The 72089-nt window shown below is 37.0% G+C and overlaps 5 protein-coding genes and 1 pseudogene across 6 annotated transcripts; 2 read left to right on the plus strand and 4 right to left on the minus strand.

Moving 5' to 3' along the window:
• The first annotated feature begins 12346 nt into the window (after positions 1–12346).
• On the plus strand, positions 12347–15065 carry LOC137746993 (pentatricopeptide repeat-containing protein At1g09900-like). The gene is made up of 2 exons (XM_068486996.1): positions 12347–12779; positions 13022–15065. The coding sequence occupies exons 1-2, from the start codon at positions 12586–12588 to the stop codon at positions 14805–14807; spliced, it is 1980 nt and encodes a 659-aa protein (XP_068343097.1). The 5' UTR covers positions 12347–12585; the 3' UTR covers positions 14808–15065.
• A 10930-nt stretch (positions 15066–25995) lies between these two features.
• Positions 25996–31011, minus strand: LOC137741500 (oligopeptide transporter 2-like). Its single transcript, XM_068481207.1, has 6 exons — positions 30403–31011; positions 30230–30327; positions 28146–28709; positions 27760–28015; positions 27261–27443; positions 25996–26736 (listed from the first exon to the last, which is right to left on the minus strand). The coding sequence occupies exons 1-6, from the start codon at positions 30889–30891 to the stop codon at positions 26122–26124; spliced, it is 2205 nt and encodes a 734-aa protein (XP_068337308.1). The 5' UTR covers positions 30892–31011; the 3' UTR covers positions 25996–26121.
• Positions 31012–38139: 7128 nt separating this feature from the next.
• LOC137715173 (oligopeptide transporter 2-like) lies at positions 38140–45614 on the minus strand. The gene is made up of 6 exons (XM_068454415.1): positions 45055–45614; positions 43934–44031; positions 41370–41933; positions 40063–40315; positions 39438–39620; positions 38140–38912 (listed from the first exon to the last, which is right to left on the minus strand). The coding sequence occupies exons 1-6, from the start codon at positions 45565–45567 to the stop codon at positions 38292–38294; spliced, it is 2232 nt and encodes a 743-aa protein (XP_068310516.1). The 5' UTR covers positions 45568–45614; the 3' UTR covers positions 38140–38291.
• Positions 45615–54759: 9145 nt separating this feature from the next.
• Positions 54760–60110, minus strand: LOC137727460 (serine hydroxymethyltransferase, mitochondrial-like; annotated as a pseudogene).
• Positions 60111–62420: 2310 nt separating this feature from the next.
• Positions 62421–65109, plus strand: LOC137708920 (pentatricopeptide repeat-containing protein At3g24000, mitochondrial-like). Its single transcript, XM_068448083.1, has 2 exons — positions 62421–62568; positions 62817–65109. Exons 1-2 carry the CDS (start codon positions 62476–62478, stop codon positions 65013–65015), a joined length of 2292 nt encoding a protein of 763 aa, XP_068304184.1. The 5' UTR covers positions 62421–62475; the 3' UTR covers positions 65016–65109.
• Positions 65110–65278: 169 nt separating this feature from the next.
• LOC137708908 (CBL-interacting serine/threonine-protein kinase 8-like) lies at positions 65279–71142 on the minus strand. 2 transcript variants are annotated; one of them, XM_068448075.1, is made up of 14 exons: positions 70441–71142; positions 70146–70208; positions 69998–70069; positions 69787–69894; positions 69632–69706; positions 69333–69386; positions 69083–69208; positions 68609–68698; positions 66984–67112; positions 66778–66897; positions 66443–66559; positions 66157–66213; positions 65990–66064; positions 65279–65866 (listed from the first exon to the last, which is right to left on the minus strand). In XM_068448075.1, exons 1-14 carry the CDS (start codon positions 70597–70599, stop codon positions 65765–65767), a joined length of 1347 nt encoding a protein of 448 aa, XP_068304176.1. In that variant the 5' UTR covers positions 70600–71142; the 3' UTR covers positions 65279–65764. The 2 variants fall into 2 exon arrangements, with proteins under 2 accessions (XP_068304176.1, XP_068304172.1); XM_068448071.1 differs by having other exon boundaries at positions 66778–66900.
• Between the last annotated feature and the right edge of the window lie 947 nt (positions 71143–72089).

Below are 72089 nucleotides of genomic sequence, written 5' to 3' on the forward strand. Positions count from 1 at the left end.
TGACAAGATTACGATTTTACCTGAATCGAGGCCAAAATGTGGTCGAATGTGGCCGGAAAATGGCCTAGAAGTCTCGGCCTGTTTGGGCTTCTTCAAATCCATGACAGATTCGACCATGCAAAGCTAAGATCTCGGTCCAGGGATGGTGATGAATTTTTTGGCGGTGCTAACTTCATCCAATTTAACGAGGGTTAGCTGGAAAACACATCGGGAACCCCTGCAACTCGTCGGGAAAATTGGAGCTGTGAGGTTCCGTTCGAACAACGCATAGCTAGAGAGGGAGGGATGACAGAAAAATAGAGACTGGAATCAATAAGGAGTTTGACCAGGAATGAGAAAGAGACATGAATTGAGAGGTCTGAGAGGAAAAAAAGAGGGAGAGGGAGGGACGATGAGAGAAGAGGAAGAGAGTGGGACGGAAATGGTAGGAAAAGATGGAGAAAAAGATAAGATCATAATAAAATAATAATAATTTAATATTAAATAATATAATATTAGAATTTGTTATTATCCAGCTTCTTAGTCCAATACTGCACCAAACGCTTCACTAAGTTAGTCCAGTTTAGTCTAGTCTAAGCCAGTCCAGCTTAGTCCTTGAAGCTAATCCAGTCCGAGATAGTCCGGCGTAACAAACGCCCCCAAGGTCTTGGTTCAGATTACTCAATATTTGTCGCCGCTGTAACTAATTCTCATTATTTGCCAGACTTCCCCGACTTGTGTTCTCACCTCATGATATTTAAGGCCTAAACAAAAGTAGAGCCAACGACCCATGCTCTTCTTACTACCGTTCCATATAGCATGGCTCCAATTCAGGCCCAACAGCCCAGGGCCCAAAGGCTGCAACGTGGACAGCAGCAGCGGGCCTTACTTTCCCAACGATAACAGCAATCTATTACCTTTCAAGCCCACGATCCTGATCACCTAAAGTTGTTCTGCAGCTGCAACAACAACCACATCACATGAACCAGAGGCGCGATGGTTTCAATCAGTGTCCATGTGGCTGAGGTCGAGGCAATTGTGGTGGAGGTCGTGGTGGTGGCCGCGATGGTTGGCAGCCTAACTAATGGGGAATCTGGTATTCTCAATGCACATCTTGATTTGTGGTGTAATTTTTGCAACTATCCTGGCCATCACATCTTTGCTTCCCTGCACTGCCCTGCTTCTCCTTTTGTGGGCTACCATGCCTTCCCCTGGTACTGCTAATAACCCTACCTAGTACTTTGATATGGGGGTCACTCACCACATAATCAACAAGGAAACTGTTCTCAATGACCCATTTTCCTACAATGGTAACGAATATGTTCTCGTTGGTGACGAGGGTTCTCTTCCTATCACTCACACCGGGTCTTTTTCTATTACTTTAGGTTCTCATTAGTTCAAGTTAAATAATGTCTTATATGTTCCTTCTCTTAAAGAAAATCTTCTCTCCTTCTCAGTTTACTAAAGATAATTCTGTTGCAGTTACTATTCATCATTTTGGTCAAGTGACCTTTGACTTTTACACTAGTTCTTTGTTGTTTCAAGGCTGTTGTGAAGGTCATCTTTATTATGTGTCTCCATCCTGTCAGTCTACTTTCCATGTTGTCTCTTCCTCGTCATGGCACTCCCGCCTTCGTCATCTGTCTTCTGAAGTTTTATCTAAGTCGTGTTTAGTTTCTAGGTCTCAATTAAATAAGGCGTTTTGTAAGTCATGTGCACTCTCTAAGTCACACAAATTACTTTTTTATTCCAATAAAGTATTGCACTACTTTCGTTTTATTTGATTCATTCTGATGTTTGGATGTCCTCTACTCCGTCTATTTCCAGTTTTCATTATTGTGTCTTATTTACAGATGATTATAGCTGTTACTCTTGGATTTTCCCTATGTAGGCCAAATTGGAAGTTTTCATGCACTTGGAATCCCTATATAATATGACATGTAATATATTTAATTCCTCGATTAGATTTTTGCAAATGGATGGTGGTACATAATACATGAATAGTTCCTTTAAAACTTTTTGTATAACACTGGTATTGTTCACCGTGTCTCATGTCCCACACTCCTGAACAAAATGACCTAGCCGAATGCAAACACCGACACATCTCCACTGTCATTCCTCTCCTTCTAAACACTGCCAATCTCACACCCTCCCTTTGGGTTGAAATCACTCTTACCATTGTCTTTATAATTGATCTTCTCCCCTCCTCAGTGTTAGGTTGGTCTAGTCTCTATTTTCGGTTGTTTGGTCATCATCTCAATTTGTCCTTCCTTCATACGTTTGGTTGTGTGTGTGACTCGCACTTAGGTGCTTATACTACTGACAAACTGGAACCTCGTACCAAAGAATATGTTTTTGTAGGTTGCAACTCTCAATTTAAAGGATACCGATGTCTTGATCCGGACACCAATCGGGTTTGCATCTCCCGCCCTGTTTTATTTCCAAATTAGTTCGGTCATATCTCTCTAATTTTGGTCCGGCTGTTGCCCACCCCTAAATTGTATAAGGCTTTGAGACGATTGACATGGCATTAATTATCATGATGGTAGCGTTTTGATTTATTAATATGGAACTAAGTTGATAATCAGCTCCCTAATTTTATTTACAACTGATCCTGGCATTTAATCTCCACTATACGAATTAGTTTGTTGAGACCATCTTTTAGTTGTTGTGTTCTTTTATCTACTATTTGAACTCAACAATTTTTTAAGTATATTCAACACTTACTTTGGACACGAACTAGCATTGTAGTCTAGTAGTATTCATTTTCACTTGTATGTGAGAGATATAAGGTTTACCTTACATGGATGGTGATGACTCTTATATTTTTGTTACGTTCGATACCTAGTTAATAGTTGAATCAGTCTATGGCCCAACCCAATCCCCTCCCCCATAGAGTAGAATACCCCCATCGGATCCTATGAGTAGAATTTTGTTGATAAAAAGGTTAATTTAGACGTGCAGTGTAAAACTTTTACCTTAATACGCAATCGATATATGGCAGTTTTGATATAACATTAGAGGATTAAAATTTGTACTAAGCCAAACAATAAACCAACCATAATTTAGTATTGAACTAGCAACTGAGCCCGCCTGATGCCGCGGGTTTTAAAATTGTGTTAAATATGTGAAATATATTAAAATCTATTTACATCCATACGAAAATTTATTTACGTATATATGTTCAATAAGAAACAAAAGATGAGAGATTAAATGTCAAATGAATCCATTGTGATGCTTATCAAATACCCTACACTACAGATTCTTATTAGTAAAGAACCATATGAGAAAGTGATATTAATGTCCAAAATCTTTGTGAAAAACCATAAAATGGTCATGTAAACTTTTGGATTCTCATTATCTTTCTCTACAAGGTTACAAGGATTTATATACATGTCTTCAAAAGTATCAAGATCAAATCACCCTAAATTAAGGGATACAAGTGTGTAGGTAGGACGGCTTATACTTTGTAGGTAGGACGGCTTATAGGACGGCTTGTACTTTGTAGGTAGGACGGCTTATACTTTGTGGGTAGGACGGCTTATACTTTGTAGGTAGGACGGCTTATAGGACGGCTTGTACTTTGTAGGTAGGACGGCTTATGACTACTAACAACCTTATCAACATCCCCCCGCAAACTTGACTCCGGGGAGGAGACAAAGTTTGAACACAGAGATCGAAAACGCGCCGTAGACAGCCCCTTCGTAAAGACATCTGCAAGCTGCAATGTGGAAGGCAGAAACTGAACTCGATGAGTACCAGAAGCAACTCGTTCACGAACGAAATGATAGTCAAGGGCAATATGCTTAGTGCGAGCATGAAACACGGGGTTAGCAGCCATGTACGTTGCACTTAAGTTGTCACAATGCATCAAAACAGGAAGACGAACAGGCACCCGTAGTTCATGTAGTAAACTGAGGATCCAAATGGTATCGGCACAAGCAAAGGCAAGAGCCCTATACTCCGCTTCAGCACTAGAGCGAGACACTGTCCATTGCTTCTTGGCACACCAAGAAATTAAATTATTCCCCAAGTAAACACAAAAACCAGTTGTAGAACGGCGGGTGTCTGGACACCCCGCCCAATCCGCATCCGAATAGGCAGCAAGCTGAAATGGTTGAGCAGAGGGTGTGAACGTAATTCCCATGCCCAAAGTCCCTTTAAGATATCGCAAGATACGTTTAACAGCATCCATATGGTCAGTGGTAGGACGTTGATAGGAGCATATTTATGCGACTTAAATGGCTTGTTCTCGTACATTTACGTTATGTTTCTTTAGTTATTTTAGTACTTTAAGCTATTTTCGTGTGTTTGTAGGTCCAAAGGGCTAAAGGAGCAAAAAGATGCATTTTGGAGACTTTTGGAGCACTTTTGGGCTAAGGACGGATAGCTTATGCTTGAAGCCAAAGTGTTGGACGAAATTGAAGACCTAATTGGAGCCAAAGTGTTGGAACCTTGTTCTCTTTAGTTTTAGGACATTTAAACCTTTCCTAATCCCAATCATGCCATGCATAACACACATCCATTCTAACACATTGTCATTGCACATGCATTTCCTTCATTAGTTAACCCACATGCACTTATCACTTATCATCACCACATATCATATCACTTAATCACTTATCACTTATCATCACCACTTAACCACTTATCATATCATAACCACATATCATATCACTTATCACTTATCACTTATCACTTAACATATCATCCACCTACTTCACCTACAACATCCACCTACTTCACCTACAACATCCACTTCACCTACAACATCCACCTACTTCACCTACAACATCCACCTACTTCACCTACAAATGACATAGTCATATGTTCCCTCCACTACTCCTATAAATACCCTTGCATTCATTCATTCATGAATATCTCATTCCATTGTAGATACCACAACACAAACACTCCATTCCTTCTCTAGCCGTGAGTTTCTCTCCATTTTCTGCACCATTCCCTTCCCTTTCTCCTCCATTTCTTCCATTTCCATAATCCCCCAATCCATTCAACACACCAACAACATCCCTTAGTCCTTGTGCTACAACGAAGACGAAGAGAAGAGTGCCTAAACGTTCATACAATTCAAGTTTGAGTTGTTGGAATGTTTAGGTGTTTCTTTGATTTCAAAGTTATGAGGAACTAAACCTTTTTTTTGGCTAGGGGTGATTTCAATACCATGATTATTTATGTGATATGAATTGATGAATTCCGGTTATGAACTCTTGATTCGTGAATGCAATTGGCTTAACTATTTGATGATTAACTTATTTGTGTTTGTTGATTGAGGGTCGATACTTAATTAGCATGCATGAATATGTGGCTAAAGTTTAAGAAGGTTTCACATAATTGTTACTAACTTATACTTGAAAGTAGTAAAGGTCGCTTGTCACGATCGCGTTAAGTTTAATTCTTAGCATGAGTAACATGATGTCATAGTTGCAAATGCTTTGTCAATGCTTATGGTTTTCATTATTCTTAATGATCTTCGATTGTATCTCTATTATGATGACATGTAGGGAACTTTTGAGAATGTTTTGGGTTGTCGAATGATGCCATCCAATCCAATAATATAAGGAAAATCTGAGGGTTAACTAGTGATGTCACGGTTAATTTGGGGCATTGTCGTTCATAATTCAATGAAGGAATAACTGGAAATTGATTCATATGCATAAATATCATGTGTAGAGAAAGAACCCTTAGCTAGCTTCCCATCCATTCATTTCCGTCAAATCCATATTTACAATTTGTTTTGTTTCCAAGTATTCATTTTAGTTTAAATTCGTCCAAATCCAATTCCCCCCTATTTCGTTGAAATCTTAGTCTTAATCTTTCTTATTTTTAGTTTTGCTTTCTGCGAGCATTAAATAGTGTTTTATATTGTGTTTTTATGTTTTTAAGTCAATTTAGAAGGTTTTAGCAAGCCCTCCTAATCCCCGGTCTAGAACGATCCCTCACTTATTCATTCTACTACAATTGTCAAACGAGGGTTTAATTTGAGTGTCAAGTAATTCTCGCATCAGACGTCCCATAAATTGAGCAACAGTTTGCACCGCAAAGGAGATGTCAGGACGCGTTAACGTGAGATACTGAAGTGAGCCCACAATTTGTCTATAAAGGGATGCATCTGGAAGAGGTGAACCTGAGGTAGCAGATAAAGAAGTCTTGGCAGCAACTGGAGTAGGGCATGGTTTACACTCAAGCATATTACTACGTTTCAAAATATCAAGAGTATATTTGTTTTGTGTCAACCGGAGGCCAGAAGATATAAACTTTTGGATTCTCATTATCTTTCTCTACAAGGTTACAAGGATTTATATACATGTCTTCAAAAGTATCAAGATCAAATCACCCTAAATTAAGGGATACAAGTGTGTAGGTAGGACGGCTTATACTTTGTAGGTAGGACGACTTATAGGACGGCTTGTACTTTGTAGGTAGGACGGCTTATGACTACTAACAACCTTATCAACAGGTCACTTCCAAGTATAGGTTTTCCAAATACCCCACATGATATGAAAATGTGAATCTGTCCCAAAGCTTTGTAAAAACTATAATAAGATCTCTTCCAAGGACATGAATTATATCACTCACAATTGCTACAATTTTATTCAAATACAAACATGTATAATGCTTCCAGATTCAATTATCCAGAGACCAAATATTGGGAACTTTCGAATTATAAGCTCATTGGAAATAATATCCCAACTATAGGCATAGGGAGATTTGAAATCACACAGGTATGAAAAGAGAAGCAAAAGAAAAAGCAAAAGCAAGAGAGTCCATTCACCCTAGGTGAATATGCTTGTCTACGTTTCCAAAAATTAGTCTGTCACAGCTGCTAAATCCTTTTCAACTTTGTGCAAAAAAAAAATCTCTTTCTTATGTTTACTTGAAGTGCTGATTTCAAATCGGTGATCCCTTTCTCACCGTGGCAACATTTAACAATTGCAATCAGTAAAATTTTATTGATAAGGGAAAAGAGAAAGGTAAGTAATAAGCAAAGTAGACAGACGTAACAGAGCAACGCAGAGAGAGAGAGATAGAGAGACTTAATGGTTTTATATGAAACTTATGTGCAATAGCTCATTACTGTTAAGAATTAGTAGTAAGCTGGAATGAGAGAAAGTGTTGAGTCATCAATTGTAAGAAATGCTATATACAGCAACATATGTGCAATAGCTCATTACTGTTACAAAGCAATAAACACAAGAATATTCAGTTTCTTTCTCTTCATTTCATCTTCTTCTTTGACTTCTTTCTGCATTTTCTGTTTCCTTTCTTCATTAGCATAGCTCAATTCTTCTTCAATTCATAGTTGTTAAGACATGGAACTGTGGATAGGAACTGAAGTTCAATGACCCAAGTCTTGAGAGATATGGACAAAAATGAAAAAGGTGGTAGTCGTGGAGAAGTGATAAGTGGAGGCATGGAGCACCTGGTGGCTGCCTAGGGATCTTTTGGGTGGGGTTAGAGGAAAAAAAGAATTGGAATTGAAATTACCCAATTAGGGAAAGTTAATGCAAAATGAGACTGGGTGGAGATCTCGAGTAGGAAGAAAGAGAATAGACTTTTTTTTTTTTAATTAAAAAGTGTATCCCTCACATGGGTTAATAAGAAGACTTGCTTTATTTTTTATTTTTTTTTTAAATGGCTTAGCTTAAAATGATGTTGTTTTGGCCAAGCCTTTAGAAAACAGAATAATTTTCTTCTTATTTGTTAATCATTTGCATAACCTGTAGCCGTCGGCCCGTCGCTGCACTCTTCTCCTCCACCACAAGTCTAAATTTGGGTGATTCCCGGAGGCATTCACAAACTTATCCAGGCTTCTGGATGGTCTCAGGTCTTTTAATGGATTTTCCCTTGGGTGCTCCCTGTCGTCCTCTACTTCTTTCATGCGAAGATAAAACTCACAGCTAAAAGACCTACGAAGAAACCATGAACCCGTTACTTGTAGGCTGACCTCCTGCAAATCCGAGAAGAGGCGGCTTGCGTGACTCCTCTATATGCGCAACCCGACTCAAGCGCCTTGACTTCTCTATATGTTGGTGCACACGACAACTACTCTTGTCCAAATCCCACAACAACCTTCTCTAGCTAGGATTCAAAGGGAAATTTTCAAACAACTATGAGATATCAAGCTTTTCCATTGATATCATGAAAAAAATTCCATTGATAAGGATTACTAGAATTTTAATTAAAAAATTATGAGCATATTAAACAAAAATTAAAAAATTAATTTTCTTTTTATTCATTGTTATTATTTTTAGAATTTGAATTAGTTTAGAAAATTATTATTTTTTAATCCATATGCCGTTACTTAATTAGACAAGTGGGACCACACATGTGCCATGTCAACACACTAATAGAATATTTAACAAAAATTGACTAGAAGACAACATTGATTTAGGGCACCCATATTCAAGGATTGCGTTGATCGTTTTATATTTTCAAGAACCATCTTGATGGGATGGGTCAATTCAAGGACGATTTGTGAAATACCACTAAAATTAAAAATAAAAGCAAATCGCAAAAATTAAAACCCTAACCAACTTCTCTTTCTCTCTCTGCTTCTGGTGCTTCAATATTGCAACTTCATCTTTTTATACTCTATGCTTTGCTTCCAACAAGAAGCCCTTCGTTTTCTTAAGCTCTCCTTAGGTTTTGCCTTCTCTCCCCCATCTCTCCTCTCTCTGTCTCTGTCTCTTGTGATAGTGGGTCATATTGATTCGAATTCGATGACTAGATATTGTGTATATAAGTGTCCTTGACACACTCTCACCCGGAATGTCCATTTTGCACACCCGGCATGCTAGCCGACACTAGAATGTGACGAAGCCATAAAATGATGGTGATGTGGAAAAGTATGAGTAAATTAAAACTTTACGTAATTGAAATAAGAGTGTGCATGTGAGCGAAACCCTTATATAATGCAAAGTGTCAGAGCATAAATACGAGTGAAACATAAAATAAAGAATATTCCCATCTCAAAAGGATGGATATTAAATTATACAAAAGGATATTAACTTCCTACCTTATTGGAAATGCTAGTCAGCAATTGCCAATTATTCCTCACCTCCACAAGAGCTCAGCCTCTAGGTCCTTAATAGGAGTAAAACATAAAACGTGAGTGGCCAAAAGATAAAGTTTTGTAAAATCGTGGTTTTTTCTTAAAATAGTAATCCCTAGCTGTAAAACTTGTATAGTTTTTAAAATTCATACTACTCATATGTAAGAAACAAAGTACCCAAAAAAGTAGTAATAATCTCAAGGATGTAGGTAAAACAATACTAATAATTTTTGCAATGCTCATCAAAATCATGCAAGCACAAAAGTCATGTAGAAAGTAGCTACATGAATAGGTTGGTGTATAAATTACATTTTAGTACTACAATCTCGTGAAGCTGGCGCTAAGCACTCATATAGGGCCCTAGTTGCCTAGTGCAATCTAGGGGTAGGTTGGTACTTACTCTAGACTCAAAGTGAATGTAACGGTGCATGTGAACATACACGTGAAGTTGGTCCTGACCCAAACAATATAAATAAAGAAAACACCATGCAAACATTTTTGATGAGTAGATATATAGTATAAGTACGATCATGCCAAAGTTGTAATCGTGAATAATAATAAAATAATAAAACGTAAACATTTATTATATTTTAAGTCAAAACATGGCATGTAAGACAATCATAACACATTTATGGAACTATAAGATCATATTTGAAAGCAAAGATCCACTCATGGTATGTCATAGGGTAGTAGCCTCATTGCCTTGCTTGCCCATGAAATCCTCCAGATAAGTCTCTCCTATATGAGAAATCACTATACCACTAAAAAAACATACGAAGGTCACAAAAGAAAGGGCTCTAACTATTGAAATCAAGATTGGAAATTCCAAATCCGCCACCGTATGTTGTGCATCGCCGCACGTGCCCCTACGCACTGCAGAAAAGTGCCACATGCGGTGGCTGAGGTGGTGGCCGGAAAAATGACTATTGTGTCTCAGGACAGAATATTTCATTATCGAAAATGAAATATTATAGCCACACAAAATATTCCATTAAAACTAACAACAGAGTAATGAAATCTTACTTAAAATATTTTGATTCGGATTCAGAAACAGATCGGGTCGTCAGGGCCAATCTCGGGTTAACGGATCGGGTTGTTGGGTCCTATCTCAAGTTAACGGGTCGGACGTGGTTGTCAAGCCGGATTGGGATGTTGGTGTGGACATCGACATTACAGTCGAGTTGGACCAGGTATGGACCGGGTTGTCGGGCCAAATCTGGGTTGGATTCGTCAAATTATGAAGTTAGACGAAAACCTCGCCTTTTCCACAAAAATTGGCTGAGATTCTTCCAACGTTCCCCGCACCACCGTTATTCCTCCAATGTTCGATCCAAGGACATATTACGATTCCAGGGGTTGTCGAGAACATAATGGTGCAAGCTTCAAGGGTCGATTTCTTGTCGTAATAATATACCCCCGTAAGAAAATTTCTTCCCAGAAATTTCCACAACAAATACACCAAACAAAATTGGATAATGACTAATGAGTTCCAAAGTTTCTAGTCGTCACGAAGTAAGTACAATTTTCTATACTGTAATCGAATTGTAGAACAGTAAGTTGTTTCAGACCTCGGGCAAGTCGACCATTACAGCTTTTCAACGTCGTCGAGGTGGCAAGACTCAAAGAAGAAATCTAGAACTAACAGAAGATACAACGTTAAACCATAGTTGTAAAAGTCAAGGAACTCGGAGACCTTTGCTCTGCAAACTGGTATCAGAGTAATCATATGACCAATTTTGAAAACCTAGGTTCTAATACCAATTTGACACACCTTAACCCGAAATGTTCAGTTGGACATCTGAATCAAGGCATGCAAAACCATGGTTTTTCTTAAAATAGTAACCCTTATTACAATGCTACATGTCAAAGCATAAATACAAGTGCATCATAAAGTAAAGAATATTCGCATCCTAGAATGATGGATATTTATACCAAAAAAAATAAAAATAAAATTTTAACTTCCTAAATTATCGAAAGTACTGGTTAGCAATTGCCAATTATTCTTCGTCTACATAAGAGCTCAACCTCTAGGAATTGGAGGGGCACAAAATAGAAAACATGAGCGATAGAGTTTTGTGAAACCATGGTTTTTCTTAAAATAGTAACATTTGCTGTAAAACCTGTATAGTTTCCAAAATTCATACTACTCGTATATAAGAAAGCAAAGTACCCAAAATTTCATTAGTAATCTCAAGGATACGAGTACCCAGTAATAATAATATCTGCAATGTTCATCAAAATCATGCAAGCAGCACACAAGTCATGTAGAAAGTAGCTACATTAACAAGCTGGGTGTGTAAATTAAGTTTTAGAACTATAATCACGTGGAGTTGGCGCTAAGTGCTACATACGGGTCCTAGTTGACTAATGCAATCTAGGAACAGGTTGAACACCTACTCAAGATCCAAAGTGAACGTAACGGTGCATATAAACATACACGTAAAACTGCTCTTAGCCTAGACAATACAAATAAGGGAAACACCGTGCATACATTATGATGAGCAAATACTAGCCAGTCCCTTTTGCCTTTTCACTTTATACAAGTACTATTCTTTATGCACACATTTTTACGTACACAATTTTTTTTTAATCACGGCACAACGTACAAAATTATATTTCATTTGTATTTGTAAGAGACTTTTAGGGTTAAAGATTTATAAATGCCAAAAACTGTGTTTTTTTAATTTTAAAATATCCACTTCATTAAAAACGTAAAGGTACCGTTGTGATAAATGGTATGAAAAATAAAGTTTAAGAGATATTGATTTGACAAAACATTTTCAAACACACAATATATAACAATTGATTAGAAAATCAACTGAACAAAAGGAAAAGACATATGTCAATGCCTAAAATAAAAAAACAGCAAGAATGTTTCTTCTGTCTTTTCCAACATCCTAGACAACAAATTAGAAGAAAACAAATGACATTAAAAACAATTGAATTCTGAATGTGCTACTAGTTGGCTGCTATATAAACACAGAAATTTGTACAAAACCAGCTCCTTGCTCATGGACAAAACAGAGTCTGGAAAAAGAAAAGCAAATCTAGAGGTTCAACTTCTTAATATTGAATGCAAATAAACCACTAAAAGATGAACCATGAACTTCTCTTTTTCTTAAAGAAAATGCAAACAGGAAGTTCTGAAGTGTCGTTAATCCTTCTATTAATCCACTTTGCTCCCTGCAATGTGCTGTGTATCTGTTTCAAAATTCGTACGGAAAAAGCACACAAAACAATGTGAAAATCAGATCCTTGGAATCGAAATTAAAAGTTAAAACACATGATTGGGAAAGAAATCAAACACTAAAAAACCAAAGAGAAGAAAAACAATAATGAAAAATACTTGGATGCCGTGGAATATTACCAATTTCCCAAATACTTTTGTGGATGTAAATAAAGACATTAGAAAGATCACACCTTTATGTTTGGACCGAGCCTCATCTGGGCCGAAAAACACTATCAGGAGGGCCAGTTAGGCCTGCCCTGCTACCAGCCCACCCCCTCATTTGCCCCTCAATTTTCCAACGACGATGAAGCCCACTTCGTTACCCCGCATTTTGCAGAAGCAACAAGGTAACGACATAAAACGGATAAGCAAAACGGCGGCACATTGTCACCCACCACCGCCTCTTCACTCTTTCTTCTTTCAACCCTCTGCTGTCTGCACCCTCTCTTATGTAATACTCCTTCTGTTTGGAAACGAAGGTAGCTCACTCTGCTCTGGGTAATCTCTCTCTCTCTAGCTTCATCTCTTCTCCTCTAAATTCATTTCTGTTCGTCACAAAAAATCCAACCCAACCCATATCTGCAATATCTGTGTTTATATTCAGTTTCTCTGCCGTATTTCCGTTTAAGCATGGTTTTTTGAGTATTGGGTTGTGGGTTTTATACACAAAGAATAGGTGAAGTTATGGATTTGATGGTACCTGTGAACCAAACCCCTGATGGGTTTTGCTCATTTCACAGAGTTGATAGGGTGAGGACAAGAAAGACTGGTAATTTTGGAGCTAGGGTCTGTGGTAAGGTTGGTCTCACCACTCCCGATTATCGGAGGCTCTTTGTGGGCAGCAGAGCTCGGTTTCTTGCTCTCCCCGATGGCATTCAGTGTAGGATACAGGACGGTTACCAGAAACATAGGCAAAAGCGTGTACTTGCTGTGTCGAAAGTCGAAACTTTTAGTTCCAATGGTAGGCTGCAGAATGTTGAGTATACCCCACATGGGGGTTTGAATGGAATGGACTCTTCCAATGGTTTTGAGGAATTCGAGAGTAATAATCAGCTTCGTAGGCTGGTTAGAAATGGGGAATTAGAAGAGGGGTTTAAGTTTCTAGAGAACATGCTTTATCATGGTGATATGCCGGATATTATTGCGTGTACGAGTTTAATCAGGGGGTTTTGTAAGAGTGGAAAGACAAGGAAGGCGACGCGGATTATGAACATTCTAGAAGAATCTGGGGCTATCCTTGATGTTATAACTTACAATGTCTTGATCAGTGGCTACTGCAAGGCTGGTGAGATTGATAATGCTTTGAGGGTTTTGGACCGAATGAGTGTTTCTCCAGATGTTGTTACGTACAATACAATCTTGCGTACTTTATGTGATAGTGGGAAATTGAAGCAAGCGATGGAAGTTCTTGATCGACAGCTGCAAAGGGAGTGTTATCCAGATGTGATTACGTATACCATACTGATTGAAGCAACTTGCAAGGAAAGTGGGGTTGAGCAGGCGATGAAGCTTTTGGATGAGATGAGGAGCAAAGGATGCAAGCCTGATGTGGTCACTTATAATGTTCTTATCAACGGGATATGCAAGGAAGGAAGGTTGGATGAAGCAATCAAATTCTTGAACGACATGCCGTCATCTGATTGCCAACCAAATGTCATTACCCACAATATTGTTTTGCGTAGCATGTGCAGCACTGGCAGGTGGATGGATGCTGAAAAACTATTAGCTGAAATGGTTCACAGAGGCTGTTCTCCTAGTGTTGTTACTTTCAATATCTTGATTAACTTCTTGTGCCGGAAGGGCTTGTTGGGTAGAGCAATTGACATTTTGGAGAAGATGCCTAAGCATGGCTGTACTCCAAATTCCTTGAGTTACAACCCATTGCTTCACGGATTTTGCAAGGAAAAGAAGATGGATAGGGCGATTGAGTATTTGGATATAATGGTTTCTCGGGGCTGTTATCCAGACATTGTGACCTACAATACTTTGCTTACAGCTTTGTGCAAAGATGGAAAGGTTGATAGCGCTGTTGAGATACTTAATCAACTAAGTAGCAAGGGTTGCTCTCCTGTTCTAATCACATACAATACAGTGATTGATGGGCTCTCAAAGGTGGGGAAAACAGAACGTGCCTTAGAACTTTTGCATGAGATGCGCAAAAAGGGTTTAAAGCCTGATGTAATTACTTATTCTTCTCTTGTGGGAGGGCTTAGCAGAGAAGGAAAGGTTGATGAAGCAATTAAGTTTGTCCATGATTTGGAAGATTCGGGCGTCAAGCCCAATGCTATCACTTTTAACTCCATCATGTTGGGTCTTTGCAAGGCTAAGCAAACTGGTCGTGCAATTGATTTCCTCGCTTATATGGTATCTAAAGGATGTCAACCTACTGAAGTAACATACACCATTCTCATTGAAGGCATAGCTTATGAAGGATTAACAAAAGAGGCTTTGGATTTATTGAATGAACTCTGCTATAGAGGGGTTGTGAAGAAAAGCTCTGCTGAACAGGTGGCAGTCAAGATGTAGATGTACGCAGTTCAACTTTTACTCTCGGATGGTAGGTCATTGTTTAATTATGCCTTTGGATTTCGTCGGCCTCATTTCCCATGATAATGATTTTCATGGTGTTCAAACATATTAATTCACTCGTTTTCTTTGTCTTGAGGATCGAAATCCAAAATCAATTTTGTTAGATATCCATGTAAGTCCTCAGTTTGTTTGATCTGATTCTTGTGCTTCCGATGAATCCATGCTTGTGTGTCAAGTAGTTTCCACTATCTAAAATATTTATACTTATTCAACTTTTCCACATTATGCTAAATAGTAATCAATATGATAGTTCTCTGATTAACTACAGAGTCGCTGTTAAAAATTGCGTCATTGCTCCATAATGTTGTGATTTTTTTGTTATATTCTCTCACTCTCGCTTCTTAAAATTATTGTTCGGGATTGTTTTAGCTTGAGATGTTGTTTACTGAAGACTAACTATGGTTCTAAGTAGCTTGTACCGTGTCTAATTTGTTTCACACATAAAAGTTAAAAGGCGTTGGAGTAGCTCTTATGGAATAAGTTTAGACGTAGAAGTTAAGGGTCTGTCAACTAGACTACTTGGGTTATCTGGTCGTTGACATCTACCCGAATTGGGGTGGTTCCTCTCTGCACTTATTGTAGGGAATAGGCATGCATCTTCATTGACATATACCTGAACTTGGTGGCTTCTATCTGACATCTGATTGGGTGGTCCTGTCTGCACTAGGCCATGTTATCATAGAGGATAATGCATGATCTTCACTAGGGTTCTGTTCTTCCCTTGCATCATTGCAGATACATGATGTGTGAGGGTGTCATTTTATGCGTTCACTTTGTGGTGAAGTTACTACACCAAGTGTCGCCGGAACACATCTACAACGTCGCGTGGGTGATCCAAATTGTAGTCAACAATCATAATTTGGCCGTAAGATTGAATATATCAAACCAAAACGATGGATCTAATCAAATAGGTATTGTATAAGTTTGCTCTGGATCGAGTATCGTTACCAAAAAAAAAAACATGAGTTAAGTTATTGTAGTCAACAATCATAATTTGGCCGTAAGATATATCAAACCAAAACGATGGATCTAATCAAATAGGTATTGTATAAGTTTGCTCTGGATCGAGTATCGTTACAAAAAAAAAAAAAAAAAGAAAAAAAAAAAAAAACATGAGTTAAGTTATGGTATAGATCCTAGGACAATAATAGGCTGATTAGCTGGCCTGAAAACTGTAAAGGGCTGGTTTAGGACCCTCGTGTGACTCACACATCTTGAAACAATCCAGACCAAGAATGAAATGAGAGGACCAAATGTATGTACATGATAAGAAGATGGCTAACTAGTTTATCCACGGAACTAATTTAAGTGGAATTAATAATATCCATAGGATATTCTTTCAATAAACTGCCAAAACTCTTGCATCATTTGGTCGCCATCAAATAATTACACGTAATTCACCGCCTTGTACATTTTTTCTTTTATTTTTCAAAATTTCAAAGTCCTTTATGGTGCTCAATGAGTACTATAGTTTAATGGTATTTATGAGAAGACTTACGCTTGAATCTCTTAAATGACGAAAAATCGTAAGTCTTCTTAGATGCAACTATTATAAGTAGGAGAAAATTTAGACATTATGCGGTTTGACGCTTGGAGCCGTTAGATTGGTGAGATTTTAAACAAAATCAATGGTACTTGACAATCCAACGACTTCAAAGAAAGCATGCATGAGCATCGAAGCTTTGACTCTTTATATTGGTAAGTATTTAAATAAAATTATGGACTCATTATATTGGTTATTTTGTAAATAAAAATTATGAGATTTGACAGGATTACTCCAAGCGTCAATGCTTGAGCATGCCAACCTTGAGATCCATAAGAGAATCTCTGAAATATTTAGCATAAGAAGCATTTAGGAATCAATTCTTGAAACCATTATTGGTAAAAAAATTTAATGAAAACAAGGGTCATTGGTTAAAATGATGAAAGAATTAAATCTTGATTGTCAAATTGATCGACGTTATTACATGTCACCTCTATAGGCCCATCATTCTTCTGAGATTAGTTAGCTCAGCACTTAAATGTTGTAGAGTCAGTAGAACAATCAATTTCCTATTCACAAACTTGACCACCTATCGACTCCAAATATCGATGGTTACGAATGTTTAATTTTGAGAAATAACTTCTCCACACCATTTTCTTCTTCACACCATTTTCTGCTGCTGCACATCCCTATTTATTTATGCTTATTTCTCCTTTGATTACTTCATCAAAAGCTATAAATAAATGGATGTGTGTAGGAGAAGAAAAATGATGTAAGCATTTTTTTTTAATTTTATTTTTTACTTTTATGATTAGGGATAACTAAATAAATAGAACTCTCATACTTCAAGATAATTTTTGTTTTTCTATCTACTTTCCGCAAAGACAAATTGCTTCTTGTTTGTTTGTTGAAGCATATGAATCACAGGCCCACATTGCCAAGCTGTCTCTTTTCACCGTGCCAACAGAGACTGTATGTGCCAGAACAAATTCTGAGAATCGTAGCCAGATAAAATGTTCTTTCACTTTCCCACGTCCCACCACTTTTATTTCCTCTTCAATATTTAATTTTTGCTACCACTTTCTTCTTTCCCTTGAAAACGCAAAGACCTCATTCCATTTGATCTCTCACCATCTTCTCTACCTACCACACGATAACAATCCTTAAAACTTAAGAGAGAGAGAGAGAGAGAGAGAGAGAGATGTTGGGAGCTTTTACCACTTAAAATTAAGCAGCTGGGAACTTGCATGTACTGCAAAAGCCCCAAGTCATGGAGAATATTCCATCTCCTAGAGACAAAAACGAAGGTGTATTTTCTTGCTGGGGACGTCTAAAGTTGAAGCTTCCATGTATAAGAGGATTAAGACGACATACAACCACAAGGCAGAGGAGTGTTGGAAATCCCGGTGGCGGTTTCCGGTACGATCCTTTGAGCTATTCACAGAACTTCGATCAAGGTTGGGACGAAATGAATGATGAGGACTCTACTAAACGCGGTTTCTCGGCCAGATATGCTGCCCCTTCATTCAAATCACATGGAGATAAGTGACAAACTTTGTGTTATCCTAGTAGAGGCAATAGCTGGTTGATTTTGTATTCACTCTTAGTTTGTGAACTTCTTTTGCTTGGGGGAAGTGAAGGGGTTTGATTTCTTCATGTTCTTCTGCTGTGACTAAATATATCATGAATGCAATTTTCTTTTAATACAAACTTTAGAAAAGGAAATACAATTAGAAGTTTGCCCCTTTGAAATTAATATGGACATTTTGTGCTTGGTGTATCAATATAGCTGTGTATAATAAAAAAAATGGACAAGGTGGTGCGGGTGGGGGCGACGACGACGGTGGCAACAACAGTGGTGGAGCATATAGTGGTGGCGTGACTATTGGGGTGTGGTGGTTGCGTCTGTAGCCTGTAGAGGTTGCATTAAAAGTAAGGGTGGTGGCAATGACAATGGCGATTGTGGTGGCAGTGGCAACAAGAGTGGTGGTGATTGTGGTGGTAGTGTTAGGTTGGTGGTTGCAATGGTAGGCGGTGGCGATGTCTTTGTTCTTCAAGGGAGAAAAATGTGTGTATAGAAAGATAAACAATGACATTTTTAAAAGGGATCCCTTAGTTTAGTTTAATTACCAATTACGAGAAAAAAGAATTAGCTAAAATATCACATTTTTAGTTTAGGTACTAAAGGAAAGGTCAACCAAAACAAATAACACTCCACTTATTGTTAAATACACACCAAATTTACTTTTTCAATTCAAATTTGTTTTACTACATCCCACATACTTTTCCATAATACCTTCACACCCTCACACCTCACACCTCACACTTCACACTCTCAACATATGTACGCCCTACATTTTCTAAATACACCCCACAATCTTCAATTCTTAAGTTCAAATAAATATTTATGTTTTTATTTTTAACACCACACACTTTACATCTTCGAATTATAAGGTGGTTTCTATGTTGTTTCTTCTCCCTTTCAAAGAATGAAGATTGAGATTTGAGAATCTATCATTGACAGAATTTTTTTTGAAAATCCATCAAATTACCTTTTTGTTTCACACACAATTGTGTTTAACACTTTGATGGATACAAAATCTCTCAACTCTCTCAACTCTTCATGCTTCAAACCATACGGTAGACAAAAACACTGACCCTTCTCAAATAAGGTCTGTATTTCAGTGTGATGCAACTCTAACAATGAGTGAATATGATTTCACAAAGTTTCAAAGCTAATCTGGCTAGAGCAAATCACCCGTCAAAGCTTTGAAGGTGCACTTTCCGCCCTATTCATTAGTCCAAGTTAGTGTTGGAGTTTGAGACCCTCTTGTCCCACATTAGTCAATAGTATTTTTTCATAAGCCTTTATATAGGCTTATTCCATTTTCTTAGTAATTAGAACTTGGACCATTTGGAAATGGATTGAAGGCTTGGGCCTTATGGTTGTGTGGATTAAGCTTAAATATAATATAGCCTAAATACAATTAATATTAATTAATCAAGACAAGGGCCTTGGGCCTTGAAATTTAAAATTAATCAGATTCATTAATTTTAATTTTCGGATTAAGTTTTTTAATTAATTTATTAATTAAAAAACGTTTTGATTAAAAGACACAGCTATTAGAAAGAGTTGTACTTTTTGATTAAAAGACAGAGCTATTAGAAAGAGTTGTGTGCTTTCAAATACACTGAACAGGTATTTGAAAGGGTGTGAAACAACCTATATATTTGTAATCACAGTATCCAAGTGAGAATCATCTTTTCTTCCTCCTTATCTTCCGTACAAAATTTCCAGAGAGTAAACACACAAAGCAATTCGTTAGAGTTCTATAATCCAGTGCAGGTTGTAGAATTTGGTAGTTGTATCCTGATCGAACAGACGTTGTAGAACCACAGCCACAAGAGTGGGACGAAAATACTGTTCGAAGGACATAGCTTTTACGCTAGCCTCTACCTTCTGTAATCAAGTTAGTATCATTGATATTTTTATATTAGTTTATGTATTTATTGTATAATTTCATTCTGTACATCAAGTATATTTGGTAAATAAAATATTAGAATTTCAAGTTCTGTTTATTTCTGTTATTTTTGTTTATTTCTGAATTGTTCTCCAACAGTTAGTAGACAAAATAAAAGTGGGGCCATATATTAAGTAAAACAAGGATAGAAACTTACTTGTTACTTGTTTTTGTACCAAAATACGTACAAGTGTCAGTACATGCAACCATAAACTTTTGTACTCTTTCAGCCATGTAGTTTTCAAATAGTCAATATCTTCATCAAACGAAATAAATTTAAATTCAAAGGCATGCCAATTATTTAAGTACTCTTATGTTGATGAATTCATTGCCAATCTTTAAAAAACATATTCCAAACCTCCACTAATGTGAAGTGTTTCTTGCTATTGGATGCAATTGCTTAATTTATGTGCAACCAACATAATAAATGTCGAGTACTAGAGAAAATATTACAGATGACATTCATAAGTGCTGAGTCTCGATTAGTGACAATCACATCAGGAATACAGTCATCATTTATTAGTCTTCAATCTTGTCAATGTTCGTGTGTAATTGTCTCCTTCTCATGGTCAATGAAAGCAAATGCAACAAAAAAAAAATGTAATATCAGTTGAAGTTATCCCTACAATCTTCGGGAGTGGAAAACAATGCCTATTAGTCTTGTACGTGCAATCCATGATAAGTACATCTGACAAACTATGTAAGACATCAACATTAATTAGGTGAGTTCAAAACAAGTCACGCGCAATCCATGCTCAATATACTTGTTTTTCTGGCAACTTACGTAACAACTGTTGCATCTTTGATCTCCCAGCTCCTTTTTTTGTTCGATGATAGTGCCTTGCATTGTATATTGTCCTCATTGTTGTTATATTAAGTGGCTCATTTTTCTTTATAGTGTTCAAAATAACTTTGGGTTTCACTAAACTTGTAGACATGTCAACTAGAAGTTCAATTTCTCTTTGCTTAATCGTTCGACAAAAGTCGAAATACTCTAATCAAATGAGTATGGTTATGCACCCCACACTCAACCTCCAATTTTCATTCATCTCTTTCTCCAATAATGGATCCCTTCAATAGGAATGGGCATCCGCACTTTTTGACACCAGTATTCTCAGATTCTTTTTCCTACTTATATCAGACATCTCCAATACGAATCGATACTCTCCATGTCTTTCACAAGCAAATGCTATTTGAGATCTCTTCTTCCTTCAGTCAACCTCTCCCGCATCAGACCTCTTGATGACAATAACTATGTTATCCTTTTTTCCTTGTGTGCAAGTCCAATCAAGAAAATCATTTTTACTTTTGAACATTTGTACATACAACAAATAAAGTTTGGCCATTTATAAGGCTTCTAACAATTTACTAAAACTAGTTACCTCATCAATTGTAAATGCACTTTTGTAGTCAACCACACTCTTTGTAGCAATATTAGTGTCCCCTGTAGAGGTATCACCTTGTACGCAATCATGTTTAAGTATACCAAAAATTATTATCAAACTCCCCGTTTATAGTAGGGGTTTACTAAAATAGTTTTCAAAAGCCAGTCAGATATGTTAATTGGACAAAGATATATATATTTTTTTCAATCAACGGTTGTAGTTTCATTGGGTAGAGTTCTATAATGGAGGGTGATAGTGGTTTTGAGAGTTGAAGAAGATAAATAATCTTGAGATATACACGTTAAAAGTGACTAATTTAAAATTTTTTTGTAAATTTTATGATGTCGAAATTGTCATTGCATTTTAGAGTATATAAGTCATTTAATATTAGAATTTAGTATGGAGTGTATTTAACATTATTTAGGTGCTTACTAAAAAGCCTTCTATATACTAATATAATTAAAAAGAGTAATTCTCACTTATTACCCTCAAGTATTGTGATATTTGCACTTTGCTATCCTTAGTTTTTTTTCGCCTCAATTTCATACCTGAAGTTACAATTTGCGCTTCAATTCATACTTTTGTTAGTCTAGCCTTTAAGTCACTGTTAAATAATGATGTGACAAGCGTTTGACTCACCAAAAACTTTAAAATCATAGAAGAAAGTTTGGACAATAAAAAATATCATAAATCTAAAAAAAAGAACTTTTAAAAGAAAAGACACTATAGATTGAAAAATCTTTGCCTGCGTTTTTTGACTATCACTACAATCTCACTTTCCTCCTCCTCTGTCTCTTCTAGGGAGTAGACACATCATCTGTTCTCGGTGCTCAATTCAATAATATCTCCGAATTGCCTAGTTTGTGTGGTCCGGAATGTGAGATCTAGAGAGGATCTCAATATCCACTTTATGCAAGAGATGATCAACATGGCAAATGCCTATTAAGTATTAACCTGGGAGGCAATGGCACAAACAAGGCCATGACCATGCCGTTTATGTACAAAGGTAATAGGCGCTCACAGGTAGGCAATGGCACAAACAAGAAGCAAGAAGAATTTCAAAAATTCTTGAGCTTTTTAAGGCATGTTTGGTAATCAACTTGAATTCAATTTTTTATTTTATTTTATTTTATTTTTATTTTTAATTCAAACATAATTTTTGAGCTTCAAGTCAAGAACCTTTGTTTGGTAGGACAATTTTCAAAAAATTAAACTCAAAACTAACTTGAAAAATAACTTATACATTAACAAAAAAAAGTCAGTTTTAGAGTTTTCAAACTTCTAAAGGGATCCTCTCCGGATCCCTTCCACCTAATCCTCCTCTTCAAACAATCTGGACCCTTGAAATTTGATCCAACGACTACAAACACGGATCCACTCTAAAAGTTATAATAACTTTAGCCGTTAGCTCAAATTTCAAGGGCCTGGATTGTTTGATGAGGATCTCGAATCCCTTTCCTTCAAACTTAACCTGCTCTCCACTCTCTCTCTCTCTTTTTCCACACCTTATCTTTCTCTATCTTATCTCTTTCTCTATCTACTTTCTCTTATTAGTTCTTTTTTCTCTCTCTTCTCTTATGATCTCTTCTTTCTCTCCTCACTCTCTACTCTTAAGCCAAATCATCTCTTTCTCTCCTCTCTTCTCTTACCTTCGCCGATGGTAATCCATTCTAGAATACCCACATAGCTTTGGTCTCTCTTAAATGATTTTCCGATCATTCTAACCACCCTGAGTGCCACGTGTCATGGGCCTAGAGATTCGTGGTCCCAATGACATTCAAGAATGAAGTTGATTACAGATTTTTAAAATTAAAGACAAATACATCATAATTGTCATTGGGAGGAATATATTCCAAATTTGTAATGGAAAAGAATCAAGGCTCATGAGGCAATCAAAAGGCATTCATTGAGAATGGATGCTCTCAACTAGTATGAATAGGACCCTCTCGGTCATTGTTAGAGTTCCCCGACCAACAAATTTGCTTATATTTTTAATTTCTCTGCACCCTGCGTACTTTTACCCTATTTTTCTATTCAAAATGAAGCCCTACTTAGTTTTCTATTTCAAATTAGTTTTCAATTCCCGCAAATTATTTTCTCGCACCTAGCGTAATTTTATTTTCTTAAAAATTATTTTCACGCATTTAGAGTAATTTTTATTTTATCGTAATTTACTTTATCACATTTTATTTTATCACTATGAGTAATGTAACTTAATTACTTATCAATTTGATCAATTCGACAAGGTCATTTGGTCTGATGAGATTCACCTACTCATACATTCCCTCTCACCATATCAATCACCAAATTTGCTTCCACCTATCCATTCACTCATCATGTCCACACAGACAACACCCACTCAACGTCCATCCAATGCATATTCAAAAGTCTTTGCGCCCGATGCATCTAAGAACCTACTACTGAGATGGTTCCTTCCCCGGTCAACAATCGCATTGAAAGAAGTCAAATCAAAATGCAACCAAAATCACAAACTTATCTTACTCGCTTGGTCTTAGGTCACAAATTGGCATGCCCGCACTAATCAAGAAGGATCAAGAGATCCCAAAATCCTCAGCTTGTGGTCGAGAACAATTTTAAGACGAACACCAACTAATTCTTTAAGAAGAATTGGTCGAGTACTAAAGTTTCTTTCCAAACTCAATACAAAGAATAAATAAATAAGGCGATATAGGGTGGCCTTGTCTAAATCCTTTAGAATGTTTTATTAGGCTATAAGGTTGGACATAATTAAAATAGAATACGAAACGGAAGAAACACCATGCATGATCTAGTTAATCCATTTATCATCAAAACCATATTTTTTCAAAGATAAATATAGATAGTCCCAATTAATTCTATCATAAGATTTTTCCACATCTAATTTTATAGCCATGCAATTAAAAAAAAAAAAAAAAAATCTTTGGAAATGTAGAAAGAAGCTTACATTACATAATCTATTAGGAACTAAACTAACTTGAGATTGCGAAATGCAGGTATTTAACACAGGACAGAGACGATTAACAAGTAATTTAGAAATAATTATATGTCACATTATGGATTGTTCTTAGGAATTAAGGTAATATAAGTATGGTTTAGTATTTCAACAGAGGCTCCATTATAAAAAGCATTGACCATGTTGTGGTAGCGAAATTTGTCGTCTTTATCCTTGACGAAATTGTATCTACAAGACAAATAAGCACTTTGATCAAGAGGCCAAAACCTCACACGCCCACGAGGTGGGGTGGGGTAGGTGGGGTGTTGGCCAATAGATTTCCGATGGCTACGTCAATTTCTTTGAAAAGAGAGAGACAGTGTTTGGAGTTTAAGTGCGTAGCAAAAGCTTATTAGAGATTGGTGGAGATGGGGTATTTATAGAAACTAGACCGGCCACATGTGTCGGTAGCCGATTGGCCAAGATGAGTCATGCGTAGGATGGATGAGCAAAGATTATTTAATAAATAATATCTTGGAATTATATTTGAAATATCCTTGATATGGTTGTGTTGATTGAGTTGTTCTTCAATTAGTTGAGTATTAAAATTAAGATTTAGTAATTAATCATATCTTTAATACCTTTGACTTTTCTCTTTACCATGGGCAGGAGAGTTTGCAGCAGTGGTAATTAGCAGCTCATGTCTTCTCGAGCAGTGGTAATTAGCAGCTCACGTCTTCTTGAGGGTTGAACTGTGCATAGAGTGGATGTGGGTCTCGCCAATTTAATTAGGGTATTCTCGTCAATTATGTAAAAGTCCACGTGTCGACTCAAAATTTTTCTTTATTATTTTTTGATAAACCATCCAGCCCGCCAAGAGGAAATTCAAATATTTCCTCTGGTCAACAGAAGCCACAACAAACGCAAGAATATTTAAAAAATGCTGATCAGTACTAGCTGTGAACTTATCTGATTTTGTATTTTGGATTAATGCAATTATCACTTGTATTATTTGTTTATTATACAAGAGTTTGTTCTACATCAAACTCTCCTTTGTAATCTCTATATAAGGATGAATATACAGAAGGAATGTTCACCGAGCAAAATCATACTCAACCTTTAGTTTTCTATCTTTTTTTTACTCCACACATGTCATAAATGTTACCCTTAATTTGATCCCGACAACGCCGAAAAAAAAAAGGCATGAAAACCATCAGGTCCTTGAGCCAATTAATTCGAGCCCGTGGTGTCGAATTGGCCTCTTCCAGTAAAGTTAAACTTTTAAGTTTGAGTTATTTCCCGTTCTTTCCAATAGAGATTACTGTCAGGATTAAATGATAAGTGTTCTTGAATGTCAGATAATTATCTATGAGCAGAAGGCTTATATTTCCACGCTTGTGTTAACAGAGTTAAAAAGTAATGATCATGTGTCCAATGTTCTTTAAAACGAAATAAAGATTTACGTTTAATAGGTTGTAGTTCTGAATTAAATATGATTGGGCTGTGATCAGAGTTTGCAATCGATAATACTTATTTACCAAAGAACACAAATGCCCAGCAGGGCTATATATATATATATATATATATATCACATTTGGATTTGCAATCGATAATACTTCTTTGCCAAAGAACACAAATGCCCAGCAGGGCTATATAATATATATCACATTTGGATATCCAGAAGAGGAATTAGCAGCATTTTGATTCAGTTTAGATTGCCCAGCGGGGCTGTGAAATGTATCTGGAGTACCAGCAAATTTTTACTCGTGATAAGACTTTCCCAAACTAATTCCCGTACCAGGTATTAATTTAGAAGCAGCATCATTGGTAAAATTATAACGTGTAAATATAGAATTCAGTCTCATCAAGAACACTGGTTCATTCCTCATATAAATATATATACTAATTAAAATCGCTTTTGAAATGGGAATTAGTAGACAGGGCAACCATCAACAACTATACCTTTGGCTGTGGGGCATGTAGCCAAATCACAGTGTTCACCATTTGTTCCCCACCAGGATATGCTCTTCTCGTTCATGGTCAAAGAAAAGTACAAAAGTACCCCCATGAAAGCCACTCCAGCATCTAGGGCAGCAGAAAGAACGTAATTGTACCTCTGCCACCACTTCTTTCTGTACCTGAAAACAAAGTAGTTGAAAATAGTTCCAACCACAATCCAGCAATTGAAGTTCACAGTTGTAGCTGGTGGCATTACAGCTGTTGCTCCCAAAAGCACTGGGAGGTTGATCAGTTTGATCCACTTCTGACTTGGGAAAGCTTTGTGCAGCAACCAGACCAATAGAGGTCCCAATGCACCTATGAGGAAGAACCAGTTGAGTGCTTTGTAGTTTCCGAGAGGGCCAAAGATTCGTTTTGGTCCGACAAGGCCCCAAATCACAGATGCATCAAAGAAGACACGGTCTCCAGGACAAGTCCAAGGACTGTTGGGAGGGAGTAATTGATCTTGACATATGTTTTCAATGCTAGACAGCAGCCACCATGCAACTCCTATATTGACTGTTCCAGCTACTATTGTTCCTATGCACTTAATTTAGTGAAGCAAGAAAGGACAGATTAGTATTCAAGTAATGAGTGATGTTGTATGTATTGTCAGAACTATAAGTTTGGATCATGCCATTAACATGATCGGTGATCCATATTCTTAGTCCGACACCATAAGCATTTTATATTTCCAGAGTAAGACAACACTGATTTCCCGTTAGTCAAGTTATACGAGTACTGTCTCTCATTTTAAATACGGGAATGACTTCTGCACTCCCTTTTTCACCTTCTGCCACTTCATAATTTTCTTCTCTTAATTTTCTTTTGATTTGTGCAATTCAATGGCAAGAAAAGTAAAAACATAAAAAACTGCATATGAATGAAGTGAAGAAATGGTGTGCATAAATAATTTCCCTTTAAGAAATGCTCTTCATCTTGTGGGATTATTTTCAACTGATAGCAGCATGATACAAATTGAAATTATCTGATTATGTTTAATTAGTATGGATATGATATTTTTTTTTATCCTACAATTAGAAAAAAAAATGGCAAGTCAAGAAGATGTACCTGGACTATGAACATTGATATAGGTGGGATCTTCATGTAATGACCTAGCTTAAAATCATTGAGAAAAGAAATTGCCTGCGACATGCTTATATATCCATATGTTTTGAAGCACACATTAGCTATTGGCTTGCCAGGTAATATCAATCCCATGATGTATTCTGTGATGATGTTTAGTCCTGGAGACTGCCAAATAGAACGAATAAAAATTTTGGGATGGTTCGAATAGATTTCAGATTTAAATAAATCCGAAGGCTACTAAATCACACATGAAAACAATTATTTGCACCATCTCAACTATAGTTACCATCTAGGGTACAACCTCTAATAGAGACAGAACCTATTTGTGTGAGACCTAGCCATGCACGACCCACCTTTATAACTAGGTCTCACCTTTGTTAGAGAGATTGTACACCATAAAGGGTCATATGAGAGAGTACATATATGATATAGCTAAAACAAATCTAAAACAAGTGAGATGGCTAGTGGGTTGAAAGCTTACCTGATTTGTTGTGGCGGTTATAATGCTTATAGGAAGAGTGAAAACTAATGCAAGTCCAGCTGCAAAAATAAGTCCCCACCATGGCATTTGGACTTGATCTTTCATGAATATGCACATCACTAGAGAGAGTACCAGGGACATCAAAAGCATAAGATGAAACCACCAGTTAGGTATGTCCTTGTATTTCCTCATTAATCTGGTGTGTATGTCCTCCTTTACACTCCGTGATGCCCTTCTGTATTGTTTATATATCTCCCTGTTGGAACAACAGCAGCTGTATATATTAATTCATTCATTTCCAATAATAAGCCTCGCCAGGTATTAAAGAGATGATATACAAGATAACCAGTTGCGATGATACAAATAGCAATACTCAATTGATTTACCTTCCGTTGAATAGGGCAACGTGCGTGAGGGTCGAGACAACAGACGCAAAACCGATGCCATATGTCAAAGAAAAGAACACACTCAAGTTTATGCGTCCTTGTCTTTCATAGGCAGGCATGTCAATCTCAAACTTGTTATTCACAAGGGCGGAGACATTATATATTTGGCCACCGGCGTCAAACAAATGTGAAGAGAAGATTGCAAAGTTCTTGGCATTGTACAAATTGACACCCCAATAGGCAATTGGCAGTAACATGTACATAACAAGAACGTAGCCAGCAGCAACATTGACAATGGCAAAGAAAGGGCTGATGAGAGGGCTGTAGAGGTAGGAGGCTATGACTGTCCAATCAAGTGAAAATGCTCCAATGCCAAGTCCTCCCATTCCTGACCCTATTTGTTGGGCAGTGACTGACTTAGGGTATATCCAACAAATCCATGAAATTGTTGACAAGGTTGGGAAAAGATAGCCAGGGACGGCAAACCAAGCGAAGCTGCATATGAGTGCTATGAAAAAGAACTTCCCTCTTGACATTCGATTGTTGTCTTTCTCATGTAGAGCCCTTCATATCAAGGTAAATGAAAAATTAGAGACATTGTTACTTATTAATTACTTGTTCAAAACCTAAAATAAAATACATGCATGCATGGATGGTTGGTAATTGGTGTTTTAATGAGTCATTTTCAAGGCATGGGGGAATCAAGAATAACACTTTTAATGCCCTTAACATTATATCCGAGACCCATTTTATATGATGACCAACAATGTAGCCTTGTCTAAAGCAGCATTACTCAAATTAATATTAGCCATCTTATAGTTTGGCGAAAACGACACACAAACTTTTCAAACATAGAACACCTATACATATAAGAGTCCTATAACAACTCAAGGCTACTACATACTACGTACAACTCAGATACATCACATTAAATAAATTACAAGATTAAACCCTACTTATCAACATTGAGAACTGTTAGATATTAGAATGAGTCGCAAGTCGGCGTAGACGCCATAAATGATAATGCTAGGGAGACCAAATTTTTAAACCAAATTTATAAACTAAATGATGTGTCACCAATAGAAAATAAGCACGTTAATTAACACTTAAGTAATAATTCAATGATCAATCACCACATCATTTGGTTTAAAAGTTTTAGTCTTCCTAGTATTACCCCACCATCAAACCATCACAGGTGGCTACTTTTAAGCACTCATGCATGCATAAGACTAAATTTTCTGCATTGAAATGGATTTAGCCTCAATAAATGATTGATATGTATTTATAAATTTAACTTTTCTTAACTTCATTATCATAAATTTAATATGTCAAATACTTATTAAAGCTACAAAGAGACCAAACCTATTTTGAGTAGCGCTAAGTTTGGCCCGGAGAAATGTATATGCAATAGTGACACTAGTGTTGAAATATTAATGTTAAAGTCGATGTATTAATATTAATATAAATTACCAAGACAAATACTTGGTGTAGAAGAGGCCACATCTGCTAGCTTTACTACCAAAGAGAGAGAGAATCTCCTCCAAGTAAAGGAGCCGTGTGTTGACTGTCTTTCTGTTTGAGCGCCGCCCTTTTAATATTCTTTTATTTATTTTATGCAATCACAGTTAAATCACGTTAATAGTTTATATTTCTATTAATTTTTATCTTATTATTTCTATAAATAAAATTAATATAAAATATTAACGTGATTTAATCGTGACCGCATAAAATAAAAAAAGATGAAAATGACATCCAAACAAAATGACAGACAATCAACCTCCGTTGAAAATAGGGATGTGCTATCCCTCTTTTTTACTTTTTTCACATTGCTTTTTAATTTCTATATTTTAATTTTCTTTATCCATCTGATCTACGGTCGAAAATTTAAAAAATTTAAGAGAAGTAAAAATGAGGGAAATCACATCCCTTCAAGATATCTTCAACGACGTGCTTTGTGAGCGTAGAAATGTAAAGTGTGGAGTTTGACTAACATTTTATATTTTTTCTTCTTCTGTTTCTTGCCAAAATTCCAACAATTAGGTGAGAATGTGATCCACCGAAAAATCTCTCCAGCTCTATATTACCTGAACAAGGAGACTTGAACGAGACTACTCGGCCACCACATCTCCGCCGGATCCACCACGTACCTTCTGAGAATACCAGCCCACCCATACCCTAATACCTGCAGCCCTTAATTACCATTAATCAGCACTCAGCAGCAAATCAACCCCTAATAAATACATTAATCAATTGTTACCTGCGTGGTTATAACAAGTATCCAACTGGCCAAGAACGAGATCTTTCTATGATAAAACGCTTTTATTATATCCACAATGCTAATCGCATAAGCCGTTCCACTTCCGAATCCGGAGCCAGCATTGGCAAATATGGATATCAGCACGTGCTCCTTCATGTTAAACGGACCAGGGTTCAGCGAGAACTCCTTCGACCCTATCTGAAACTTCCGCTTCGGCAGCGCCCTCGCCATGAACCGTCCGATGGGGAGCGTCGCCACCTGTACGGAGATCATCGAGATGATGAGGGGCTCCGTGCGGTAGGAGAAGAAAGTGTTGAGGAATGAGAGGAGGGCGCAGGAGGCGAGGCCTAGCGTCCACATTCGGAAGGTCCATACTGGAAGGGTGGGATCGTCATCGTTTGAGACCGTTAAACGGACTTCTTCGACCGGAGAAACGTCGTTTTCGTCGTGTTTTGTGGCCGGCTCTATCTCAAGAGTACTGGTGGACATGACCGCAATGGCACTGAGAGAGAGAGAGTGAAAAGGACTAAAAGAGTGAGAGTTTAAAAAGAGGTTTTTGAGGGATTTTGTTTGTTTGTTTTCAAATACTTTAAAGACGAGATAATCTTTTCATGCAAATACTCCCTATGAGTCTTCTATTTCTTGTAAAAAAAAAAAGAAAAAAACAAACTTTGTATTTAATTGGGCAAGATTTAAATTTTCTATTTCTCTATAGTCTTCAAAACTTTCTCTCTGGTAATCATTTAGGTAGATGGCACCAGCTACCATATGTCGAAAAAAAAATCAAACTTTGTATTTAATTGAGAATTTGAGATGTTTTAATAGATTTATATAGAGTTTAATGCTTTGTAAAGGTTTCATATAAAATTTTGATTCAATTCCCTCAAAATCTCATGGGGAGAGGTGAGATTTGTGGATACTTAAAATACACTACGAAATCTCTCCAATTCTCTCTAATTCCTCAACTTTTTCAAATTCTTTAAAATCAATTTCTGATTGAATACACTTAGAAAGTTATAAATTTTTTTAAAATCCTAATTGAATATAGTTGGATTTATAAAGATTTTAATAAGCTATCTTAAAATCCAGATTGCATACACCTTAAATTTTAGAGAATCACTTAAAATCCTAATTGAATATCCTAAATTTATTAAATGAATTAAAATTCCTCAAAATTCCAATTGAATACAACCCAAAATTCATTTCTTGTTGAGATTTGTAAGATTCATTAATTTTATTTTCCAGCTGATACGTAAGGAGATCTTGGATATCAGAAAAAGGTTTTCTTGCAGGACTTCTTCTAGCTATTTTTGTATTTAAACTATAGAGCCTTGCAACAAATATTTTGACCAGAAGATGTGATCTTAATTGTGGCTGAGTGCGATCAAGATCATACCGCAATCAGCGGCTCCAAAAAATGAATATTTATTTACAAGGGCATATAGTTATCAGAAAAGGTCATTGACTAGCAAGAGCATATATTTTATTTTTCTTCATTAGTCTTCTTCACCGGTTAGGCAGACAATCAATTTTAGAGTTACTTTGACGAAGTATTTTACTCTCTCTCGTACTCATAAATGCTTTTTTTTTTTTTTTTTTTTGAAGAAGGTACGATATTCATTAAGACGAATAAAATCGTACAAACTGATGATATGGTGCATATATGGGTCTCGATAAAAATCTTGCTGGGGATTTCAACTCGATTGCACGAAAAAAGAGTGTCCCGCATAAATAACCATCCTCAATGAAACGTAAGGGAAACATTACAATTGATTATCTTCTAATAAAGCATCTAAAATCAAATCTGGAGGGTCTCCTTCCCAGGGTACTTCGACGGAAACACCCAATCTCATACATCATAAATGTTTTATCATCTTAATTTCATCAGATAAATGAGATTAAAAAATTCTAAAGCATATTAAAAAATTATGTAGCACCTCCTGACTTAGCAAAGAATATTCATTCATGATAGGGCCTTATTTCATTTGCCTCCTTATTGCTTAGCTCCATATATGAATATGAAATGATGAACTTTGCTTTTTGGTTCCCTGCCTTCTTGAATTTTGATGGAAGAAAGGATTCTCCAAAGCCCCATAGGAGAGGGCCTCTAAGTTCCAGTACCAAGGAAGGATTAAGGGAAAAAGATGAGTGATGTAGGAGGAGAAAGATACTAGTATCCGCCTCCTACAAGGCCGGCATCCTAGAGAGAGAGAGTTGAGTTCTCTAATTTTTCCTTGAAAAAAACTGTAATGAAGTAATTAAGGCTATAAAGTTGTTTTTATACCTTCCTTCATTTGAGTGAAAAACTTGTAATAAGTCCAATATCATTGCCTCTCTTAGCAAGGCCGACCTCCCTATGTTTGGTGGGTTAATTGCCCATTTTATTTTAGTTGTTACACAACTTAAACTCAATAGGCCTTGTAGACCACAACCCTTTTAGGCCCCAAAATCCGAAACTAACTTATGGCCCAATACGAATCATTTTGTATGATTAATTAACATATTAATTAATCCTTGCTATACAATTAAACTATTTAATTGTCCCTACTCATCTTCGTTATATCCTTCAATCATTACCTTACATGGTGTGCGAGCCATTAGGTTCCTTTTAGGGAGGCAATGTGCAACTAGAACATTTATTAATCGATTGTGAATTAAAACTTACTTTCATTCCCTTTAGTGATATAAATTTGTAGGGCTTCCATAAACCATGAGTGACACCTAACACTATGTCATGGCTACCTAAGCTAATCAAAAGAGGTTGGAGAACCTATTTAGTTTGGGATTACAATGGAATACAGTCTTCCTCTAATTCAATATTCTTGATCACACTGTTTGGTTGATAGTTTATTCATGTCTACTATCCAATGTGATTCTCTTGTCTAGATGATTACCTTAAAGGTAATGTAGAACGACTTCTGAAATCTCATTCATACTCTGGCCAGAGATTCTTAATCATGTCATCGAGTATTCTCTCACAACTGTTTGAAGGTTAGAGATCCCTTGTTGTACATTCACATGCCCACATGATTAAGTAACTTAGCCACAACTATGTCATGGACAATCTCAAATGGAATGCATTTAACGAAATCAAAGACTAAGGACCTAATTGTGACAACTATGATGTCTCAAGTCAAAATACTACTTTACATTATCCTAACCATGAGTTTTCATGTAACTTGAGTATGAGCACCTGCATAATTGTCTTGGTGTCATTCATACCAATGACTCAGGACTAGTAATCTTCTGGGAGAGAAGACACAACATGTACTGATATATCTGAATCGTTAATGCCCAATTGGAATTCTATGATCAGGAACGGTTAGGATATGTGTATGAAATAGAAAGGTCTTATGAATTTTACTTCTTTAGATCACATTCTCTTAATTACATATTCCTTAGACTTATCATTTAAGCGTATAAAATTTAATGAGAAGGCTTTATACAATAATCTTTGCCCTCACATTAAACTTCATTAGTTTAATTTGGGAAATGTTCATAAACTATCATCTTGTAATTGGCTTTAGAGTATATTGCCAACAGTTGGTTAATGCACCAATACACTTGCCTATTGCCTACACGGTCGCACCACCATGATTATCTGATTAAGTGGATTCGATTGGATAATGTTTGAGAGTTTACGTCGCTGACTTTCAACCATTATTGCATGTCCAATCAAATTTAAGTTGAACATCTCGTACCCTACGTTAATTGCCAAAATGGCTAAGCAGAAGTGTCCATAAAGCGCCTCCAATTGATTGCTCAGACCTTGGTCATGCATACCAAGCTTTCGAAATTTGCTTGGGGCTATGCAATTTTGCAAGCAGCTATGCTGGTTCATCCCAATCTCTTCACTGTTTCACTTGGTTATTAGGTACAAGCCTGATGTCTCGCACTTACATGTGCTTGGGTGTTCAGTTTATGTGCTAACACCGCAACCACTATGTACCAAAATGGGTCCCTAAAGAAAAATGAGAATCTATGTCGGTTATGATTCATCATCCATTATTCGTTATTTAAAGCCCTTGACAGGCGATCTCTTTACTTCTCATTTTGCGGATTGCCACTTCGATGAAATAGTCTTCTCTTTGTTATAGGAGATAAGAACGTTAGCTTTCCTAAAGAATGCCTCGAATTGTCATGGATTAACCCCGCTATTTCTCATGTAGTTCCACACACTACTTAAACCATGTCGGATGCTTTTAACGGTCTATACGAGATCACTTATACTTGTTGCAAGTGTGCTTGGAAGGATTGATGCTTTTACCCTGAAGCATGGCAGACTTGTTAGTTCAAAGGATTCTCAACCTCGGAAGGGGAAAGCCACGACATAACCTAGTTAAACTAGTTTGAATACTACCATCGCTTACTCAACCATTCCAGCACATGAGGTTATTCTAGAGTATGGAAACATCCTTGAAGAAATGGATCCGTCTCTCAAGAATCGTGAGATTTTAATCCATTATGATAGCTTGGATGAGGTTTGGAATCGGAATGCGATGATAGTCGACGATGCATTTACATACACAGTAGCTACTGATGTCATGTTGAGCGATGACATTGAACTGTGTTTTATTGATGAATGTCGATGTATAACTAATTGGTCATATTGGAAACAAGCAATCCCATATCGAAATTGATTCACTTCCAAAACAGTTTGGGCCCGTAATTCCTACACCTCCATATTTGATGCCGGTTTCTACAAGTGATTTTTTTTAAGGAAGTATAATGAGAAGAATAAGATAGTGAGATAGTGCAATATAAGGCACACATCGTGGCGCAAGGCTTATCTCAACACCCTAGAATTTGGTTATAAGGAGACGTATTCCCCTATAATGGACGTCATAACATTCTGCTACCTTATCAATTTGGTAAATTCCGAAAAAATTGAATATGCAGCTTATGGATGTGGTAACCCCATATCTCTATGGGATCTTAATACGGAAATCTACATGAAAGCTCCCGAATGACTTACATTGGCTAGATCAAATAGTTTAGACCACCGAACACCTTCTCGATTAGATTAAGGTGTCCACTCTACGAATTGAAACAATTTGGGCGGATGAGGTATAATTGTTTAAGTGGGTACCTGATTAGTCAGACATATATGAACAATGAAATATGTCCATGCATGTTTATTAAGAAGTCACATTATTCCGGATTTACTATCGTTGCAGTTTATGTTGATGACATAAATCTCATTAAGACTCCTAAAGAGCTTGAGAAAACTTTCTCGCACCTAAAGTGGGAATTTGATATGAAAAATCTAGGGAAAACTTGGTACGGTCTCGGCCTGGAGATCAAATATTGTTCGGATAGTATTCTAGTCCACCAATTGAACTATACTCAAAAGGTGTTGCAACACATTAATGAGGATAGATTGAAGTCTTCGAGACTTCTATGGTTGTCTGAACAGTAGATGTAAAACGAGACCCTTGTCATCCTAAAGACGATGAGGAAGAGGTTTTAGAGCCTGAAATTCCGTACCTGAGTGCAATTAGCATTTTATTTTACTTAAATTACATCATTAGACTTGACACATCGTTGTTAATCATTTAGCAAGATATAACAACGTGCCTACATGCAGGCACTGGATTAGTGTTGAAGACATCTTTCATTACCTTAAAGGTACTACGAATTTGGGCTTGTTCTATCACTATGTATCCCTTAGGGGAGCCGCTGCCCCATCGACCCTTGAATTGATGCTCGCCTTGTTCGTTAAGTTGACGCATGCATGTTATTTATTTGACCCATACAAGACACGTTCTGAAACGGATTATATCTTTACCATTGGAGACACCACAATATATTGAAGGTCAACCAAACACCTTAATTAAGACTTATTCGAACCGTGCTGAAATTCTTGCCCTACATGAAGCTACTCGTGAATGCTTCTGGCTAAAAGCAGTTGTTGAGCATATTCAAAGCACTCACGGAATTTCTTTTGGTGTTGACGTCCCTATAATGATTTATGAAGATAACGTCACCTGTATTAACAAGATCAACAAAGGTACATCAAAGAAAACAACACCAAGCATATTGTGCCGAAAGTTTTATTCTCACATTAACAGTAAGAGCATCAGAAAATTACAGTTAAGAAAATTCGTTCCTAGGACAACCTTACCGACTTCCTCACGAAGTCACTGCCAAAGTTTACTTTTCAAAAGCTTGTTCAAGGAATTGGTATGCGTAAATTGCTAAGTTGTAATGCTTTAGTTCTCATTTGGAAGTTTTTTCAAACTCAGGGGGAGTATCTAGAAGTATACTCACCTGACCTTAATATATTCTTTTTCCATACGATGATGAGCATTTTTTCCACTGGATTTTTGCTACCTGACTAAGTTTTAACAAGGCACCCTTCATGAGCTGGTCATACCCTTGTGTGCACTCTAATTGTGTCCTGAATGCGTTTAGTCTTGACTTAATGCAACTTCTCATTTTTCTCCTTAGACTACAGGTTTTATCCTACCATGGGTTTTATCATAGCGAGGTTTTGTGAGTTTTACTCTTTATGTATTCTTCTGTTTGGTTTGAGATCAGATGAGAGATCAATAGATGAATAATAACATGGTTATTTTTATAGATAGAGTGATATTTGATAATATTGATAATAGAGTTGTCATGCAAACGCTTTTAAAACATGAAAAAACATACAGAGATATTGTAATATGTTGTATGAAAAACCTTATATATTAATACACAAGTGTTTTGTTTAGTAAATTCTTAAACTTTTTAATTTGTGACTTTGTTGTTCGAGGATGTCCTCATCTATACAGATCTCAAGCTTAGTTCCTACTCGCATTTGCTCATTATGCGGAGTAGACGAGACAACTTCATCAACTTCTTCTACATCATCCACGAAGATCTGATGCGACATCTACTTGAGTATTTACACACTCAAGAGGAGTGCGTGACATAAAATTCTAGTACATGTGTGATTGTGTAAATCATTAGCAGATTGTATTTGGGATATTATAAGATCTTATTCCTTTAGGATTGTATTAATTGCAAAGCAAGAAATCCTTCTTAATTTACTATAAATAAAGGCACATGTGATGGAATGTACACATCACAAAAATTCCCCAACTCCCTTTTTCTCTCTTTGCCACGTATTTCAGTAAAATATGTCACAAGAACTTGAACTTTTCTAGTTTTAGCCACTTAGGATTACAGTCTAGTGATATTCTTTTTTATTTAAATCAAATTATTATGGCTAGTCTATTGTAAGGCTTAACTCATTTCCCATTCATAAGGTAGATAAAATTGTATACATTAAAAAATTCACTGAGTTTCATGATGGCCCCTTTTCAAGGGCGTTCTCATACTTTCTCACATTTTGTTGCCTCCGTTTAAACTATGAATTCAAATGGTTAATTGTGAAACAATATGAAGCCTTTGTGAATATTCTCGAACGGAATCAATGTTTTGAGACTTCCTTTTCACCCTTTGGAATAAATTGATACAAAACAAAAAACAAAAAATAACACACCACTTTCTAGCAATGGCTAGCTAGCAGTGCACCCAAATGGGCAAATTAGGCTTTGACTATCAACTGTATTATATAAGAACCAATATTCAAGACAACACTTGAACAGATGAAATGAAAGTTCATTCATTCATATTTTATTATTTACAACGTCATTTCCTTCAAATGAACGTCCTTGCATAAAGTCAACTCCAAAATCCAAAAGTAACATATGATGTAGCAGCTTAAAGAGAAAATTTTCATTTAGCTCAAAATATGGGTGGTATGCCACATGACGTTATACGAGTGGAGGAACGTTTTTTTTTTTATATTACTAGTTTTTTAACACAAGTATCTCAACATTTGTATAATGACACATGATGTATTATACTGTGTTCCGAGCACATTGAAAAACCTCTCTAGCTTAAGGGAATACACAAGCATGACCAAGTTCTACGCTCTTAGATGTTGGACAAGTAGACAATTTACAGTGGTCATAGTCTTGTGTACCCCACCAAGAAATGCTTACCTCGTTTATGGTTAAACATATGTATATAAGCACCCCCATAAAAGCCACTCCAGCATCTAGGGCAGCAGAAAGAACATAATTGTACCTCTGCCACCACTTCTTTCTGTATCTGAAAACAAAGTAATTGAAAACGATTCCGACCACAATCCAGCTGTTAAAGTTCACAGTTGTAGCTGGTGGCATCACGGCGGTTGATCCGAAAAGCACTGGAAGGTTGATGTAGGCGATCCATTTCTGTCTGGGGAAAGCTTTGTGAAACAACCATACTATGACAGGTCCGAGTGCACCTACCACGAAGAACCAGTTGAGTCCTCCGTAGAGTCCGAGGGAACCGAAGATTCGTTTCGGTCCAACGAGACCCCAAATCACAGATGCATTGAAGAAGACACTATCACCAGGACAAGTCCAAGGACTAGTGTCAGGGAGTAATTCAGTATTGCATATATTTTTCACTGTAGTTAGAAGCCACCATGCTGTCCCAATATTGACGGTTCCGGCTACTACAGTTCCTACGCACTTTATAATGGGAGGAAAAAGAAAATTACAAAGCAAGAGTTAGATGGTAGCTTAATATTTTCTACAGCGTAGCATTTCAACTAGGAAACAGATTATTGGTATCGAATACTAATTTACAATACCTAACATGTACACTGTTGGTATTAATTTGGTAAGATATATTGTCAGACATTCATGTTGGTACGTGATAATATCAAAAATAAAATAAAATAAAATAAAATCCACATTCTTACCAGATACTGTAGACTTGTATATGATCGATACTAATTCATGTTATAATACCACTTTAAACACGCACATCCAATTCATGTTATAATATTTATACATGTGCATGTTGTCGAGAGTTGTTTGCTGGTACAAATAGTTTTATTGGTGTTCATTTTTATTATACATGTATAAAATCTGATTCAGGTAATTTGAATAAGTGGAATACACAATATTTAGTTATTTACTAAATATAATTAATTTATAGTATGATCGTATCCAATAAGTAAATTGTACAAGGAGAAGAATATATATACATACCTGAACTAAGAACATGGATATGGGCGGAATCTTCATGTAATGGCCTAACTTAAAATCACTCAAAAATGAAATTGCCTGTGCCATACTAATGTATCCATATGTTTTGAAGCATACATTGGCTATGGGATAGCCAGGCAATATCAAACCCATGACGTACTCCGTGATGATGTTTAGTCCCGGTGTCTAAAAAATTAGAAAAGAAATGAGATTCTTAGATTCATGATCTCAAATTATGGACCATGGATATGGATGTATTTTTGCTCACCACCCTCAAGTGGTGTAAATGTTTACCACCCTATATCACCGTTGGATGAGTTTAAACTTTGAGATTTGTGTTTATCCATTGCATAGATCTCGAAATTTAAACTTATCTAACGATGATAAATATGATGGTAAGCAAAAATAGTTCCCATATATATGTGTGCGCACATCTATTACAAAGTGTATCAAGATATTAATCTTATGTCTCCGTAGCAAAACTGATTTTTGCAAAAAAAAAAAAAAGAAATTATTAATTTATTATAAAGAGAAACTAGGAGTGTAAAAAATTAATATCCAGTATCAATGAATTATTGCAACAAGTGTGACCAAAAGAAGGATCGAGGTTCAAGAGTTCAATACTTACCACGTTTGTTGTGGCAGTTATTATGCTGATTGGAAGGGTGAAAATCAATGCAATTCCTGCAGCAAAAATGAGTCCCCACCATGGCATTTGCACCTCATCTTTCATGAAAATGCACAATGCTAGAGAGAGTACCAACGACACCACAAGCAAAATATGAAACCACCAGGTGGGTATGTCCCTGTATTTCCTCATTAATTTGGTGTGTATATCTATCTTTCCACTATATGACGATTGGTATCGTTCATATATGTCCCTGTTAGAAGAATGTCATTCATATTACTGTCACAATTAGAACTAGTACAGTACATTTATCTTCCCAAAAATAAATAAAAAAATTATTGAAAGTTTGAATCAATAGAGGACAATTCGGGAACCTTGTATGTATATAATTAGAGAAATGCTAAGGAGCCTTGAGGCTCTCCATGAACTTTTCGACATTCTACGTTTTTTGCACAATATTTTATAATGTTAGCACACGAACTGTGCCAAAAACATGATGTGATGGAGAGTCCCACTTTTAAAATAGTCTCCTTAGCATTTCTTATGTAGTTATAAGAAGCTAAATCACTCTCCATATTACTAATTGAATTTATGGTGGAACATTCTTTCAAAAATTAGATTGATATTTTTATAAAACAATTTTTCATTACAAATAAGCACTAAAATTGAATTTGGATTTTGATCCTTTAATTAGGTACATTATGTGAATATGCTATGCAGGTAGAGAAGGAGACATAGGTACAGTCGTTGGTACATTTTACCTGTTAGTGTACCAACATACGAATATGAACTTACAAATGCACCTACAAAATACTCAAAATAATACCCTAATTCAAGGGTCAAATTAAAAATTCAATCTCATACTTGGGCTTAAGTAATTAAACAATTATATCTTAAGATGAAAACCCAAACTATAACTCAATAGAAAACAAAAATTGAACAAGGTATAAGAGACGGTTATTGACACTTTAAAATAGTTGTCATACTGATACACTATATATATATATATATATATATATATTATTGTATTGATAATGAAGTGATAAGTATTGCATAATGACTATTTTAATGACAATGAGAACTACCCACTTAAGGGTTTGGATAACTCTATTTGTGAAGTAATATTATTTAGACACGAGCACACTCTGCAAATACAAATAGGTTCCACATAAAATGATAAGACACACCTTTATTAGAAATTGTTTCAGCGTGTTAACTTTTTGTGCTTCTATTTGTGTGTAATGTTAAATAAATAAGAAAAACACAAATCATGAGTAAACTTAAGGTCATTTAAAGTATTTACGTACCTTCCATTGAAGAGAGCCACATGAGTGAGGGTTGATACAACAGCAGCAAAACCAAGGCCATATGTTAGGGCAAAGAATACACTCAGGTTTATGAATCCTTGTTTTTTATAGGCAGGCATGTCAATCTGAAACCGGTCATTCACAATGCCCTTGACATTATATATTTGGCCGTCGGAATCAAACAAGTGCGAAGAGAAGATTGCAAAATTCTTTGCATTGTACAAGTTGAGCTTCCAGTATGAAATTGGAATGACGACGTACATGATGATGATGTATCCGACGGTGATATTGACAATGGCAAAGAAGGGGCTGATCAAAGGGCTCCCCAAGTAAGAGGATATGACCGACCAATCTAGGGTAAATGCCCCAACGCCAAGCCCACGGTAGCCTGAGCCAATTTGCTGAGCTCTTATGGACTTAGGGTAAATCCAACAGATCCATGAAATTATTGAGAGGGTTGTGAAGAGGTAGCCCGGCACTAGGTACCAAGAGAAGCTGCACACCAGTGCTATCAAAAAGAATTTCCCTCTCGACATTCGATTGTTGTCTTTCTCATGCAGAGCCCTTCATGTTCATGCATATTGTACGTAGAAATCAAAGTCAAATAACAATTCATAAATATATATTGTCTTAAAACCGCAATAAAATGCATTGACATTGCAAGAACATTGGCTTTTAAAAAGATGAATTATTTTAAAGGGGATTTTAACGAAAAGTCCACGGTACTGTTTAATTTAACGAAAAACGATATTTTTACACTAAAAAGTCAATCATGGTACTATTCACTTTACCCTTTATTTTGTTCTTATCGTTAAAAGTCAAAGTTTTCAAGTCATTTTCATTAGTTTTCCTTATTTTAAAAGGCATATGAGCATCATGTCACATCCCAGACCGGCTTCGTCGTAGCACGATATTGTCCGCTTTGGGCCCTAGCCACGCCCTCACGGTTTTTTTTTGGGAACTCACACGAGAACTTCTCAGTGGATCACCCATCCTAGGAATTGCTCTCTCCCAAACTCGCTTAACTTCGAAGTTCCAATGGAACCCGAAGCCAGTGAATTCCCAAAAGGCCTCATGCTATAGGGAGGGGAGCATGTATATATAAGGCACATCAATCTCTCTCCGTTGGTCGATGTGGGATGTTACAATCCACCCCCTTTAGGGGCCTGACGCCCCCGTCAGCACATCCGCACCGAACGACATAGTCGCTCTGATACCATTCCATCACATCCCAATCCGGCTCTGTCATAGCACGATATTGTCCGCTATGGGCTTACCATTCCCTTACGGTTTTGTTTTTGGGAACTCACTAGTTTCGGATTCCATCGGAACTCCGAAATTAAGTGAGTTCGGGCGAGAGCAATCCCAGGATAAGTGACTCACTGGGAAGTTGCTTGTGAGTTCCTAGAAACAAAACCGTGAGGGAATGGTAAGCCCAAAACGGATAATATCGTGCTACGGCGAAGCCGGACTAGAATGTGACACATCAAGTAGGAGCTAAATAAATATGCATATATAAACTAGCTACCTACTAATTTATATACAATGTTTTTGAAAATAAAAATTTACACCAACGAATTGAAGATTTAAATGAAGCCACACAATGTGTCAAGCAATATAAATTGGTGTCAAAATTATCATCTACGAAAGATTAATTTAAGACCTATACTTAAGTACAAGTTAAGAGAAATACTATGAACAAAAAATAAACTAATATACATGCAAGCTCTAGGTACGCTTGCGCGAATTAATATTCTTATATATGTCAATGTAATCGTTTGTATTTGATTTAAAATAATATATCAGTTTACCTTTTGATATGAAAAAAAAAATTACACGCATCATTTGTTTACCCTATAATATTGTTTATCAAATAATAGAATACCCTTACAAAAATTCTAAAAATACAAACCTTTTCTTTCTAAACTCCTATTGAATCATTGACCTTCAAATTTAAGTTTTTCTTTGTTGGAGGTTCAGCCCCATTGTAAACCACACAACAACAAAAAATGATACGTATTCTAGGGATCCGTGTAAATTTGTACTACCCGTACGTACGACTATATATCCCATTAATTCAATAAATTATATTTTTATGACAAATAATGCAGACAAACAGTTGTTACATCGTAAAATATGCAGTTGTTGCACAAAAATATAGTCTCTCAATATATTTTTTTTTCCATTACATGCATGTACCAAATTTGTGTGTACCATTATGAATGTATGCACCAAATTTGTAAACTCTTTATTTTCATTATGGAAAGAAATCTAGCAAATATACACACATGTCAAAACCTTACAAAATATTTTCCTTGAGTATAATTTTTCAAGGAAATGAGTTGTGCACACCTATTTTCTCATTCTCTACATTTTTGTTCGTTGTTGTTCATTTTTTGCCCTTGATTTATGAAATGCAAGAATTAAATAGGATTGTGTAGAAATAAAAAAACGTATGAAAATCAATTCTCTCTTGTAAATATATACGGAGATGGAATATACCAATAACTTATTGAGTTTGTCACACAGAATTGAAATTACAATTTCCTTTTATGATAAATTACCTGAACAAAGAAACCTGAACGAGACTGCTAGGCCACCACATCGCCCCCGGATCCACCACGTACTTTCTGATAATACCAGCCCACCCGTACCCCAATACCTGCAGTACTTATTTACCATAAATTTAGCATTTAACCCCCTCACTCCCACAAATTTACTTATATTTGTAGTTAATTACTACTAATATAATGAGCGATACTGTCATACTAGAGAGATCATTGACTTGAACCATGTTTTATAGATCACGTGATGTGGCAATTGACGATTGGATTCTTGTTTAAATCATTAAAGTTATCCAGCCATTAAGCATCACTTCCCATAGAGAAATTAGGTTCCCATCCATATTTTTGCTACTTCATTGATTAAAACCTTATTCATTTTCAATTTTTGATCAAGGTCCTTAGGTTTTAATAAACGTCATTAATTATTTTAATAATAAAATATTTTTTATTTCTAAATATATTCATTTGGTGTTAGAAATGTTACATTTGGTATATTTATATTTATGGCTAAACTTTTTATTATATATATTTTTTTTTAGTTTGTACCCATTTTTAATTTCCAACGCTTTTCTAATTTATACCAATTTTCTTTTCAGTTTTAATTTGTCCCATATATTACTTTCTTTTTGTGCCCATATTTTTTTAAAGTTTTATCTGTATTTGTACACATATTTTTAAATTTATTTATACCCATTTTTAATTGTGCTAAATTTACCCATGCTAATTATATGTATTTATTTTGTGTTTTAAAATATATCAGTAGTTATTTTTTAAAATATGTTAATGTGGGTACATTATTTTCTTGCTATAATTTTGTGAAGGAGAATATTACTCTAATATTTATTTTTAAGTATTTATTATATTTTGAAAATATTATTTGAATTTGTTTAAATTTCATAATTTGTGGGACATTAAATGGATAATGCATGAGTTAAATCTCTTAAATGATGTTAAGGACCTCGATTAAAATATTTAAACAAACAAGAGTTTAGTCTAACAATAGGATCGATTAGGGACTGAAACCAAAATGACCCAAATATATATAAAACATGATCACCGGATAGCATTTTCCAACAATTTTTTCCTAATCTAATAATTATCTGCATGCAGTATGTACGTACCTGTGTGGTAATCACAAGTGCCCAACTTGCAAAGAAGGATATCTTCCTACCGTAAAACGCTTTGATTATAGTCACAATATTAACCGCATACGCCGGTCCGCTACCAAACCCGGCTCCGGCGTTTGCAAATATCGAAATCAGCACGTGCTCTTTTACGTTAAATTCCCCCGGGTTCAACGAGTATGACTTCCCACGAATCCAAACCTTTCTCCTCGGCAGCGCCCTAGCCATGAACCGTCCGATCGGCAGACTCGCCACCTGCACGGAGATCATCGATATCACGAGCGGCTCCGTGCGGTAAGAGAAGAAGGTGTTGAGGAATGAGAGTAGAATGCACGAGAGCATGCCTATAGTCCACATCCGGAACGTCCATACAGGGAGGGAACTGTCGTCCTCGTTGGAGACCGTGAGTCGGACCTGCTCAACTGGTGACACGTCATCGTCGTTCTCACTCTCATCGAGCTTAGTTTTAGCAGCGGCCTCCACTTCTAGGGTGGTGGCCTGGGTGCCCATGGGGGAAGAGAGGGATGGAGAGTAGAGAGGTTTTTTTGGAGGCAGTATGTGTGTCAAGGGTTTGGCTGGTGAGTGTCTGAATGGAAAATGAAGGGTTTTTAAAAGTGCATTTACAGTTTATTTACAAATTTTGCCATTTTGGATTTGGTCATCGACATTGGTTGCCGGCCGGTATTGACAAGAAAGACATAAAGGAGTGACGATTCCAAATTAAATAAATTCCGTTTTGATGTGGACATTATCGATACTTTCATCTTTACGATACTAATTAAGCAAACGAACAAAGAAATTAAGGTCCCATTTGATATTACATTTTTCACCAAAAACTGTTTCACTTTAAAAAGCAGAGTTGAACTTTAATGAATATTCTTAATTCATGTAATAGTAATACCCTCATTAATTGTTAAACTTGACATTTCTTTGTACAAACATTTAAAACTTAGAGAACAAAATGACCACCTACCAATACAACCACTAATCTTGCATCACCATTGCCACTATCACCATAATTGTTGCCAACGAAACTGCAACCACCACTACCACCACAGCCACAACGACCAAAACCACCACCATAGTTGTTGTTAACATCGTCATAATTGTGACCATCGCCGCCACCACCATCACAATCACTACCATCACCACAACCACAACCACAACCACAACCTCCACCATAACCACCACTATTGCTATCACTGCCTCTACCACCATTATAACCTCTGCACCCCTAACCACCACACCTTTTTTTTTTTTTTTTTTTAGTACATCAATATTTTTACATTAAGGGAAGGGGGAGTTCGGCAAAACCACACAATAGGTAGCCTAATTTGATATCGAATTCGCCATCCACGAGATTCGAACCTAAGATCTTTCACTTTCAAGTGAAGAGAAATATTAGCACTACTAATCTACCATAACAATTGTTGTTGATACCATCACTATCGCTAGCCCAACTCACCACTGCCATTACTACTGTCATCGCCATCTCCACCATTGTTGTCGTCACTGCTTACGACTGCAACCATCAGCATTACACCACATCACCACCACCATCATTGCCATTGCCAATAACACACAATCGCCACCACCACCGCTGCCACTACTGTTACCTCTACACCCAAACCATCACACCCTATTATTCGTACCACAACCACACCCCCACCATTGTCATTGCCATCACCGCCACTACCCTTAACACCACTGTCTTTGCCACCACCCTACTACTATGTCTATTTTTGTCATTATACACAATTATGTCACTTTCATAATGAAAATTACCAAACGGTTTTACATTGTTTATCTTACTCACAACACTTTTAAAAATACAGTTTATCAATGCTCAATTGCTTTATTTTTTAGATGATTATTCTTAAAGCACAACAGAAGCAATTTTTTAAAAAGCACAACAAATCCAAGCTGGCTCTAAGTCGAGTAGATATGTCTGATAGAACTCATATTGAGCTATAATATATATGAATTTGAGTTTTTTTTATTAGAGATTGCCAAAGGATGTAGCAATTGAGTAGCAAACTTAGATATGCTATGTCATGTAGGAAAAACATTTTTCAATAAAGATAGTGTTGGAACCAAATCTGCACTACTGTCGTCAGTTGTGGAGATGCACAAATCCAAATACTTGTTAAAGAACAACCAGTCGTAAGCAAGCCAAAGACCGAGGAGTGTGCCGGTCAAAGGCTCTTCGACGATGAAGTTAGTAAGCAATATTAAGACCCAAACAATGGGCAAACGAATAAGTATGCAAGAATTGCGTTACTAGAGATGAACCCTAGTGACGTATTTATACCAGTCGAGGAGATGACCTTTTAGGATAGTATAATCATTATTAAACTGGAAGAATCTCAGAGGATATCTAGGAAGTATATATTGCATTCTCTTAGGAGTGTGATTACTTGCGACGCAAGCTAATACTTAAATTGTAAGGACTCTAATATTATAGGAAACCGTTGATTCCTTGTTAGATTAGATTTGTGTTTCTTGTAGAACAAGCATGGTCAATCACAGCAAAGTCTGACGACTTTGCTTACTGAATCTGGAACATGATGATGGAGGCATTGCTGCTCCGTTTATTTAACTCCACAGCAGAGGCTATTGATTTCATGACCTAACTTCTAAGGTATCTGTATTCTGATCCGCCTTACTCCTGCCCTAGTAAATCATGGTCCCACTATTACTCCTAACTATGTTTCTGAAAGGACTTGTTCCCTTTGAGGATAGATAGTTATCCATAGATCATGCCTTTCAAAGTAAGTGAGAATACATACTGCTTTAATTCTTTTGACGCATGACGTTCTGGCTTTGATCTTTGTGAACTTTGTGAATGTTGAGTCATTCCGTATTTGGGCGAATTAGCTCGCAAATCCTCCACCAATATCACAATGATGAGGATTGTCTTTCTTTGTGTACGCATAAGATAAGGCTCAGTCCATTGCTTTCTCCCGTTAAATTCAGCCGTCAAATTTGTTGATCTCGAGATGTGACGATCTGTATTCAACGGTAGGATGATTGTAAAATATATTCTTTAAATATCCTCAGATCTCTTCATTATCTTTTCCAAAATTACCAAATTGCTTCTGTTCAAAAGGCGTTGAACTTTCTTCCGCACTTTCGATTAAAATTCTTCGATATTCTTTTATTTTCTTCCCAAATTTCTCCAAACTTTCTTCAATGGCTACTCCTTCAAACTTCCTGGCCTCGCCGCCAACTATGACTCCTAGTATAAACCTTCGGTGGTCAGGGTGCGCAGTAAAGATGAGGGGTGAAGTTTTCGCCCACCTCCATTAACATCCTTTGAATGGTTACATCATACAATGGGAGGTTGGTCACGACGTTCAAAGTCCCCTGCCTACACCTTCTAATCCTCAATGTTCTTGTACCATTTTTCATCCTTGGTACTTGGATTTGGGACTGAAGTTTCCACTTTCCCCATTGCTAAAGCAAGTCTTGAACTGTTACATCATTGCTCTTTGTAATCTGACTTTGATGTCATTTCGTATCCTTACCTGTTTCAAACTCTTAAATGAAAGGCACCAGGTAGAGCTTGGCATTCAGGAATTCCTAATGCTTTAGACCATGCGCAAGAGTGTTGAACCTCATAACTTTTTCCAATCAAGACCAAGTGCTAGGTAGGCCACCTACATTACTGAGTTACCACGCCATGACAAGAATTGGTACAAGGATATTCTGGTTGTGGAGGACAATTGGAAATGTGACATCTCTGGGATCCGAGTTTGGAATACCCCTTATACTGGTCTTTGATGCAATAATGATGTTGGGAGCATTGGCCAATATCGTCCTCAGTTGAACGAAAGGGCATTCAAGATTATTCCCTTTGCACATCGAAATTAGAAGTGGCTTATAACTCCAGAAAGAGTCAGAAAGAATGTGAGGAACGCCATCACAGATCTCTATTCCAACCTTCTCATTAAAGACTTAGTATGGGTTGATGTAGTGGATACCAAAGACGGGAAAGATTTGGTGAGAGCTCTGTAAGCCCAAAAATCTAAAAAAAAAGAAGAAAAAAGAGAAAACATCCTAAGGTTGTCTAACAAGACCAGGGATTGAAACCTTCTAGGAAGAAACCCAACAAAACGAGGAGTTCTAGTGTTCCTCCAAGTGATAACATGCTCGAAATCCAAGACCCCACCCTTTTCGAACTAAAGCTAATTAAGGTCAGGAGTAGCAAATGTTGGTGATTAGAGATGAAGGGGAACAAATGTTTTATGGAGCCAAATGTTTCCCCAATGCCTCCGGTGTCCAAACTTTTTATGTCGTGGAAGTGGAACAATAGCTACAACAACAAAAACAATTAAACTAGCAACAATAGTAGCAACAGAACCAACAACAAGAGTATCAACATAACCAATAACAAAAGCAGCAACAAGACCAATAACAAGAGCAGCAATAGTAGCAACATGATGACTTTGACGACGCCTTTGATTGACAGGTGGCCCCTGATCAACCACCTGACCTTATCTCTAGATAGAGACGGTCACAATTGGTTTAGTCGAGCTCATCCGGAATAGTCATGGGGGTAAGACATTCTCCCCTAATAATAAAACTCATCTACAGATGCGAGATTATGGTTGTCACAACGTGAAGCATGCCCAAGCCTTGACCGTTCAACCATTTCTCCAACTAACTTAAGAAGGTAATTTTTTAGTCTGATCGTGTGGTAAAAAACAGCTGCCAAATCCGATATGTGATAAGTCTTCTCCCTTCGACTTGTCATTCTTCCTCAAATTCCTATATCTAATTTGTCAAGAATATCTCACAGTAGGCTAATGTTGGACATAGGCCCTACTTTGAAGTCAGACAGACAAAATCTCCAAAACGGAGGCTACTTACAAATGCAAACTAGGTCATTGAATCCAATTGGAGAGGTAGCTGCAACAGAGGAATTCAGATTAAGAAAACGTCTAGCAAAACAGATGGAGGTAGAGCGTTCCTGGTGAAGCGAGGGGGATGACTTGATTGAGCGACTGGGCCACAAAGAAAAAAGGCTAACGACTTAGCTGCACAAATGACCCGACTTGATGCCGCCAAGTCTACACAGTCGTTAAGAGCCAAGGATGACACGAAGCAGAGCTCATAGGATGCTGATCAAGCCATCCTTCAATTGAAGTTAGATGAAACCCAGTAAGAGGAGGAACTGAAGAAAAAGTCACATATTGAAGCCTTTCAGTAAGCCTTGGATGACAATGAGCAGGGCTGGCAGAAGTTCGTTCATTGTTTGAAGTAGCGTCGACTCAAAAATATTCGGAGGGGTATGACCGGGGCTACGTTGTGGGCTTCGTTGGTCAAGATCATTGCGGCGGATGAGACACTCGTTGTAAACAAACGGAGATACAAAGGGCAAAATTCTGAAAACATGATCTTTTAGCAGATACAAAAAATTGACAGTTCGGATCGTTGACATCACGTTATGATGTTTACGGTTAACTGAATATGAGTTTATGTTATATAGTTTGTAAAGATTTTATAAACTCTTAGCAATATTTTTATTAACCGTAAAAATCTGAACGTCATATCAACAGTCCAAACTATTCATCTTTCTCCATCCACTAAGAGATAATGTTTTCGAAAAAATAAAATTTTAAAAAGCGAAATTTGGTGAAAAGAATGGAGCAAAAACGTAAACGACAATGAATGTTTAAATTTAAATTTATGGTTTATGGGATTATGGTAGCGAATTTTAGAGTTGACATTGTCACAACAATTGAGCTTGTCAATAAGAGGGTTTGTATATTTTATTTTTCTTATTTTTCACTCTTCTATATTAATTAAAAAACCTCACTACAATAGTAGCCTTATGATTTAATCCTTCCCATTGGATTCTTTGGTCACATTTACGTTTTTGGTATTACGTTTTTCATTTGATTATTTATTGATTTAAAATATATTTTCCTTAAAAGGTAACAAATTGAGTCGTATTACCTGTTAATATTAACGGATCGAGTTCAAGTCCGGTTATATTACCTCAAATTTTCCTTAATAGGTAATAAATTGAGTCGTATTACTTGTTAATATTAACGGATCGAGTTCAAGTCCGGTTATATTACCCCTTCATGTTACGAAAACGACACAAATGCCAATTCTAGTAACAAGGCCACGTCTGCTATTTGAACCAAATTCAATTAATGGTAGTGTTACATGTCCAAGTAACTAGTTAATAAGTTAGTACGGCTAGTGGATTTCTCTTTACTTAAAAGTGAAAGGTCCTAGGTTCGAATCTTGTGAATAGAAAATTCGATACCAAATTAGGTTGCCCATTGTGTGGTTTAGCCGAATTCTCCCTCCCTCTAGTGAATTGTACCCACACAAGCGATTTGCACATAATTGAATCGTTTAATAATGGTTCGAAGTGACTTAAAGTGCTTTTTCAAGATTAATTTGTACTTTTACTAAAAATTAGTTCCAAAAACATCTTTAGTCATTTTAGAAACACTTCCAAACAAATCCTAACTAATTAGAAAATTGTATTGGAATCTCCTTCATCCTTTGAAAAACGAGATGGATACCTTTTATCCCCAATTTCAAAGGAATCAGAATCCTTGACATTAAATGGGGACATTCTTACAGAAAGCTACTCTTCACAACTTCTCAACCAAAATACTACTGCGGCCGAAAAATAATAACAAAAAGATTCTTCTCAAAAACCAACTCTTATAGTTGATGGCTAAATCCCTTTGTTTTAATTTTTCTTTAAATAAAATTTTGGAGATGGAGGGGGTCGTTTTATCAGGAAGTTAGTCCTTTCTAATCGCTCTGAGCGGGAAGGAAGTAGCCTACTTTTGTAGTTGATGGCCAAATCCTGGTCTTGATTAATTTTGATCGCTCTGTGCGTGTTAGAAAGTAAGGCTACTTTTGTAGTTCGATGACCAAGCCTTAAGAGTAGTTTGACTCGCTTAATTCTTCATCATCGTCATAAAAAAAAAAAAAAAATTAAAAAATAAAAAAACTCTTCACAACCTTCTCGATCACCAGCCTGTCTCATAACATTGTATCCATGTTAAACTACACCAAGCATATATATAATATAAATATCAGCAGTAGGCTCTGTTTACACGCTACCTTCCTTCCAATGGTTTTGTTTCCTTCCATAATTGCTAAATTGCTGTCATTGACCACATCATGCTCTGTCCACACTCTATAATTGCCAAATTGCTTACAAGAATTCGATACCGACATCTCAATCAACAGAAAAGTAGCATCGATTATTGACAAGCTTATCTGAATTATCAGTTGCAATGTGGACACCAAGATTCAATAATCAAGAATGACAACTGGCAAAATCGAAAAATTATATTACCGAAAAAGATATTGCAATTTATAATGAACTCTGTCGCTATTGTGCTGTGTCGATGAAAGTCCAATGCGGCCCTCGTATTGGAAATCTTTTGAGTTATCTGCGGCTCCCTATAAAATATTAAGCATTGTGGTCACCCACTCGTGATAGGTGAAGGTAGGATGTTGACCTGTGAGATTATGACCTTATTCTCTGTATCTCATTGTTTCTTTCTCGAATCCAATAGTTGAAAATTGGGTAAAGTACAAAAAACTACCTCAATTATTGGGATCACGATAGTTTCATACCTCATCTTTTAAAATTGACAATGTCATACCGCATCTTACGAATTTGTGACAATGTCATACCTCCATCAAATTTTCTGTTAGTTTTTCTGTTAAGTGCTGACGTGGCTTGATTCGGAACATACTTTCTATTAAAAAATTATTAAAAACTAAAAAATAATTATTTAATATTTTTTAAATATTAAAATAATAATATAAAGCAGAGGAAAAAAAAACCATTAGTGTGACATCCCACATCGCCCAGGGGAGTGATCCTTAAATGTATATTCTCATCCCTACCTAGCACGAGGCCTTTTGGGAGCTCACTGGCTTCGAGTTCCATGGGAACTCCGAAGTTAAGCGAGTAGCACGTGAGAGCATTCCCAGGATGGGTGACCCATCGGGAAGTTCTCGTGTGAGTTCCCATAAATAAAACCGTGAGGGCATGGTCGGGGCCCAAAGCGGACAATATCGTGCTACGGTGGTGGAGCGGGCCCGGGAAGTGATCCGCCCCGGGCCAGGATGTGATAATTTGGTATCAGAGCCTAACCCTGGCCGTGGTGTGCCGACGAGGACGTCGAGCCCCTAAGGGGGGTGGATTGTGACATCCCACATCACCCAGGGAAGTGATTCTTAAATGTATATTCTCATCCCTACCTAGCACGAGGCCTTTTGGGAGCTCACTGGCTTCGGGTTCCATGGGAACTCCGAAGTTAAGCGAGAAGGGGGCTAAAGCAATCCCATGATGGGTGACCCACTGGGAAGTTGCTTGTGAGTTCCAAAAAACAAAACCGTGAGGGAATGGTAAGCCCAAAGCGAACAATATCGTGCTATGGTGGTGGAGTGGACAATATCGTGCTATGGTGGTGGAGTGGGCCCGGGAAGTGATCCGTCCCGAGCCGGGATGTGACAATCAGTTTGTCCCTCCCCCCTCCTCTCTCTTCTCCCCATCTTCATTTTCTTCCCCCCACCAACAAACCCAAAAAAATTAAAAAAATAAAAAAATTTTGAAAACCCAACAACCCCCATGCGGAAGAGCAAGAAGGAGAAGGAGGAGAAGGATGAGGAAGAAGAAGAAGAAGAGGAAAAAAAAAAAAAAAATTCCCCCCTGTCGACGCGGAAGAAGAAGAAGAGGAAGAAAAAATAAAAAAAAATTTGAAAACCCATCAACACCCCCTGCAGAAGAAGAAGAAGGAGAAGGAGAAAGAGGAGGAAGAAGAAGAAGAAGAGGAAAAAAATGAGGAAGGAAATTTTTTTTTTTTAAACTATCAACTCCTCTGCGGAAGAAGAAGAAGAAGGAGGAAGAAGAAGAAGAGGAAAAAAAGAAGGAAAACAAAAAAAAAATATTTGAAAACCCATCAAACCCCAAATTCACCACTATCATCCATTCTCCACATCCTCTTCTGCACTCATCCTCCACCTTCTTTGCACACCCATCTTCCACCAACGGGATCTGGGTTTTTTTTTTTTTTTTTTCCTGGGTTGCTGAAGGGAGAAGAGTGTGGGTGTGGGTGTGGGGAAATTGAGTGTGGGTGTGGGGGGAAGACAAATTGGATTTTTTTTTTTTTTGTTGGGATTTGCAGTTGGGGGAAGAAGATGAAGATGAGAGGGGAGAGGAGAGAGGAGTGGGGAGGGGAGGGACGAAATGAGGTTTTTTTTTTTTTGCTTTTTATTATTATTTTAATATTTAAAAAATATTAAATAATTTTTTTTTAGTTTTTAATAATTTTTTAATAGAAAGTATATCCCGAATCAAGCCACGTCAGCACTTAACAGAAAAACTAACAAAAAAATTGACGGAAGTATGACATTATCACAAATTCGTAAAATGCGATATGACATTGTCAATTTTAAAAGATGAGGTATGAAACTGTCGTGACCCTAATGGTTGAGGTAGTTTTTTGTACTGTACTCTTTTTTTTTAATTTTACTTTTATTTATTATTTTAATATTTGAAAAATATTAAATTTTTTTTTTTAGTTTTTAATAATATTTTATTAATTTTTTAATAGAAAGAGGTCCCGTCTCTTGCCACGTTAGCATTTAACAGAAAAATTGACGGAGGTATGACATTGTTACAAATTCGTAAGATGTAGTATGACATTATCAATTTTTGAAAGATGAGGTATGAAACTGTCGTGACTCCAATAGTTGAGATAGTTTTTTGTACTTTACCCTTGGAAATTGTTTAGCGTACTGCTCAACCTCGTGGCGAAGCTTTGTAATCTCAGACTGAACTTGACCGTCGGATTCCAGAACTGCCACGAAATCCTTCAACTTGGTACCTGCAATCCAGATGTGCATGAGCATGTAACCATGGTGGTGAAACATGTGACTAAGCATTACAATCCCTAAAACAATTTATATCCACGGGACAGTGGGAGAGTAAACCTTTGGCAGCAGCCTTGAACTTCAAGGCCAACTTTACAGCTGCATCAAAATATCAGCTACTTTCACAAAATCCCCCTCCAAAAACCCCCTAGACGTAAGAGCTGGGGTTCCTGAGGAACGGAAAAAATGGAGTTCGTCGGCAAAAGTACTTATAGCTAATTGCCAGTAGGTGCAGAATGGTTAAATGCGGATGGATGGCCTTACCCATGCGTATGCCACCAGGGACCATGGCAGACACGTCCCCAGGAACAGTATTTTTATTTGCTGCAATATGTGCTGATTCCAAAACTTTTTCAACTCTTGAGCCATCAATGCCCTGCCAGAAAAAGATTTCACTTCATTAGTTTTCTCATGCTATAACCTATTTGCAGCATAGCAGTATACATCAATGAATGAAACATCAAACCCTCTAGTGTACGAGAAATGAGGGAAATTCTATGATTTTCGCACTAGTGTTTTCTAAAGCATTAGAAATCCATAGATTCGTAATAAACCAGCTTTCAGAACTTAAGGTTTTAAAGTTTCCCTTCTCATTTCATTTGTCTCTAACATAATTCACTTTTCAAATCTATTTCGGAGGGTTTAATCACAGAATAACGATATTTTATCACTCACTTTTTGGTTACCAGGCCTAGTTGTTCATCTAAGAATATATCTTTCAGTAATCATATGGCATCTTGAACCTCCAATCTAACATGCTGAAAACTTTAAGTCTGAATAAATCTTTCAATCAGAGGGAGAATCAATCTCCTGTTTGCAATCTTCCCGTCAGAGGAAAAATCAATCTGTTTTTACCTTGTCTCTTAAATTCACCAACACTAAATGGTTCTCTGTTCCACCGGAAACAAGATCATAGCCCTTATCTAGCAAGCTCTGCATGTTCAAAGGGCAAAAACTATAAGAAGAAATTAGTGAGACCAATGAAACAACCAAATAAAGGAAATAAAACATCGTGTGCCTAAGTCATATAGAAATTACTCCAAATTGCTTTAATGAGAACCCAATTAAAAAGGAGAGAATAACTTTCAGATTTTGCATTAATATTTTAGAAAGCGGCATTCATCAGACCTCTGCAAATTTTGAGCAATTACTGAGAACTTGTTCCTGATAAGCTTTGTACTCCGGAGTTTTGACCTAGAATCATAATATAGTCAGCAGTCCAATAACAAGAAGATGCAAAAATCTGATCAACATGTAGTCGGTATTTTGGTTAAACATACAAAATAAAAGGAAAGAACAGAAGAAACAAAGGAACCTGCTTCAGTGCAACTGCTATGGTGTGGTTGTGCGGACCACCCTGGAGTCGAGGAAAGACAGCCTGATTGATTTTGTCTTCATAATCATACATAACGTGTAGAAGGAAATTCAAGCATTTAATATTTCATCCAAGGTGCTTCACTTGAGACTTCTACACATTCTCCCCCATTTTCCTTCGTTTATTTATTTTCTGAAATTAATCATCAGAACTTACTTCTTGCCCTTGTTTGTTTATATGCTTGACACCCTTCCTGAAGAAGATCATAGCCCCACGAGGTCCACGAAGTGACTTATGAGTTGTGGTTGTAACAATATCTGCATACTCAAAAGGAGATGGAATAACATCGGCAGCAACCAATCCACTGATGTGTGCCATATCGGCCAACAGAATTGCTTTCTGCTTATCACAGACCTGACGACACCACGACACCACAAAGAATAACATCTCACTTAATGATTGAGTGCCATAAGAATTTCAGAGATGCATGAAGCTGATTATCGTAATCACAAAACTCAAGCCAAAATTTACCTTGCGGATACGCTCATAATCGTACAGGCGTGCATAAGCACTAGCACCAGCAACTATTAGCTTTGGCCTGAAAAGTGTGGCACTTTTCTCCATCTGTGGACATATTTATTCACATAGGTCAGCCTTTAATTACCAAAGAATGGCAGATAAAATACGGCATTTGCTTAAAACTATAGGAACTCAAACTCCAAAACAATTAAGAAGTCATGCCAAAAAAGATCTCAGTTCAAGACATACAGTGACTTTAGGCTAACAAAGTTCTATATTTCCCAGGACGAGTCAAGGATACACTTTCTGATTTCAAATAATGTCAACTGTCATCCATGTGATGATAACTAAACTGCGGCCCTGTGGGAAGTTTCTTCGCATGGTTATCTTTCATGTTACAATCATCAGAATGATTCACTTAAAACATTAATTTTGCAGTTTTGCTAATAATATCTGCAGGAAACAAGTAAGATGGAAGTAATAATGTTTTGCTAATAATGTTCGCAGGACACATGTAAGATGGACTCTTAAATGTGCTTACAAATATGAGAATTCAGTACAGTGAAGATGGGGATGAGCAAGTCACCTGATCATAATCAATTTAGCCAGTGCTCTCATTCAATCCGTATGGCGTTGTCTCAAAAAATATCGACACAGCAGATATCTTTTTGGTGTCAGTCTGCAAAATGGTGAAATGTTTGTGTCATTTAGTATACAGACAGGCAGCATTACATTTATGTTTTTACAACCCAAAATGATATGCGACATCCAGACATCAGAAGCATGTAAAATCACCAGAACAAAATATAGGTTCACTTGTTCTGTGTAGTTTTGAATATCTAGATTGCTTGAAATACGCAACACGATTTCATTCTCAAAATAATTAATATTACATAAATATACATAGAAAGGTGTTCCAGTTTATGTAGTCACTGGATATTCAGAGAAATTATTCTGTAAAGACGGTACTAGGTTTAATTTACACATAACAGGAAACAAGAAAAGGAAAAAAAACAAAACAACCCAGAGGCGCTAGACTAACTGAGAGCTACACAGGCTGTCGCTGTTAACCACAAAAAGCACAAAAGTATAGCCAAGTATAATCAGGAAAAAACAATCAACAGCGAGGTAGATACCTGATAACCATGAGAAAGATGTCCGCCGTGAGGTAGATCAAGTGCCATGATTCTTTCATGAGGTTTCAACAATGCAGTGTAAGCTTGGAAGTTTGCAGGGGATCCAGATAGAGGCTGCACATTCACTGAAAGAATACAGTAAAGTATCATTAATAAAATAAGCAATTCTTCTTCCATGGTACGTGACACTGAGTGGTCTGGAAAACCAGCAGTTAGATCTTCCATAAAGGGATCTAATGGATCTTTGCAACGGTTAAGTCTTGCATAAAACTCGTACCACTGAGTGGTACGTACCATTGTAGCAGGACCCCAAACTAAGTATGTAAGATATATATTACTAAATACATGAATGGTTCAATAATAGAATGAACATGAGTTACAAAAGCAAGAGATGAAACCAAGAATAAAACTTTACTTTGACACAAATACTCTTGAACCACCCATTTATAAATCAATGGTTGACATGTTTACACAATATAAAAGATTTTTAATTCTTTGAGTCCCATTTTCAACAATCTAATTAAGTATAACCATGCTATTCTAATGCCATTTAATCCCAAAGCCGGATTTTACAAAATATTACATTCCAAATTCAAAATCTTGAATAAAATAAGTTAATCTGAAATAGTGTGCTGCCTTTATGCCTCCTACGCGATGCAATTCACAAAAGAAAACAAATTTCACTACGTGATACAATTGCAATTCACAAAAGAAAAAACATTATACTTCAACATGAAATATATTGTGCCATATTGTTGAAAGGGTATTGTGTACAATGAAAATCACTCAGTGGATAGAATCAACTCAAAGTGTGCCCAATCATTTTTCTTTATAGCAAATATTTAACAGCAAAACCCTCCCTACCAAATAATTTGAAAGTCTGAACTTGTTGGGTGCTAGACATCATTCATAACTTGTACAATGTAAATGAACACAAACACAAATGTGAAATCCTATGTTGAACTGATGGAAATAGTTGGCAATGCCACATGTATAAGCTATACGTTTAGTTCTATTACCTCCCCATTTTGCAGGATCTACTGGAAGGCTTCTAATGCGCGTTTTTGACACAGGGACTCAGCCATGTCGATGTATCTACATTTATTAAAGAAAAATATCAATCACGCATAATTCCTTAAAACAAAAGTACTAGACGAATGTGAAAAAAAAAGGCAAGAACATGTTTTATAAATCTCATAACCACCTCACAGCCCCCAAATGGCAGGGCTTTCACCAGAGCAGGGTTTTAACCAAACCATCCTGCCACCAAATAACATTTTAGAAAAGATTAAACTGAAGAAAAACTGCATTTCAACTTAATAGTTGGAAACATAGGAGTGCAAAAATGCTCATAATATTCACTGGGGAACTACTTACTCATTTCCTCCATAGTATCTAGCACCAGGATACCCTTCACTGTACTTGTTGGTCATGACGGACCCAACAGCTTGCATCACGGAAAGTGATGTGAAATTTTCTGATGGTATAAGCTCGAGCCCCTACGATAAACTAAAAATTAACAAACAAATTCTAAAAAAAATAAAAACAGAAATTAAAGAAATATGAACTCCCTAATCATTAACTAAACTCTCATGCTCAACATTGCATTGTGAGTAATATTTTCTTGCCAGACTTAACCCGATTTAAGGCATATCACATTCATCACCACGCAAGCAAACGAAAATTTTACATTCTATTACAATTATATTCCCACAAATCAAATCAAATATACCTTCCATTGCCGAGCTTTTTCGAGCTCGATGATATCGGCAATCTCAGGATCGACAGCCTCAAGCGGCTCATTCAACTGCTTAATCCACTGAATCCAAATGATATTTTTCCACAGAATCAATACAATCAAACACAACACAAATCCAGATCCAGAAGAAGCCAATAAATTATAAAATTGTGAATAGGAAAGGACATACAGTGGCGCGAGCTTTCTCTTTGTCGTGAGCAGCTTGGCTGGCCAGAGAGGACTGCAATCAAAACGACGACGGATATAAAAAATTGGGCGGGTGGAAATCGAAACTACACAAGCATGGATTTGATTGATTGAAGAAGTGACGTACCATGTGGTATATGGAGCCGCCATTGAAGAAAGGTTGAAAGGGCAACTTCTTGTTGATCGAGCTCGAGAGCCTGCGAAGCGCCATTGCAGACAAGCTTTGAAGATTTGTGAGTGCTTTTGGGGGGTGAGAGAGTGAGTCGGGGAGTGCGGTGGGTGTTGGTTGGTGGCCGTTATAATGTAGGTCCCGCAGATCGGGAAGTGGGATGTGTGCCACTGTGCCAGTGGAATCAACGTCACGAGCCAATCTTAGCATTTATCAATTTAATCCAACCAAAATATTTGGCCCCATGTCCTTAAAAAAGAAAAAAATTTGGCTCATTATTAGACAAATCAAGATTTTCATTAATAAAACACGTAGTGTCAATACATTGTAGGCAAGGGATTCTGTGCCATGTCATGAATTCAATTAAGACGCGTAACCAGTAGTCGTATCCAGAAAGATGGATTATTGCTTCAATTGGAGGATGGGGTAATGGCACACCAAAATCAAGGGGCAAACAAAAGTTCACTTTGGCTATGTTTGTTGGAACGTTCAAAGGAACATTCTTTCCATTAATTGTTCTCATTAGCTTAAAAAACACTTCAAATTTACCAGATCAAGGTGGGAGATCTAACCAGATTTACAGAGGATCACAATTCACAGCCTTTCGCAGAGATAGACGATGTCGGAGACATGCTTAACCTTTGAGTGATCCGAGCTTTCTTTTGTTCGTATTCCTTCTATGAGCGCGTTGGGAACACATTCAAAGTACAGTTCTTGGAGACAAGTAAGATGTTCGATTCAAAGTACAGTTCTTGGAGACAAGTAAGATGTTCAAACTTGGTGGCAATCCGATGCCTCTCCCCAAGATTCTTTGGGAAGCAAACTGTTCGACAAAAGGCTCTTTTGAAAGGAACCCAACTTGTTTGCTTGTTTATGCGATAGGTAAACTCATCGAGGATGTCTTAAAGGTCGAGGGATACGTAACTTACATTTGCCACCCATGTTTTCTCTACTTCAGAAAGGGCTTCTCCCTTCCTTTCCGCATCTGACAAGAACGCTTTCATGGTCAGCAACTCAAGCCTGAGATCTTCAACTTCGTCATGAAATCCTTCTAACAGAGACACTTTGCTTTCAACAAATGATACAATTTTTCCAATCAAAAAACCTAATGGAGGTGAAGCCATTTCTTCTTGTTTCTTTTGGTCAGTATTCAACTCAGAAATTTCGAGTTTTGAACTACAAATATGCAAACTATCATGTACAGTAGTGGCCTTCCATTCACAGATGGAGAAAGTCAACTATCTCCATACATGCGGTACATGCCATCACAGAATAAAATGTCAGCTTTCTTTGATTAATTCATATCACGTTTGGTGACCAAAATTTTAACTCTTAATTTAGTCGTATTTATTTTCGGGACGAGTATGTACAAATTTGAATCCTCAATCTCTGGTGGATATGGGAAAAAATGAAGATTTTGGATATGGTCTTTAGTTGTTAATTTTCATTGATTGAAACCTTATTCATTTTCAATTTTTGATCAAAATCCATAACATTAATGTAATAATGTCAACTTTCTTTGATTAGGTCATATCAAGTTTGATGACCAAAATTGAACTCTTAGTTTAGTGTTGTTTATTTTCGGGACGTTTATGTACAAAGTTCGAATCCTCAATTTCTCATGGATATGGAAAGAAAAAAAAAGAAAAAAAAGTTTGCTGACCAAAAAGATGTTATAACCCTCTTTTTTTTTTCCTTTTTTTTTTTGATAAAGAAAAAACTTCATGCAAAGGGAGAAATCGCGAATACAACCGTTCCCAGTACAGTAAAGAAAATAAACAGCTCGAGCAAACTAACAGAAACAGTAAGGTCATGATGACCAAAAGCATCCGCAACAAAATTTGCCTCACTAAAGATATGGTTCCACTTGATACTAATAAACTGTGAAGTCAACCACCTAATGTCATCAACGATGGATAAAAAGTTTCAAGAGACACCACACAGACCTTGGACCGCTCAGATAGTAAGCCAAGAATCGCCCTCCACCATAACGTTAGTTATTCCTTTTTGCATGGCGTACTTCAAACCTTCCCTCAAAGCCATCGCCTCCGCCACCAAAATAGTAACCCCGTCTGGATTCAAACCCCAGCACCAATGACAAGACCATTCTCATTTTATTCCTTGAATTTTCCTTCACCAATTCTCTATTTGTATTTTAAGCTAAAGAAAATTGTATATTTATATTAGCCAAAAAAGAGAAACAATTTCATTATTTATACCGATGGAGGGGCAATAGTGTAATTTGGTTCAATTCCCGGACTCTATTTGGTTGAGCATTACTTCCCTCCACAAAACTTTACCCGAAACAGATAGAGGAGTGGATAATAAACACTCTCTCCCTCTCTCCCTCCCTCTGCACCTCCAGCCGCATGCAATTTCTTTGAAGAAAACCTCCCCAAGCCTTTCTATGGCTTCTTTGCCCTCAGTTGCTCTCAGTGGCACTCTCAAACTCGACCAAGAATTCCGAAAACACCCCACAAATTTTCTTCCTTCCGAAAAGGTACTAGAAATCTTTTGTTTCTGTTATTTGTGTGTTTTGTTCTCCCTCTGCATTCTGTCGTTTGGATTAAATTAGAATATCGCTCGAGTAAAAGAAAAGCTAAGTACATGCAGTATGTTCTTTCTGAAACCATGAAAACTAGTGCTACTCTGTACTCTGTAAATAGTTGAAGTGAAAAGTAGCACAACTTTAAATTACACTGTTTGTTGTTAATGTTTTTACTAAAGTCCTACCTTTGGTATCGGCAGAGCACAAATGTTTCGTATCCGAAAAGTCAGACAATCACCAATTCAGATCGAAGTTCGGAACTCCCCAAGTCTCTGGATTTCCGAGAAGCGCTTTTGATGATTAGAGAGGGGGATAAGGTTGAATCAACTCACTATGTCCCTGTCTTGCAAGAATGTATACACAGGAATTCGGCTTCAGAAGCGAAAGTTGTGCATGCCCACATCATAAAGACCGGAACCCACCAAGATTTGTTTGTCACAACATTCCTTGTCAATGTTTATGCAAAATGTAGAATCATGGAAAGTGCACGTAAAGTTTTTGACAATCTGCCTGGGAGGAACGTTGTTTCGTGGACAAGTTTGATAACGGGTTATGTTCACAATTCGCAGCCAGAAGTTGCCATTCGGGTTTTCAAGGAAATGCTGGAAGCCGGGGCTTATCCTACGAATTACACTCTAGGAATTGTTTTGAATGCTTCTTCTTCTTTGCAGTCCTTAAAATTAGGGAAGCAGTTGCATGGCTATATAATCAAATACCAGATCGATTTTGACACTAGTACCGGCAACTGTCTTTGCAGTTTATACTCGAAATGTGGAAGCTTGGAATCCAGTATTAAAGCGTTCAAGAAAATCGAGGAAAAAAATGTTATCTCGTGGACTGCAACCATATCAGCCTGTAGTGATAACGGTGATGCTGCAAGAGGTTTGAGATTTTTCACTGAGATGCTTTCCGAGGGCGTTGGACCTAATGAGTACACCCTAACCAATGTCTTGAGCTTGTGTTGTGTAATGCTGTCACTGAGTGTGGGGCAACAGGTTCACTCGTTAAGCATAAAACTTGGCTACGAATTGAACCTACCAATCAAGAACGCTATCATGTATTTATACCTCAAATGTGGACAGATTAATGAGGCTCGAAAGTTGTTTAATGGGATGGAAGCTATCAGCTTGGTTACATGGAATGCAATGATTGCAGGCCATGCACTAATTATGGATCTTGCACAGGACGATGTTTCAGCGTACCAAAGCGGAACTGAAGCACTCAACATTTTCTTGAAACTGAACCGTTCAGGCTTGCAACCGGATTTGTTCACCTTCTCGAGTATCTTAGCTATATGTAGTGGTTTAGTGGCCTTAGAACAGGGAGAACAGATTCATGCTCAGACCATTAAGACGGGGTTTCTCGAAGATATGGTAGTAGGCACTGCCCTAGTCAATATGTACAACAAATGTGGCAGTATTGAGAAAGCAAGTAAAGCTTTTGTGGAGATGTCTACGAGAACCTTGATATCGTGGACAACTATGATTGCAGGTTTTGCACAGCATGGCCGGACTCAGCAAGCACTGCAGCTCTTCGAGGATATGAGAATTGCAGGAGTAAGGCCGAATCAGATTACTTTCGTGAGTGTTCTCTCGGCCTGTAGCCATGCTGGGATGGTCAACGAAGCCCTCGGTTACTTTGAGATGATGAAAAAGGACTATAAGATTAAGCCTGTGCTGGATCATTTTGCCTGCTTGATTGATATGTACGTAAGGAAGGGTCGGTTAGAGGAAGCGATTGATCTGGCAAAGAAAATGGATCCTCAAGCGAACGAGTTTATATGGTCGATCTTGGTTGCAGGGTGTAGAAGACATGGGAATTTAGAATTGGGATTTTATGCTGCTGAAAGGTTGCTCAAGCTAAAACCAAAAGATACAGAGACTTACACATTGTTGTTTAATTTGTACCACTCTGCAGGAAGATTGAAGGACGTTGCTAAGGTGAGAAAGATGATGAAAGAGGAGAAGCTTGAAAAATTAAGGGACTGGAGCTGGATTAGCATTAGAGACAAGATCTATTCGTTTCAACCGAACGATAATTTACATCCTTACAGCGCAGACACACAAAAATTCGTACAAAGTTTGATTGATCGAGTCAGGAGTCTTGGATATCAGTCACTAGAAATTTTGGAAGTAACCGATGAGGAGGATGAAGAGCAGACTTCGATTCCAACCGCTTATCATAGTGAAAAGTTAGCGATTGCTTTTGGATTGTTGAACATGCCAAATGCTGCACCAATTCGGGTCATCAAGAGCATCGTTATGTGCAGAGATTGCCATAATTTTGTTAAGTTTGTGTCATTACTGACTGGTAGGGAGATGATCATTCGAGACAGCAAGCGCCTCCACAGATTTGTGAACGGAACTTGTTCATGTGGGGACTTCGGAGGTGCTATTTGATTCAGGCTAGAAAAAACATGCCGAAAAGCTCGTGTTGCATTTTGATATATCATTAATGTTGAAGGAGATATGCATGGCACAGCTGAGCCTTGGTTCATATGGCGAGTGATAAGGCATGCTGTAGGAGCTGGTGTAATGACCATTTAGCCTACTTAGAGGGAAGAAGTCCCAAATTCAAATCTCATGAACGACAAAATGTTGAACGAAACAAAATGACTCATTGGATACTACAAAATTTCACTGGGAAATCAGATTGTCATCAACAGCTCTTTATTTCATAATTGATTTGTTGTATAACATCGGAGCGATGGCGTGGAACAACTGTTTGTATCTAAGATTTTATGCTACGAGTTTATAGTACGTGGGATAGTGTCTGTGAGAGAGAAAGAAAGAGAGAGCGAGAGAGAGAACTGGAGATCCATATGAGGCTATGCTCATATCTTTAACATTCCTTACATCCTGATTAAGACTCGGTTTATACGAACTTTTACGCTAAAACAACTCGGTTTGTACAAAGTTACAAAGTTTTACATGAAAAAACAAAAACGAAATACATATCTTTCCTTCTGGATTCTTTTCTTCCCTCTTCTTCAGGTGCTGTAGTGTCACGGGGAAGGAGATTCCTGATAGGGTTCGGTAAACTGCAATTACAACTTGAACACCCCATGCAATGCGCCGAAAGGTCAAAACCATTGCAAGGTACATGTCTAGCACTGATAACCGAAAGTAGATGATACAAACGTCAGAAATCAGCGCTTTTTACTTTTGCTTTTGCCGATCCTTGATTTGCTAGTTTCAGTAGGAGGTTTCCAGATGATATCCTCAAGATTGCTACAGAAGTTCTTGTAGAACTGTATAACAGAAGCACATCTATTCCATTCAGACACAACCAACATACATGCACGTGCAGGTGGTACAAGCTACCATGTCATCGATATCAAACAAAAATAGTTAGAAGCAAACTGAAAACTAACCTTGAGGAATTCACTAGCATCTCCAGCGGCTTTCTGAATGTCTACCATGTAATAGGTCGGAGCAACTTCAAAAATCTGCGGGCAATAGAAAAAAATTAAAAATAATCAGTCTACTAAAATGGTAGGGGTGACTTCGGTTCAGTGTCGCATCAGAAGTAAAAGCTTACTTCAAGAATAATGGAGAAATGAGAAGTTTTATTTGCTGAAAGACCCTCCACTCTCATCTGGAAAAAAAACAGAAATATACACGTTTAGGAGTGAGTTTTCAAGTATTTCTATCCAGGATCGTCCTGCCAGAATTATAAACAGGCATGTGCTTGCGCACGCATATTAAACAGCAAACAAAATAGAAGTAATGAGACTTGTATATATCATGATATTGGTAAACAAAATAAAGGGGAAGTAAAATGAAGCACCCAAAATAAAGATTAGTATAGATCTAGCCTGATTTACCTTATAGTTGCGAATGTGTGTCTTGAAACCCATTGATTGGGCAACAACTTCCATACTGGATAATACAACCTTTGCTGGCTTTTGTGAAACAAAGCGTGTCTCATATTTCATAGAATCCTACAATTGGGGAAGCAATTCGTGTATCAGATAAGTAGAAAACTGGCATAAATAAACTCTCTCGTGCAAACTTGTATTTATAAGCAAAGGCCATGATGCTCAAAGGGTGAGAGGGTAACACACGGTACTAAACACCAAATTGTAAAACTGGAAGTATGATTTACCAAATAGCTAAAGGATAAATATAAAGGAAGTTAACCAGTCAGATAGTATCTTACCTTTCCACGGTCAAACATTGTTGCGAGGTTTAAGCCTTGAGATAGAATTATTAAGTCAAATGCATTAAGAACTAAAGGACCCATGTCTTCATTTCCATGGTGCTCGATAACCCTTTGTTCCTGCTATAAACCATATATAACAAGAGAGTTACTTGTGTTGTCAATCTCAACAAAATAAAATGCAGCTTATCTCAGTCTTTGACAACCTCAGAGTTGGCTTCGTCAAAAACAGCATTTACATCATCCAGATTTACATCTTCATATTCAAGTAGTCGGGCAGGAATGTAATTCTTCTGAAACCACTCATCATTTCTTATCTGTTCAATTGTAATACGCTGCATTGACACAATCACACACACAAACTTTTCAGAAACAACCACCAAAATAACTCAGTGAAGTAGAGAACCAAGAACTGTAAATCCAAGAACACTTGTTACATAATTACATAGAGTTCATTCCACTTCCTTCAAAGTACTTGATGTTTGTCCACACTTTTGAATTAAACCACTCAGGGGGATGAATAATGTAATGGAGTGGGAAATAAACTTTCAAAAATAGCAAAAACATAACCAAGAACGCAAATGTATGCCATGAGCGGGTCCTGAATCCTGACAACGTTAAAAAGAAAAAATGCGAGGCTATGTCGGTTGAAAAATAATTAGGGGGCATATCCCACTGTAAACGGCACAAGCCAGCACTCATAATTCTCAGTAAAGGAAAAGTGAATTATTGTTGGTAACAACTAGGCTTCTACTTTTAATATGAACTATTCCAACTTAGGATCTTAACTGCTGTCCAAGAAAATTTCCACGGTGTACTTTTATTGTTAATTTATTAAATAGAAACTTAAAAGTACCAACTTTATTACAGTCATATTCCAGCTAATCTATAATTAGATTTCTCTTGCATTACAAGTGCAGATATGACACACGTAAAAGTAAAGACTTTATATCAGTCATATTCCACTTCCAGTAAAGAATGTTTTTATTTGGACCAATTTATGATACCTTTAACAGTCACACCCCTACTGGGATTGGTTACTGAAAGAAGAGTATCATGGCCCAATGCAAGGTTGGTGATAGCCGGAGGAAAGTGTTCAGAAAGCACATAAAACATTAGTTCTTTAGCAATCATTAGCACACCAAGTTCTGAAAAACTTAGTTTTACTTGACAGTTTAACATGCATTGGAAATAAATCATTTAATGATGAAAGAAATCTGAGGACATAGTAACGTTGGTGCTCGAGGAAAACTATAAAGCTAGATAGCAGTGGAATATCGTATAATCTTTAGTAAAGCAATACCAACTTTTTCTTAATTGCTGAAGGTTAAAAATTTTAAAAATGAACATAGAACAAAGGTGATTTGTATCTGAAATTTCAAATATGACAGTCTCCCCTGTATATATCCCTTGGCATGAAGAAAACACCAAACAAGGGAAGGAAAACAACAATACAGAGATAAAAAAAAGGTGACAAACTCAAGAAAAGTCAAAATTCACAGCAAAAGCTTAATGTTGGGTCAAATGCTAAATAGACACGTTCCGGTTTTCCTATTAAATGAAGCATAGGCCTTGATACTGCTAATCAAATACTTCTCTTCTACCATTTGTTTTATTAAACACCTCACCCTTACTTGGTTAGTTACATGCATTATCTCATTCCAACACTTTAAGATGTCCATTATAAAGCAATATGAATTAATGTAAAAGACTGACACCAACATTTTGTGATCGTGTCTTTGTTAGATATTGAAATAGTAATGAAACCTTAAAATGTGCACTTTATGCATACAAAAACTGAACAATGTCTTATAACTTAGCCAATACTTACCTTTTCTGGGTTTGTCTCTAAAATTCTGTGAATCAAGGATTTTGCTCCCACTGGAAACCAAGATGGGCACATGAAGTCTGCTTTCTCAATCTGCAGAAATTAAACGATAATGACTTAATATTAACAATGGTATTAACATCCTACTTTAACATCCTTGTGGAAAACTAGACAACAGAGAAGGAAAAGTATTGAGTTGAGTTGCAACAGAAATTAGATGATTAAAGAATCAAACCTAGCATCCACTAGAAACTGCACCTAAAAATAATGTCAAGGGAGATCTAGCATGTGCAAGAACAGAGACATCATTTCTACTTTCCTTCACAACCAAATACACTTGATCACCCCTTCAATGTTATCAGTTTAGCTGAGGTAATCATAATATCTCTCATAGTTTTCAAATATTGATCCAAAATATCATTTATCTAATCAATGGAAAAATAAGCAGAGAATAGTAAACATGAAGGAGGTTCATGCCTTGCTATATAGTGTGGTTAGGTCAAGCTCATCAAATGGAAGATAACCTGCCAACAGGACATAAAGGATAACCCCACAGGACCAAACATCTGCCACGGCACCATCATAACCCTTGTGACTGAGTACCTAGAGCACAGAATAGTGTATAAGAAAAGAAAATTAGCGCATTACACGAAAACAACTGAAACTAAGAGAATCAGCAATTGAGATATAGTCAACATTTAACGCAGAAGCTAGAATTTGTCGTTACCTCAGGTGCTACATAGTTAGGGGTGCCACAGGTTGTCCGAAGGAGGCTGACTGCCTATGTGCAGACATCAAAAGAATGAGTCCCGACAATATTAAATCCCACAACCAATATAACGTCAACAATAACGACAATATCACATCTCTCAAAAAATGTCAAAACAATGAGACATCACAAAAATGAGCCTTGACAGATATTAAATCTCACAACCAATATAATGTCAGCAATCCCGAAAAATATCAAATCTCTCAACCGTTAAAATGTCAAACAATGAAACAAGAATGATTCGGATAGAATCTTACTTGTTCGGGCAAAGCACTAAGACCAAAATCGGAAATTTTTAAATTTCCTAGAGAATCAAGCAACAGGTTCTCCGGCTGCAAAAGAACAACAATAAGAATTTCATGATAGAAATGAAGCGATCATAAAAGCAAGCTAAACGCTATAAAATCAACACCTTTAAGTCTCTATGATAAACTCCCTTGCTATGGCAATAATCCACCCCATCAATAAGCTGTTGGAAGTATCTCCTCGCTTCGCCTTCACTAAGTCGCCCATGATGAACCTAAAAACAGGCGGCTTCCGTGTTAGCATCACCACTTTCTCAAAGAACTAATGATCCAAAATTCCAAATTGGGTTGTAGTATTTCAAAAGTTAGACTACTCACGATTTTATCAAACAATTCGCCACCAGTAATGAACTCCAAGATTATATAAATCTTAGTGCGGCTCGCTAGAACCTACGGAAAACAACATTCATCCTCATTGACTGACTGCACAAATCAAACAATTTCTTAAAAGAAAGATATGACATGCCTCATGCAGACGAACAACGTAGGGATGCCTGACAAGCTTCATTATCGATATTTCCCTCTTGATCTGCACCACACATAACCAATTTCTTTCAAGAAAATAAAAAAAATAAAAAAAAATAAAATCTCAAACTGGAAACTGGGTCACGCTGTAATCCTAAATACTAGATAATTTAGGCAGTAAAAATAAAAAACCAAGCTAAATCAGAAAGTGGGTAAATTGGAAACCTATTGAAATTCAAAATTAAAACATGGAAAAGAGGTAAATTGGGTAAGTTTTTGGGGAAATTAGATAAGACCTGGTCGACCATCTTGTGCTTAATGATGGTAGTGCGATCCAGCACTTTCATGGCGACACTCTCACCCGTCTCAGTGTTCTGGGCAAACTTCACCTTGGCGAAGGTCCCTTCGCCGATCGTCCTCCCAACCTCATACTTTCCCACTTTCCTCACCACCATCTCTCTCTCTGAGCTCAAAATCTCAGCTTCAGAACATTGCTCTCTCTCTCTCTCTCTAGAAAAATAAAAGAACAGAAAGCAAAAGCAAAAGCAGCAGCTGACGGTTTCAAAATTTGAACAACGCAAGCAAGCAGAAGCCAACAACTTTCTGCCGAATATTTGAATGGGTTCCAATCGGCTTTGGGTTCTGATTGGACAGCACAAAACAGCAGATTAATATTAAATCCCGGTGAAAACGATGAGGGTTTCAGAAATTGAGCAGCTTTATTCAAATTAGTGATTTGGGGTTTTGAGATTGACTTGGTCTTAGAAGAGGACAAACAAAGTCAAGAAGAATTCTATGAAACGAAATAAGGCGAGTTTTTGCTGCTGACGATCACTGTCACTCTCTCTCTCTCTCCCTCTCTCTCGTTGACGCCTTTGTCCTCCTCATGACATCGATCATTATTCTCCGGCCTGGATTTCGGGCTTTTTTGTTCTTCCTCTCTGCTTTTTGGCCTCAATAAATAAAGAGGCTTTAGATTTAGTTGCCTCAAATTTTTATTTCTTACATTAACATTTACGGTGTCTTGAAATTTTGAATAAAATTATACATATACTAAGTTTTATGTCGCTGTTCATTAACAATGAAAGGACGGAAATGCCCTTGGTTTCTGCTTGGTTTCTTGTTTTGATGCCCCCATTTGTGCGGTAAAATGTCAATAATGCCCTTCATTTGGGTGCTGCGTCGGTTCTTTGTTCTCCGCACAGTTGAAGGACCCATTTGCCCAGCCTACGTGTCAATCATCGTAAGCTCTTGCATTTAGCCTATATTCTCCCCGCTTTTTCTTCTGTTTTCCATATCACTCTCTGTGTTTCTATCGCTTTCAAATCAGCTTCGGTTGGTTGCGGATTTTTGTTGGCTCGCTTTTGAATCTTGCTTTCTGTCGTTCTCAACCGTTTGTTTGCTCAGTGAACACCGAATTAGTGTAAGGTTCTTCAACTTTACAATTTTCTTGTGTTCAAAACTGCGAGTTTGATTTCGTTAGATTCCAAAATATTAAAATTTAAATCTTTGTTTGGCTGAATTTTTAAACCCAGATTGTGTTATGGATTTTAATGAGTGCAGCCATTGTACAGAGACAGACAGGGGTCTGTTGTCCGTACAAACCAAAATTATAGGGAGAGAGAAACGGCATAAAAGGGATGGAAAATAGGAACGGGTAGGATGTTTTGTATTAATTTTTTTTTCAAATCAATTTGGGGTTTTGTTTGGGTTTGATGATTATGGACTATTGACCCAAACAATTTGGCTAAACATTAAACAGGAGGCAACCAAATTGATTTGTTGTTTTTTTGTTTAAAATTGAAGAGTCTTGGTTAGTTTTGGTAACAAAGACTCTGTCTTTTGTACCAATCTGTTCCCTGTTTCTACGATTTTTGTTTATGAGCCTTTTTCAGATTTATGATTTGTTTTTTTTGGTTGAGAGTTTGTTTTGCAAGTTTCATTT

Source organism: Pyrus communis, chromosome 1, assembly GCF_963583255.1.
Source record: "Pyrus communis chromosome 1, drPyrComm1.1, whole genome shotgun sequence".
Classification (NCBI taxonomy): domain Eukaryota; kingdom Viridiplantae; phylum Streptophyta; class Magnoliopsida; order Rosales; family Rosaceae; genus Pyrus; species Pyrus communis.

Coding starts and splice junctions, on each gene's coding strand:
- LOC137708920 (XM_068448083.1), top strand. CDS start 62,476: ATGGCTTCTTTGCCCTCAGTTGCTCTCAGTGGCACTCTCAAACTCGAC. Junction 62,569..62,816: donor ATTTTCTTCCTTCCGAAAAG/GTACTAGAAATC, acceptor TGGTATCGGCAG/AGCACAAATGTTTCGTATCC.
- LOC137708908 (XM_068448071.1), bottom strand. CDS start 70,599: ATGGTGGTGAGGAAAGTGGGAAAGTATGAGGTTGGGAGGACGATCGGC. Junction 69,209..69,332: donor CTAACTATGTAGCACCTGAG/GTAACGACAAAT, acceptor TCTGTGCTCTAG/GTACTCAGTCACAAGGGTTA. Junction 66,901..66,983: donor TTGACGAAGCCAACTCTGAG/GTTGTCAAAGAC, acceptor TATGGTTTATAG/CAGGAACAAAGGGTTATCGA.
- LOC137715173 (XM_068454415.1), bottom strand. CDS start 45,567: ATGGGCACCCAGGCCACCACCCTAGAAGTGGAGGCCGCTGCTAAAACT. Junction 41,934..43,933: donor GTTCAGGTTTCTTTGTTCAG/GTAATTTATCAT, acceptor ATGAACATGAAG/GGCTCTGCATGAGAAAGACA. Junction 38,913..39,437: donor TATCCATGTTCTTAGTTCAG/GTATGTATATAT, acceptor CCCATTATAAAG/TGCGTAGGAACTGTAGTAGC.
- LOC137741500 (XM_068481207.1), bottom strand. CDS start 30,891: ATGTCCACCAGTACTCTTGAGATAGAGCCGGCCACAAAACACGACGAA. Junction 28,710..30,229: donor GTTCAAGTCTCCTTGTTCAG/GTAATATAGAGC, acceptor CTTGATATGAAG/GGCTCTACATGAGAAAGACA. Junction 27,444..27,759: donor TAACCGCCACAACAAATCAG/GTAAGCTTTCAA, acceptor TCTATTTGGCAG/TCTCCAGGACTAAACATCAT.
- LOC137746993 (XM_068486996.1), top strand. CDS start 12,586: ATGAAGCCCACTTCGTTACCCCGCATTTTGCAGAAGCAACAAGGTAAC. Junction 12,780..13,021: donor GGTAGCTCACTCTGCTCTGG/GTAATCTCTCTC, acceptor CTCATTTCACAG/AGTTGATAGGGTGAGGACAA.